Source organism: Colius striatus, chromosome Z, assembly GCF_028858725.1.
Source record: "Colius striatus isolate bColStr4 chromosome Z, bColStr4.1.hap1, whole genome shotgun sequence".
NCBI lineage: Eukaryota > Metazoa > Chordata > Aves > Coliiformes > Coliidae > Colius > Colius striatus.
The window spans coordinates 7,173,916-7,246,004 of NC_084790.1; the positions used below are offsets into that span (position 1 = coordinate 7,173,916).

General features: G+C 42.7%; 1 protein-coding gene across 1 annotated transcript; it reads left to right on the forward strand.

Moving 5' to 3' along the window:
* Positions 1-27,376: 27,376 nt before the first annotated feature.
* ELL2 (elongation factor for RNA polymerase II 2) lies at positions 27,377-58,257 on the forward strand. The gene is made up of 11 exons (XM_010200208.2): positions 27,377-27,406; positions 40,491-40,612; positions 43,009-43,172; positions 46,339-46,598; positions 49,092-49,216; positions 49,355-49,433; positions 50,848-51,409; positions 53,759-53,825; positions 56,989-57,160; positions 57,968-58,012; positions 58,129-58,257. Exons 1-11 carry the CDS (start codon positions 27,377-27,379, stop codon positions 58,255-58,257), a joined length of 1,755 nt encoding a protein of 584 aa, XP_010198510.2.
* The last annotated feature ends 13,832 nt before the right edge of the window (positions 58,258-72,089 follow it).

The following is a 72,089-nucleotide window of genomic DNA, read 5'->3' on the forward strand; positions in this document are numbered from 1 at the left end:
TGTTTGGAATGCAAATATAAATTATTTTAGCATTTTCTGCTAGTTTCAGCAATACTGTGAAAAAATAAAATGAGGTGTAAATTCCTATAAACTGAAAGTTGGTTCATTTGCATAGAGTGTGAATCATGGTGCTTTTTTTTCTTTTTTCTGATTTCTTTCTCTTATCAGATACACATCATTATTGCCAATTACTGCTCCTATTCCATTGCTTTCTCCCAGAGCTGCTCCTCCATCCTCACAAAAAAGGGTGTGAAAGGATGGAGTGTAACATATTTGTCCAACAGGAAATGGAAATTTTTGCAGCTCTTAAAAGCTTTCAAATAAGACAGAAAGAATGGCAGCACTGGGTAGAGCTCTTTGTGAATCTTTGTTTTGCTTTGACCTGTCTTGCTTGCTCTCCCCAGCCCAGGGGGGGCAGGATCACTGAGGCTAAGCCTCTCTTTCCATCACAAAAGAGCATCTTGAGAGAACCAAACCTGGCACACTTGCCTGTGCTGCAGCCATCCAGATCACACACTGCCAGGAATGGCCCAGTCACAAATTACTGCTTAGGTGTGTGAACAGTTTGGCAAAAACTAACACAAACATCCCGTCAGCATGCCTAGCACCATTTTCTTGCTGAAAGGAATAAAAATACAAATAATTTTGCTCAGGCCTATATTTAGCACTTTTTGGGTGGGTTTTTTTTTTTCCAGTGTGCTGCAATACAGATGCTGCTTATCTCCTGTGCACACTGTGAGACAAACTGAATGAGGATTTCTGAATCATTTAAGAGCTGCTACATATACTGCAGTCCAAACCCTCATCAGTGGCTGGAATGAGTTACTCTGCACAGCATGTTTTTAAAAGATGATGTCCAAAATGGTTTAAAACATCATTAGACTTTCTAATGAAAACCTTGAAGTAGCAAAGAGGCTATCCAAATTAATATTTCACACTTCTTCTAAATTGTCATGGTTTAGCAAGGAGCAGCTTTTGCTTGGTAACAGGGGGAGCGGGTTACAGTGAAGACCTGGTAAAGAGTTTTTGGACTCTTCCCTGGCTCCTGGGTTCACACCCACCTCCAGCCCGGCTGGGCCAATCTGGCGCCTCTGCCAGCACTATTTAGGGACAGGAATTTGAAGTGCTGGCAGGAGGTGTAAGAGTGATACAAGGTGGAGGTAACCACGTGGACCCTTCAGCCAGAGAAGGAGGAAGGAAGCAGAAGCAGTAGACCAGAGACCCCTCTGCAAGCCATGGTGAGAACGCAGCTGTACCCCTGCAACCCATGCAGGGCCATGGCAGGACTGAGAGCCACCAGCAGCTCCATGTGAGAGACTGTGTGGGGAGGTGGCCATGGCACAGGCCGTGCTGGAGAGCCTGCGGGCCCAGAGCAGCCCCACACGAGAGGCAGAGAGGAGCTGCAGCTTTTGGGATGAACACACATCAGAGCAGCCTGTGCAGGGCTGCCGTGTGTGTGAGGTACCCCACGGACTTGCAGGGAGGACTGGTGTGGAGCCAACCTGCCCTGAGACAAATGGCAGAAGCTATCAGGAATAGACTGACTGAAGCCCTCACTCCATGCCCCCTTGGGCCGTTCAGGGGGGAATGAGGTAAAAACACCAGGATCAAGGCTCTGAGCCTGGGAAAAGGGGAGGGGTGGGGAGAAGATGGCCTTAAAGGGCTGGTTGGACTCTTCATTGTTGCACCACTCTGTGTTGTTTTATGTTTGTTATGTTTTGGGGTTTATGGTTATGCTTTAGTCGGTGTTGCATTAAATTATTTTCTGTTTCCTTCCCCAAGCCCAGTAGCCTGGTCTGTTTTGTCCTGGACCTTAAGCAGCAATTAAGCTCTCCCTGCCCTTTGGCAATCTTCAGGTCTTCAGTACTGGAGGCTAATCATGGTCTTTTGTTCCCTGATGAGCCTAAACATAAATGAACCATAACTCACACATATCATGAGGGACTGGACTGGACTAGAAATATTTGCAAAAACTACAGTAAATCATTAAAAGCATGACCAGCAAAGACGTAAATGAAACAAAACAAAATGACTTAATCTTAATTCTCGATTTCTTGGCTTTTGTTGTTCTAGATTAATCCAATGAAATTGTTTTAGAAAACTTTTCATGTACATCTTTTTTCCTTTTTTTCAAATTTGATTTTAAAAATCCATTCTAAACCATGGCTGCTGATGAATAAGCTCTCATGTGCTTTGTTTAGTCCTGAAATAGTTGTCTTGTATATGTATCTTTTCTATAACCCAAAATATGTCAGTTAAACTTTCATTGTTTCTTCCATGCTATCTGCTCACTTAAATGCTGCACCTACTCTTGATTTGTTGATGTGCTCCATGTGTATCAATGCAGACCCCACTCCTTCTAACTGCTGTTAACATATTCTCAGCTCATGCAATCTGTGATGTCCAAAGGAGATCACAGTCCATACACAGAGCTTAGAAACCAATTTATAAATCAGTGGAGTATGCTATGGTACATATATGTACATACAGATGTGGAGGAATGGTTAAGGGAGCATGGACATGGATCCCGGGGTATAATGTTGGGCCCGTTGGGGCAAGGCAGCCTGGGCTCTAGGTATATGAATTTGATGCACAATCAAGACCAGAGTCAGAGCCATGGTTAAAGCAGTTGCTGTCACGCAGACAGCAGGCTGCTTTCTGTTCTCTCAAGGTCGGACTGTTTTTGGCTAACGGTGGTGAACAACTTTGGGGAAAAACAAGATGGGAAAATGTGAGGGAGCTTGTTTATCGCAGAAACCGCAAGTAGGATGAACATGAAAATGTAATCTATTAGCTGCTGTTGCTGAACTAGCTTTGAAGCTGCTCTGTATGTAAGTTAAAGCCTGCTTTCAATAAAGTGAAGAAGATTTCTGCTACCACTCGCATTGAGTAGGACTCGATTTCTTCCTACCCAGCTGAGAATTGGACCCTGGGTTGATTGCTGCATGAAGTAGGCTTAGAGCTGGTTTTTCAGGCTTCGAGCCTGGTTTCAGATTTCGAGTCTGGTTTTGTTCTTCAGGCTTCGAGCCTGGTTTCAGGCTTCGAGCCTGGTTTTCAGACTTTGAGTCTGGTTTTGTTCTTCAGGCTTCAAGCCTGGTTGCAGGCTTCGAGCCTGGTTTTTAGGCCAAGAGCCGAAAACTTCGCGGCATACAGACATTTTCCTCAGCATGTCAAGGGGATGGGAGGGAATTGTGGAGGAAAAATGCAGGCTTTTACTGAAGTTATGCTCCTGTGAGGAGGCTCTGTGGCAGAGCAGGAGACAGCAGTGGAGGGTAGGGAGCAGGAGGGAGGCAGAGATGCTCTACCCTGCATCCCACACACTGACAGCAGCTCCAGGCCTGTCCCTGCTCACAGCTGCCCACCCCAGCTGCCAAGCACCTACCAGGCACGCTTCTGCTTCCTCTCCTTGGTGAGACAGATGTTTCTCTGGTACTTGGCCTGCAAGCTGAGGACAGCAGTGAGGACAACCCTGCACCTGTCCCGCTGTAGCCCCACAGCCCTGCTGTGCCTCCAGGTGCCCCAGAACTGTTGGGCAGATGTCCAAGCCAACGCCATCATCACTGATGAAAAAAAGTCCTTCACTCTCTGGGTAGTTTTAGCCATTGGCACAATTTGAACTAAGGCACTGCAAGAATATCAGAATAAGGGACAGCAAACAGACACTGAGGCAGATTTGCAGCTGTAGATGTGGGTTTCCGAGACTGATAATAGAGTAATAATACAATATCAGTAAAATATTATTCTCTAAGAGATAGTAAGAGTACCCAGGAATTTATTCCTATATGTTTACACTGATGGATATTTTTTTACCCTAGTATAAAAGCAGATTTATTTACGTCTAATGTGTTAGAGTTTTTAATTGCCAGCTAGATGTCAAGGCCTCACCTTTATGCACAACCAAAACAAACCTTTGGTCATACTCATCTCCAGCACAGAAAGAAAGAGATGTGTGTATGAAGTGACTTATAGCCCCGGGCTGAACCTCACAGTGCCATTCTACATGAGAAAACAGGTCTGAGAGGTGAAGGCTGAGGGGACATGTCTCTTCACCTCCAGTGCCCAAGTCCATTCCCACAGCAGATTGAAACACTGTTGTCTTTTCATCTGGCAAACCAACAGCTTCAAATAACAGCAACAAATTGTGTGATTTCTCCAATAGGTGGGATCTAAGTTCTGAAGTCCAGTCACAACTGTTTAATTGGCTGTGTTGTTAACTGTTTCACAGCTCTACTTTGTTACAGAACCATCATGCATTTGTGAGGGCTGGTGTGATGGGTTTGTGTGGAACTGATTTTGCTTGGTAACAAGGGGAAACTCCACAGTGCTGTCCCCACAAACAGTTTCCAAAACATTCCCTGGCTCTGGGTTTGGATCCACCTCCAGCTCAGCCAGGCCAATCTGGTGCCTCTGCCATCATTACCTAAGAAGAAATTTGAAGCGAGTAGAAGGAGGTGAAAGAGTAGGGCAAGATGGAGGTGACCACCATATGGATCCTGCTGTCAGAGAAGAAGGAAAGGAGGAGGACAAATGCTGGACCAGAGACCCCCTGCAGCCCACGGTGAGAGTGTAGGCTGTCCCCCTGCAACACATGGAGGGCAATGGTAGGACTAATGATTGCCAGCAGCTCCACTAGGACCCCTTGTCAGAGAGCATCAGAGTTGGAGATGCTATGTCAGAGGAGGGCAAGCGCTTTGGACTTTGACCTAGAGGAAACAGTGGGGCTGCAGCTCTTGGGACAAACACACTTTGAGTGGTCTGTGCAGGACTGCCTGGCATGTGAGGGACTCCATGCTGGAGCAGGGTAAGACCAGTGAGGAGTCCTCCTCAGAAGTGAGATAAGAGGCAGGAGCCATCAGGAAAGGACTGACTGCAGCCCCCATTGCCTGACCCATTGCACTCCTCAGGCGGGGAGGAGGTAAGGACATTGGGATCAGGGCTGTAGGGGATCAGGGGAAGGGTGGGAGAAAGAGGATATTAAGGGGCTAGTTGCACTTTTCATCAATTGCTCTACTCTTTATTGTTTTCAGTTGGCTATTTCTATTCCTTATCTTTTTGGTTGGTGATGGATAAAAGTTTCATTTTCCTCCCTGAGTAGCCTTGTCTGTTTTCCCTGGGACCATAAATGATGAGTAAGCCCTCCCTGTCCTTAGGGGATTCCAAAGGCCCTTGGTACTTATGGCTGGTTGTGGTACATTGTTCCTACATGGACCTAAAGCAGGACAACAAGCTGGACACAGACAAGTAAATCATGACGGGCCGTTCCTTTGAAACAGTACAAATGTATGTCCACAGATTTTAGTATAGGTTATAGAGAAAACAAAGATGAAAGATGTAAATTGAGGTAATTGCTGCTCAGCCCTGCACAGAGATTGGAGAATTCAGGATTCAAGGCACATGGACACAATGGGTTTGTGAACATGAGGGTTAGCGGGGCAGAGGAGATCCGTCCTGAGCAGAGGAGCTATGCTCTAACTCCCACACAGAGATACAACATTCCCTACCACATGCATGTTCAGAAGTGTCTCATTTGTCAGCTTGTTGCACAATTCAATTCCACCTCTATTATTTGATGTGTTACTTGAACTTATTTAAAATTATCAATAAACAAATGCCTTACCTTTCAACCTGCTAAAATGGAATATTATTAACTGGTTTATAATTTGCTGTCAAAGTAATGTGTAATTGAGAGGCCAAAACTAAAATAAAGGTTTAGTCTAACACTCAAACATTTTTGTACTCAAACAAAGGCTCAGCATACAAGCAATCACGCAGGAGTTTCATTGTCAAATAGATACTGGAAGGTCCACTGAGCAGCATTCACAAAGGAGTGTGGAAGCCAGATTTCCAAGGAACACCTATGGTTATACACCAGATCCCACAAGGAGGACTTTATACTTGGAAGGTTTATAATCATACTTACATTATTTCCTGTATTTGCAAACAAAGTCCATCGTTTTAACTAAATCCATATTGACATTTATAATTCTCATGAGATCTCAATGTGCTGAATGCTCTCCCTGCTAATGGAAGGAAGAGTTCATAACTCTAAAAAGCATATATTCGTTAAAAATACTAATAATACTGATCCACCCTCATTCCCACCCCCTGCACTGCTGAGGGGGAGGTGGAGAGAGCCCAGGAGGTGTCTAAGGCCAGAAAGAAGGGAGGGGGGGAACGTGGTCTGAAAGAGCCCATAGTACTTTTCCATGTCATCCTACCCTGTTTTGCTTTCTGTTTGTTCTGCTTTTGATTGATGGCCTATTACATTAATTTTTTTTCTTCCCCAAGTCAAGCAGTCCTGACTGTTTTCCTGGGACTGTAATGGGCAAGAGAGCCCTTCCTGTCCTTCTTTGGGAATGTCCCTGAGGTTCTCAATACCTTTTCTCTTCCCCACCCTATCATGGAGCAGTGAGCGAGTGGCTGCATGGTGCTTGGCTGCATGGTGCTTGTGCCCAGCTGGACCTGAACCACACCAGTCCCTCATGCAAGTGTAGCTCTCTGAAGCAAGTGTACCTGCCCAAAGTTTGTATGTCTACTCAGGTCAATCCATATTTTTAGGCTTATTTTGCTACCACAGTCACTCAGGTTAGTTCTTTCACGTACAAACATCCAGAGTGCTCTGCAAAAGCTCTTATGTTGGATTGCAAATGCATTAAGCATGGAAGCTCATGTTTGCAATACAGATACGAGGAAAATACAATGAACTGACATTATGAGAGAAAACACAAATGTTCAATCTCATTTACTCAATACTGCTTCCATGTAAAGTGCTGTAGTTATTGTTCTTATTTGCTTCTTTCTGTGGCTGAGATTTGTCTACTATCTCAACCCAGCTCAAAAATCAGCTTTTCATAAAAGGGATGGATGCATTTTTCTGCCAAGTCTCCACTTGTGAATTCCATTCCTTCTGCCTGTGATTGCATTAGCAACCATTAACCAACATAGTGACCAGCTCAGCTTCCTGACCTAAGGGGAAACTAACCTTAGCAGGGTTGGTGAGCTGACCTGGATGACCATGCAGTCACACCATCACTGGGGTACAAGCAATGTGCTTGATGGGAGAAGGATCAATGCCTCTGTGGCAAAATCAACAGGAAGAACAAGTGCTTATATGTTCCTTGGAGGAAGCATACCTACGTGGCTAGAGAACAGCAGGGGACTCTTAATTCATGCTTCCACCCTGTTTTTCAGGTAAAACTTAATTAGGTGTACATATATGTATGTATCTGCACTTGTCATACACAGCACTAATAACATGTGGTTGCACTTAGAGCTTCATACGCTTCAGTTGCCATTCAGTTTGCAACAGGTGACTTTTCTGAGCAATGTGGACATCATCAAACTGCTTCAGAGCAGCCTGAGTCAGGATGAAGCATGTCTGCTGCACATCCTGGCAAGACCTACCCCATGCCATCCTTTCTAGCAGCAGCTGAATGGCATCCAGAAAGGAAACTATGTTAGGGAGATTATGTAGTATGTTAGGGAGATCACGTAGGAACAACAGAATGCTACTCGGAGAGAAAAAAAACTTGCACCAACTTCCCATCCAAGTTTAAAAAAAAAAAAAAGCAGCAGTTTCGGGCATTTGAGCTCCTGTCTCCTCTAAAGGATGAGATGGAAGGAGGTGTGTCGCATGTCTGCCCACACATGCAGGATGGCTGAGTAACCCAAAACCAGATTGGAGAGTCTCTCTGTTCCCCACAGAAAAGCTACAAATTGACAAAGCAGGCTGTGTGAGGCTGGAGGAGGCACTGAGACTGGCAGGAGGATTCCCTCAGGAACTGGGGCTGCCCACCTGTTCTTCAGAACAGTGCCTGGCAGCATTTTTGTCTCTCCTGCGTACCAAGTGTCCTTGAAAGGTGAGTACAGTAATTTTACCTTATCGGTGAAGTCTTTGGTCCAGGAAAAGAGCTACAGGGCCCTTCTGGTTAACACCAAGAAGCTAATTAGATTAGCTCCTAACTTAATGAAATACTGAACGAAGTCATTAAGGGTTTTGATGACAATAAGCAACTTAGATGCTAATGAGATAGCACGGGGACCTACTATGCAACCAAAACTGCAAGATTTATTCCATGGGTATCCTGTAAATATCAGGTGTGTATATATTTAGATACATGATGGGTCTTCAACAGCAGCCTGCAAGGACAGCACTTCTACACAAGGCCTTTCCAAGGATAGGGCTCAGCAGTCCTGATGGTGCCTATGTCAGTCTTCACAGTCAGACGAAGAGTTTTACCTCAGGATGCTGAAGAAGGACTAGCAGGTAAGATGACTCAGTGGAAGCCACATTAATTTTTCTACTCCGTTCATTCTGGCACTTTCCCAAGAAGATGTTTTTTTAGTTCCTACAGTGCCGCAGCAATGACACTCAGCAGTGTAAGATGCAAAGTGGCGTAAAAGGGAGGTCTTATACCTTATCAGAAGAGGATTCCTGCATTTTCTTTTCGTGGAATTATTTCTAAAATGAAACCTCAGGCCACCTGTGAACACAGAGTCCCTCCCTGTGAAACAGCCTGACCCTGCCCCTGCACACACACCATGCAGGCAACATAAATCACTGCCAAAGAATACTAATGCCAGAATGTTGCTCTCTGAAGGCTGTTCGTTTTCATGATCATCCCACATTATTTGGAGGACAAATCACTAATTAATTCCAATGTAGGCTTTGCATTCAACGGCTTTCCAGTAATGAAACTACTTCCAGAAACAACAAAACGTACATGAAAAGGTTTTCTGGATGAAGGATAAACTATTTATTGTAAGGCACAACAATACAGTTAATCCTAATCTCTTGTTCTCTTGTTTAGCTTACTTCTTGTAGTAAGGCAAACATTTCTGTCATACTTGTGTTTTTTAATTGACAGAATAACTTCCACTAGAGCAACTGAAGACACCGAAAAGGTGGATAAATCAGTGATAATGTGCCAAGAAATTATGTTCCTTGCAAGTCACTGCCAGGACCAGGAACACCTTCCAGCTGCTAATCATAAGCCAGTTTTCCTTCACACTAAGTACCTCTGAAACCCTAGTCCCATATTTGGTATTTTCATTTTATTTGCTTTTGTCACAATGCCCAACTGCCTTAGTCTCTGCTTCAGAGACAGGCAGCATTTTATCAGTGAGTCAGGGGTGAGGAGAGAGGATCAGAGTAAAGAGAGCTGGCTTCCTTCTCTTTTGCTATGTTTTCATGGTCCCTAGGATGAAACCTGCTTTTCTCTGCAGTCAGTGGCAGCTTTTGCCACAGTTTAAGTGGAATCAGAATTTCATTCCAACAGCAAATGATTGTACTATTTGTATAAGGCATCTTTTTCCTTCTTCTCTTGTTTTTGAGTGTGGTGATGTATCTTTTTTAATATATATTTATCCAGTACAGTGTAAACAATGGTCTGATGCAGTGGATCACACAGAACACCAGATTTTTCCACCAAAACTCATGTCTTCATTTCAAATGCATGACAGAAATTTAAAGACTGGAAACTACGGTGGAAGGCAAGTTCCAAGTCATACATAACCGAGCTGGATGAACTACTAAGCTTTACAAAGTAAATGTAAACCAAAACCAAGTGAACATAAATAACCTGTTTTCAGCAGTTCTAACCTATGTGTAAACTTAAACTTCCCTCCAACAAAGTAGAAGTCCAAGCTTACAATTCAAAGAAGACACACACATACAAAAAAAAAAAAAAGCAAAGGGAAAAAGGTAAAGAAAAAAAGGAAAGCTAGTTTAAAGTATAAGAAAAAAAAACATTTAAACATTGCAATGTAAAATAGGAAGGGATGACTAGCTAACAATTACCTGATAGTATAAATAATAGTAAAGTGGGATGCACAATTCTAATTGTCAAAATTACAGTAACTGTGGTATTTTGACAGAGCTGAAGGCGTCTGAATGCTGACTGTGACTATTTCTAGCAAACTGGGTAAACCAATCTTGTTACTACAGCAGTTAACAGTGCTATTTTGTAAAGCAGTCTGGTGCTGCATATGCCTTTTCAAGAGCTGTATCTCAACAACTGGGATAATTTTATTTTTAAGAGTGGTGCAGGGAAAGAGAAGAATAAAACCCAAAGGTCTTGCTACATACCAAGTTACATATAAATTGCAGGTTGCAAGTCTTAGAGATATTATAGCCAGAAAAGACGTGTCTCTAATGGGTTTAATGATTTCTCTGGCATAACAGAGTAAGACATGCTATATTGCAAAGAGGTTGTATTTCTATTTATAGAATAAAATTACAATAAGAACTAAAACTACAATATGGACTCAACCATGTATTTTAACAAGGAGCAACTTTGGCAGAGAAACTCTTCCATAAGAAAAGACAGTAAGGCTGTCTGTTTCAAACCATGCAAAAGTAGTGCAGAATAAATTTTTTTCATATTCATCACTGCTGATATTTTATTCAAACAATGAAACAGAAGATACTTGATGTGGATAAGATAAAATCTGATATAAAAGGAAAATTCGAGAACTTTGGAAGCTTTTACTGCTTCTATAAGCTCAAAATAGAAAACTTTGGAAAGGGTGTGTCATTCTCATCAGGAAAAAAGTTTTGCTTCTTACAGTCTACTGTCACACTCCTATTCTGTTTTGGGAAAAGTAGGCAATTATGGTCTCTTTTCAACGCCAAAGCCAAAGGCAAGGAGAAAAAGCAAAAGTCACATTTATTTTGTCCTAATAACATTTGCCTTGTACTTGGCTATTTACAGAGAGCATAATCACAAAGAGTTCATTCATGTGAGAAACCAGGAGTATAGATTATTATATTTTAAAAGTCAATGAAAACCAAATATTTAGGTCTGTCTACTCTACCACTTTTCATGAAAAAAAAAAAAAAGAGATTTCTTCTGATTTAACTTTATGGGTATTTTTAAGTCTGGAGATACTGGATAGGGCCTGGAGACACTGGAAACATGATCAGAAAAATGTGCAAGACAAAGGATGTACAGAGGCTGCAATATGAGCTCTTCTCTGCTCAATGGGAAATCCATAGCAGGCAGCGTGGCCCATTCACATATAGCTGTGCTAGTGGGTTCATGGATATGACAGCCCTATAAACTTGGTCTGGGCAAAGCAGAAACATAATCAAGCAACACAAAACCAGTATTTGCAGCATTCTCACTGCTCAATCTGGGGCAAAGCTACCCCAGTGCTATCCCTTCAATCTCATAATCGGCAATAATTTAGTTAAAAATCACGAGATAATTTCAGAGCATGGGCTATTTTGTATTAAGGAAGTTGTATTGTTCATTTTTCCTCCCCAGGCAAGCTCTGGCACCATTGTATGGACACATAGCCAGCAGGTACCACCACCAGGCTGGTGCTGGCTCAATACTGGCTGCTGGACACCCGAGCTGGCTGTCCTACAGAAAGGAAACACAATTTTCCTACACATTTTCCAGATTTTATTTCCCTCAAGTCATCACAGCAATTTTATGTTTATTTTCAGTGCATTTCACCAGGAAGGCAGAATGGTTTTGATTCAGCATGAGGCTTCCTAGGGTTGGATGTATGACACAGAGCCTTGGGCTAATGATAAATTCAGCTAAACTGATGCAAACCTCTAGGACTAGCATATGCCAGTTTAAATTATATTTACTTAACCAGCAATCAGTGTACTTAATAAGATGGATTTTCATTGCAAATGCACAAGGTTTCTAAAGCAGAGGGTGTGACATAAGAGGTCTGATTTCCCTTCAAAGTGTGCAGAGGAAGGACCACTTCCTCAATGTTCATCTGCTCTAAAGTGATGCTCCAGTTGACTGTGAACCGCACTGTGCCCAGAAGGCAGGAGGGGACACAGAGGACTGTCCTCCTTCCTTTGAGGAAGATGGGAAAATGGCCCTATCCCAGGCAGGACTGTTTGAAGAAATGAATTCTAGGAAAAACTCATGCTTCGCAAGGAGGGACAAAAGATGGCACTTTGCAACCAGTGGTTAACAAGTCAGATAGAATTCAAGAATGGGAAGCCTGCCTGGTAACAGCTTTGGTTCTAGGCACTGACTTGAGGATGACAATGTTATAGCTGTGCAGAGCCTCTCATGCCACAATCAGGTCTCTCCATAATGCCCACCTGCTTCAGGACCAGGATCTGGAGCAAGGGGTACCATGTGATCTCTGCACAGCAATGGGACAGGCAGACAACAGCATGAAGAGCAAAGGGCTCTGGTGCTGGCATTTCTTTGATCATGAAGAAATAAACATGGATGTATCATTTCACCTAGTGAAAACACATTATCCAGATAGGTGAACAAATTTCAGGCCTTGATGAGTGAGGAAATAAGAATGAGATTTGGACAGAAACAGCATGTTAACATGCCAGATACACTAAACTCTCATGGTAGAGAGCAAATACTTGATAATGAGTCTGCTTTAGATATACGTGACTTCACCTTTCATCCTACAAACACTTAGGTGCATACTGAACTACCAGCAGAAATGGTCTTTTGGAATCATGGACTAAAATAAACAAACATATAAAATAGAGAGGAAACAACAACAAAAACTCTTATCAATCTTTCTGTGAACTACTCTGTCATTCTATTAATCTCTTTCAAGCATTAGTCTTAACCTAAAGTAAAATCACAGTTTCTTCCTATTTCAGCTGTATACAGAATAAATTACCCCAGTGGCATCTCTCCTGTCTCATAATAAGCAATTTAGTTAAAAGTCACTAGATCATTTCAGAGAAGCATACACATTCATCCTTCTGTGTCTGAGGCCACTCTGTCACAAACACACAGCATTTCCTCCAGAAACTTCAGGCTGTCATGACATAGAACCATAGAATCACAGAATGGTAGGGGTTGGAAGGGACCTTTAGAGATCATCTAGTCCAACCCCCCTGCAGAAGCAGGTTCACCTAGAAGCAGGTTGCATAGGAACATGTCCAGGCAGGTCTTGAAGACCTCCAAGGAAGGAGACTCCACAACCCCTCTGGGCAGCCTGTGCCAGGGCTCCCTCACCTGAGCAGTGAAATAGTTTTTTCTTATATTTAAGTGGAACTTTTTGTGTTCCAGCTTCAGCCCATTACCCCTTTTCTTGTTGCTAGCTACAACAGAAAAAAGGGATGTCCCAACCTCCTGACACAGGACAGTGTAAGTGTATAATTGATTAGAGAAGTGGATACAATCCTGTCACCAAATTAATTAGTGATTGGTTCTCCTACTTCTTTACCCAAATCTCAGTTACTTTAGCAACTTCCAGTTATCCAGGGGAATTTAAAACATGCAGCTTCTGCCTAAACAAAGGCAATGTGCCACACTGTATGTGGTCAGTGCTTCCTAGCAGTCACCATGCCTCCATGGCATGTTCCCAGTACACAGACAGTGTAAATCCAACTAATTCTATGCCTATGATATTTGTTTGCTTGTTTTAAGTGGGATAAAAAAAAATAGTATTTAATATTTGGAAAAACTGCAGGAGTCAAGAATCACTGCAGTGTACATTGTGCAGGTATACTTCTGTTTCACAATTCTGCTGAATTGAATTTAGAGGGAAAAGCAGATTTAAGTTATCACAAAACATTTTTCTGTTCTTGTATATTTTGAACAGTCTTTTAAGCAGAAATCTTGCCTGGGCTTTGACACGTATGCCATGAAGTAAACACCACATATATACATACATACATATATACACACAAACACACATGGGCACAAACATAGCTTTAGGACTGATGGGAAACTGCCATTCCCTTAAAACCACATAGAGGTTAAATAAAATAATTCTACTTCCTCCATGCCTCTTGATCTGTCCTGTGTCTTGCATCAACCAGTATTATGCCTAAATAGTTCATCTGGGCAATTGGAAAATGATATGCCTTCTCAGTCTCACACAGCCAGTAAATAGTAGTGAAAATAATCTACAAACCAGAAATTATGCAAGCTCAGCTCTGGCACTTCATAGGTGTGTAAGGAAGCAGCAGTGCAAAGGACTAGGACTGCACAGTAACTATGCATCTGTGCCGTGTGATATCTGTTGTGGGGTTCACAAGAAGGGACAGGAAGGTTTCAGTTTTTGCTACAGTGATGAATAATCCCTTGAAGGATAGGATTTAGGGATTACAGTGATAGCTGTAAAAGCAGAGCCACTACGTATGTAGTTTGGCATAAATGGTATGATATGATTTCACTAACACTGACATTTTATGCATGCAGGAACCACATAAGTGGTTAAGTAGCTTAAAATGTCAATACTGCACTGAATTTTAAAGCAACATCTTGACATTCTCATAACTAATTTGCTATTGAAGACTACCGAAAACTAAGTAAAACCATTTCTTAGGTACACTTAAAGACTTTTTTCCCCACTATCTGACAGAGTATATTTTTAACTTCTAAAATGAAGAAATGGAGATTTTTCTTGGCAGACCACAAAATAAGCCCACATCATTCACCACTCTTCCAGCAGCATGAATGACCACTGCAGCCTCCACTCCATTTCCTCCTTTTCCACTTCAAGGAACCATGAAAAACTTCCAAAACCTCACACACAGATAGTGGCCTCTTACCTTGACACTTGCAAAATTGCTGTTTGGAAAACCTCTAACTACTGGAAGACCTAGAAAGTACACAACTGTTAAAGCTCATCCAAGCATGGAATGGGCATGTTAAACAAAGGAGGGGAAAAAAACCAAGAGGCCTTCTTCCATATCTACCTGTGCTGGTGGAAGAAATTATTTGACTTACCACTAAAGCAGTTTGTGTCAATATTTCTTAATTGACTTTTGCAAGATAAGCTTAAACAATTTACTGTGAAAATCATTAGCCCAAAGATGTCCACTTACAAAGCTGCAGCAGGTTAAGTAGCTCAGCAGACGATCACACCTTTAATTAAAAAGGTGCAACTTCATACACTGGCAAGAACATAGGCTCTTCTCAATATGGGCAAACCTAAAACCCCACAGTCTGCAGCATGGAGAACATAAGGATGTTGACTCCTGTGGGATGCATGCAGGAGTGTTTTTTTCTGGAGGTTGTTTTTGAGACTAGACCCTATTATCTAGATACCATCATCACCCTGGTAAGCTGTCCACTATTTTTTGCAAGTCTTATATTGTATACTTGTGCACTTTGATCCTGATAATAACAGGAGCTGGACAAGATCCTAAGTTAACTGAATGACCAAAAATGTTTTATTTCCTACCAAAGACTATTTATACTCTGTATGTTCCCACACAGGAAAACAAACAGCAGAAAGAAAATCTGCGAGTGGGTAAAATAAGCATAAATTAAATTAAGCATAAAATAAGCATAAATAAAAATAAGCATAAAATAAGCATAAAGGCTCTGCTTTTTCAATTGCTGAAGGTGTTTATTTTGCTGCTACAAACCTTTGGATTCTTTCATTGAAGCTCCTAGATGTACATCTCTTAGATGAGGTTCTCTCTGCTTTTTCTGGGGCTGTTGGTAGGGGTTGGGATCTGCTGCCTCTTCCAGTGGTGGCACATTTGAGAGCTCACTAAAAGGGAAGCAGATGGAAAGGTTTCAAAGTCAGGAGTTGACACAGACTGCTCTATTATCAGTTTTTTGTTCACCTGATATTTGCAAATACAGGGAAAATTATTATATACACCAAACATTCCTCCCCCCACCCCCAAAACAAACAGAAAGCAAAAAACTCTTAAAGTGCTGAGCAGTAGCAGAATGTTGAGGGAACGGAGAAGGATGAGGATGAATTCTTTGGCTTACTAAAAGCATGAATTCTCTTCAAGGCATTTCTACAAACGCTTTTCCTTCTACTTGTTTTTATTTTTGGTAGGTTCTGCATTGCCACTTGCAGCATATATTATCAAGGCTTACATATCAATGTGTTTTGAAGAAATCACTGGTTTCTGGACTTCAAACCCTACTAATCTCCAAGTTGTTACAATAAAGTCGTCATGTTAAATATTCACATTCCAGAGAACCAGTCTTGCAAAGAAATAGGTAACAGGCAGCCTTGGTTGCAACATTGCACTTCATAGGCAAACCTACAGGTGTAACATTTGTGGGATTTACTGAAGCCTTCCCTAAGTAAGAAATTATACAGTATGCATAGAATCATGCATTATATAGTCAAGAGATTGTTACCAATACTTTCTTTTTATTATATATTTAATTTTCTTAGTCTGGTTAAGAAATACTGATCACAAAGAAGTGATGACCCCAAGAAAGCAGGTTCTATTAAGGTGTGTATATATGTACATATATTTCTATGTATATAGGAGGGTGCATATATATATATATGTTTGTGTATCTATAAAAGATATTTTGGTCTAGTGCAGTACAGAAGTAAGAGCAACTATTAGTGTAAAAAAAAGAACAAAAAAGACAAAAAGCAAAACAGTAAATTATAATCTGTCCATGGCAACCAGATAACCAGACCAGGGCAGATAAGTACAGTCTTGAAGGTAAAGAGAAGATTTTAATATGTGACATGAAAAATGTGCTTTGGAAGAGAATAGATAACACATTTTAAATAGCATGCTTTTAAACCCTAATCCTGTAAAGACTGGACAAGGTCTTTTGGTGCCAGCTGACTGAGATAAATTGTAGAGGAGTAAGACTGGCTATTGGGAAAATAAAAAAAAACTACTTTATGCTGGGTACAAAATGTTTTCCACACATGTAACCTAAATGGCAACCTGCAGTCAGCAGAATTCTCAACAAATACTTTTGGTCAGTGCTATACCCACTGCTCTTTCATGACAGAGCACACATAGCAGCCTTTGGATGCTGTGGTCTAGCCTCTATTTAGGGAACTGTGGGATGAGAAAAGGCCTCGGGGTATGTGGTCAAACAGATGAAACTCGAGTGATAGTGCACCTGCAGTGCTCCTGGCAGAGGGACTCGCCTGGGTGAGGGCCGGCCTGTGCCAGTGAGGCTAAGCCACTGCCACTCTGGTTTAGTGGTACTCGGCTGCTCCTTTACTAGGACATGGTAAAACAGACTCCTACAGCACTCCAACACCCTCGATTCCCACCATCAAGCTGCTTCAACAATTTGAATAGCCATTCAGTGTCTTTATTACTAGAAGAACCCAACAAACCCAAAAGCACTACTTGGTGCTGGCAGCGCAGAAGATGAATCCGTCAGACGGACCCTGAGGCACGCACGCCCGCGGTCACAGGGTGGTGTGCCAGGCAGCGCGGCTCCGCCGCCGGTCCCTTCACCGGCCCGTTTTCGCTGCCCGTCCCTCCGCCGCCGGCCCCAGCGGAGGCAGCGGCCGGGCCCCGTGGGGCTCCCGGGCACACCAGCACGGCGGCCCCCTGCAGCCGCCCACAACACCTGGTCGATTTCCAGGCCGCCGCTTCCCGCCGCCGCCGCCCCGCAGCAGCCGCCGGCCTCGCCTGGCCACGCCATTGGGCTCCCCAGCGTGACGTCGGCGTCGGCCCCGCTTCGCAACGGGGCCCCGAGGCGGGAGCCAGTGGCGGCCTCGGGGCTGCGCGCGGTGCGGCCGCTGGCAGCGGGATGGTCCGTGGCTGAGCGGCAGAGGTTGAGGGGCGCGTAAGATGGCGGAGCCGAGCGGAGGGGAGCCGGGCGGCCGGGCCGGCGAGAAGGAGGCGCCCAACGTCTCGGTGCTGCACGTCGAGCTGACTGAGACCGCCCTGCAGGCGCTGGAGCGGTACCAGGGCTGCAAGGTGAGGGGCGGGCGGTGGCCGGGCTCGGCAGGGTCCCGGCGGGGCAGGGGATGGATGCGGCGAGTAGCCGCGGTGTGCCTGGCCGCCTGCGGCGCGCCGCGCAGCCGCGATCTTGCCGCGGCTCGTGTCTGCCGCGGGGGTCTCGCCCTGAGCCTCCGCGGTGGCGGGTGCGCAGGTGCCGTGCCCCGGCCCCTCGCCCCCATCCCCCGGCCCGGGACCCCGCTGGGTCCCCACTCGTGCTCCGTGCGCTGCTGGGCTCGCAAGCGGTGCAAGGCAGCGCAGGGAGGACGGGTGCGGAGCGCGCGGGGGAAGTTGGAGGCTGTTGCGGTTCCCGGCTCAGTGGCACTTTGCAAACTTTGGGCAGCGCGTCGGCACGCGCGCTGCCTAGACTCAAGGAATTGATCACCTGAGGTGATTTCTCGGAGCGTTTGGCACGCGTGTGCTGTCACGGCGGGTGAAGCAGTCCTGCGAGGGGGCAGCGGCAGGCGTTGCTGCAGGGTTGCAGGAGATGTGACGCCGGTGCGCGCCCGTGCCGTGTTTAAGAGGGACTCGGGTACTCGGTGTTTGCTGTTGTGGCCGCTCTTGGTGGTGCCGGCATCCTCCCAGCTAACGGCGAGTGGCTGATTCGGGACGAACGGGTTCGGCGGTGCCGAGGAAGGACGCTTGCCCGCAGCTCCGCGGGATGCGGGCGGGACACGCTTCGGGTGTCGGGGCGCTTGCGCTGTGACGGGAGCCGAGCCAGAGGGGGTCAGCTCCTGATGTCGGGCGTTCTGCGCTGCAGCTGGGAGCAAAGATCCTGAAAGGTTGCACACATCTCGTGGAAGCGCAGTGTGTGAGGCTGTGTTTTGAAACCGGACGCTTTTGAGTGTTTGAACACTCGGCAAGTTGAAAGTTGTGCTGCCTGTCATAGAACGGCTTTCTTTGCTGCTGTTAATTGGACCCCTTCCAAGCTTCGTTTATTTTGGTTTTCTGGAAGGACTTGGGTGAACTCTTTCCGTGTGTTTTTTCTAAATCAGCATCAATTTCAAAGTTACGGTAATTTTGCGTGAAAGATTAGTTCTCGAGATCAGAGAATTTTAAGAGTTGGATTGGAAAGATCATCCAATCCAACCTCCCTGCAGGAGCAGGACCACCTAGAGTAGGTCACACAGAAACTCGTCCAGATGGTTTTGAATGTCTCCAGATAAGGAGACTCCAGAACCCATCTGAGCAGCCTGTTCCACCACTCCATTACACTCATAGTGAAGTTTTTTTTATGTTTCTTTGGAACCTCTTATGTTCCAGCTTGTACCTGTTGCCCCTTGCCTTATCATTAGCCATCAGTGAGAACAGCCTGGCTCCATCCTCCTGGTATGCAAAGTAAGCAATGAGCTTACTTTGTGATCATTACTAATTTGTGATCATTAAGATCAAAGCAATAATTTACATTCTTTCCCCTGTTTCACTGCCTCTTTGTCTCTCTAACTGTAAATGAGAGTCCAATTCTTCCTGCAGGTGTGCTTTCCTTAATCTTGTCCTGATGGAGTTTGAATGTGCCATTGGAGCAGGGGCAAGAGGCAGAATAATTCCAGGCTTTGTTTTTCTAGCCTCTTGAATTTCTAGGTTTTAAAAGGCTGATCTTTTAAAGTATTCAGACAATTCACGCATTTTTAACTGTTGCAGTGTCAGCAAACCTCTTGTGTCACTCTGCAGATAACAAGAACATGAGCATCAGGGGGAGGAATGAGGGAGGAAAAAGAAGAAACTACCCCTTTCTGTTGTCCAGTCCAGGTGGAGTTGTAGTCTGCTACCTCCCATATCTGTCAGGTGCTGGAAGAGGACAGGTTTGTAGCTGGTGGTACCTTCCTTCTGTCTAGCTTGCTGCTCGGCTGCCTTGCTGACCCCTTTCAGTTCTGACCATGTGTTGTCAAGAAGTGGGAATGCAAGGAAGGTAACCTACAGCTCTGCTGCTGCCTCTGTCTGTGCTGCAAGATCTTAATCATGTAACACAAGTAATATTGCAGAAAGAGTTTACAGGTGGGAAATCAGGATAACCCTCTGATAACCTACTTATCCTGTCACCTGTGGAACCTGTGCAGCGTGTAATCAGGCTCTGTGCACTTAATTGCTTAACATTCAATTTTAAACAGGCACTTGTTCCTTGTTGTATCCCTGCTAAGGATTTTCTTAGGTGGCACAAGAGTGAGAGAAAACTCACAAGACTTTGTAATTCTTACATTAACATAGCCAACTTCACTTTCATGTATAGAAGTACAGAATGGAGCTTTTATCTGGCAGGCCTGATACCTGCAGCTTAGCATACATGAGGACAAATACCCATTACCTACTCACTTTATGTGCATCATCATGGCCTGGGGTGGACTGGGTTCAGATGATGGAGGACATTGTTGCCTAGGTTTCCTTTGACAACATCAAGCAGTATGCTTTAAGATCCTTGAGCATCATCTGGGGAAATAAAAAGCATGGCTAATTTTTTAAATCGGAACTTATTTAGGAGAGAGTGATACTTATTTAGTAGAGAGTAGTACTTTAGTTGGGATTAAGTGCTGTTTGTTGCCCTCAGAGGCTAGAGTTACAGCCACTCTGAAGGGCCGAGTGCGAGAAGAGCAGCATGCCTTGCCCTGGTGCAGTATCAGAGTACCACGGCTATGCAGGACATCTGGGGTTCTGCTTTAAAGCAAGACCGAGCAGTTGGTGCCCACCTTGGGCAGAGCTGTGCCAGCCAGTGGGACCACACTCTGGGGCTCTGCTTCTCCGTCATCTTGCTACTGCCAGATGCAGCTTTACTGACCCTGACAACATCATCTCCTTCTACACCTTGTATTGTCCTCTGTGACTTTTTTTGAGCCAATTTATTTAGTTGTGGCTGTCTTCTATGTCTTTTTCCACATTGGTTTAGTGTTGGAGAAGTATGGCAACTAACGTTCTGGTAGGGCACAGAGAGCACATGGCTGAGATAAGAGACAAGAGCAGAACTCTTTTTCAGTGGCAGATAATTGAATAGATTGGCTCAAATTATAGCATACAACTTCACCTTCTGTGCACAAGCTTAGCCTAGGGAAAAAAAAAATCACTTTTTTTCTAGCTTTGCTGTAAAGTTGTTTTACTCTATGACTTTCATAAGTAATATAAAGAGTTCAGTTAAAGAGGGAGTCGTTTTAACTTGGTGCATACAGAGCCTTTTAGGTGGCTTGGCTCTAGCATAGAATTCCATTCTCGCTGATGGTAGCCTGAACTAATCTGCTGACTATTCTGAGGCAGATCGGGGAATGTTCACTGAGGAGTATCTGCAGAGCAGTAGGGACAATGCTGCTTTCAACTGATGTACCTCTTTGTGGGATTAATGGCCATCTGCAGTCATACTACAGCCGTGCTTCTCCAGGTAAAAGCAGCTGGAGGTGTGTATTTTATTCTGCATGCTTTTAGAGCAAAGGTTTTGGCCTGTGAAATGTGAGCTTTTCAACTGACAGGATAATTGTGGCTCTTAGGAATCTGTTTTTTGTTTAAGTTTTTATTCTTCAGTCATTGAGATGTTCCACCTGCAGAGCTACTGAGTTAGTAAGCATATCAAGTGTGATCTTTGCTTCATGTTCCCTTGTGCTGAGCAGTTGCAATAGAGTCATAGGGCTCAGCCATATTTCATTTACCAGGACTGAACTTGGCTTGTATCTGCCTCAAATGGCATAGGATTTTGCTGGGGGCTAGGAAATTCATTTGTTGGAAAGGTTTGGCCTTTCAGGGAGCTCTGGTGGTATCCTGCTGGGAACAAGGATGTATGTCTGCTCACAGATGGTGCAGGTGTCTCTGCTTTTGCTGGTTTTGCTTTTAGGGTCAGCTCTAAGGTGTATGTCATGTTAGTCTTTTCAAAACTGTAGCTTGCATGTTGCCACAGCTCTTCTGGATTGAATTTAAGGTTTATGAGGATGGGATGTAACATCTTTGGTGGGAATCACCACCTTTTTGTGGGGAGATGCTACCCTAGCTGAGCAGCTAGGGACTCAGCAGTGTGCCAGTCATCTAAAGAGGGAACTAAGGACACAAGAAGGCTGGGCAGATGAGTCCTAGGGAAAAAGTAGATGGGGATTAACTAAGAGTAATTGAGAAGACTGGGAGCAAGGATTATTAGCAGCTCTTAGTGGGCTGTCAAGGACTCTAGTCCTCTGGTTATCATCCCTCCCATCTCCCAAGGAAGGGAACGAGGTAAAATGAGCTTGCAGTAAGGAAAAAGACACGTCTGGAAGGGGTTGAGGGAAGAGACTGAGGATCATCCTAGGAACAGGAGTGCTCAAATCTGATTCCCGAAGGGCACTTCCAGGGCCTACAGTGGAGCTGTGAGAGCCCAAGTCATTCCTTTCTGCCCTCAGCATATAAATGAAAATCTGCCACGGGCATGTTTGCTAAAATCCAAACTGCAGGGAGGGATGTTCATTTCTGCGCAAAAGCAGGACTGTGGCAATGTAACATCTGTGTGTTTTTGCCTCCAAGTTGCCAGTCTAAATATACTGATGGAGAGTTGGTAAGTTTTGTGTCTGCTTTCATTTGATTTCTTGAAATCTAAAATTGCTTGTGTCTTAAGGTATGACAAATTGATTAACTCTGCATTATCAGTTGCAAGTAATACAAATATTCATTACAAATGCATTTTAATCAATGGCTGGTTGACTGCAAGTTCTTTTGGTCCTGTTTTCTTAAGGTAGTGACGCCTGAGTGATGTCACTCTTCGTGCTTTTGTGTTGTTGTAACTTCTGAGTCTGATTTCAAACAAATGTGCTAGTGAGCAGAGAAAAAAAAAATCTAATCCCTACTATTTCTTTGGAGTAGCTGGGTGGCATCTGTAGTTCTTCCAGTGATAACAATTCACACAGAATTCCTACCTTGTCTAGCTCACAGGGCTGCCTTGGTTAAATCAGGGCAACTAGGATGTATATTCTCTTTCAGATGTCAGAAAGTTGTGGCTGATGAGGCACTGGACTGCAGGAAAATCTTAGGGCAGTTAAACACCACTGTAGCAACTGTTGTGTCTTGATCATACTGCTTTGCTTGCACAAATGACTACTAGAGACAAAACCAAGCTGAACATCCAGAGTGAAATTTTGAGATGGCTTGAGCTGATCTGAGTTTTCCTGACTTCTGGAAGGGGAAAGTCCTATTCTGCTTCTTTCTATTGGACACAACTACCCATATAACTAATTTTTTGGGACTATCTTCTTCCTTACTTCTCAAGTTGAATGAGCTTAAGGAAGAGACCCACTAGTGCTGGAGGGAATAGATAGAGGCTTGCTTCTTTCAGTCCCTGTGGCCCGTTGAGCATCTCATGGCCATGCAGCAAGAATACATCTTTGTTTTCTAGTACAGTTAAATAGATCTCTTTCTCAGCTTCCCTAGGAAGGCAGACCAACCTTCTGAGTCAGCACCTCCACCATTTTCCCTTTCCCAAGTCTGCTTCTGGCTAGCCCAAGGGCTGTAGCATCAAGGCTTTGGCTCCAGGAGATGGGCTGAGCTGATGAGATTCACCAGGGAAGCCCATTCCCCTCTGCATTTGTATCTGCATGTTACTTCACACCTCCTTGTGCCAGTACTGGCAGTTTGGTTTTGGTACTGGGCAGTTGAGTGCTCCCTTTGGCAGCATCCCTGGATGCTGCTGTGTGCTGGCCTGGGTGGGAATATCAAGTGCCAGTGAATGAAAATCAGAACTTGGACATTTCACATCTGATACTCAGAACTACCAGGTAATGCAGATTATGACAATCTCACTCTGTTATTGTGTGTAAAATGGTAGTAGTGTGTGTTTATGGTGAACAAGAGGATAAATGCACAACTATTTGTGAGGCACCCTTAGTATAAAGATCAGCAGTATGTCTCTAGAGTTTGTGTAATAACCAAGTCATGAGCTGTGTGCTAAGGTTTTTTTTCAACGTTTTGGATTTTCCTACTTGCCAGGTACTGTCCAGGTCATGTTTAGTTACAAAATAAACAACAAAACAATGTAACTCCAAAACTTATTAGAACAGACACACTTAAAGGAAGCTAAATTCCTGTTATGTCTCCCATTATTCATGTATCAAAATGGCTCTGCCACCCCACAAAAGGGTTGTTTTGATTATTTCACACTTGTGGTTCAGAGCTGTTGACCTGAACTTGTAAGTGCTGCTTGTCTGACTGCTGCAGTTCCTTGGTCCTTGAAGCTCTTGGGAAGCAGAATAGAGTGTGCACATAAGGAAGAATCTCTGGCAGTGATACAGTCCATTATATTACTACAGACAATGTATCATTGCAGGTGGTCTTTCCTTCCAAATGCTTTTTGCTTCTCCTTGTGAGGAGACTTCAGCATAGGTTGTGCTTATATATAGCCATACTCCAAACTGACAACCCTTTCGGGTGCAGTGGGTGGCTGTAAGCCCTGTGGCAGGGAAAAGATGCTGCTCAAAGGAGACGAAGGGGGAAGTCCTTAGGACAACATTGGCAGACAGCACCAGTATCTTGTTCTAGCCTCATCGTACATAATACACAGCTCTTTAAATATTATCAAAGCATATGAAAAATTCTGTTACACATCACGTTCTCTAGTGTGGTGATAAAAAGGCTTCTTCTGTTCACTCTGAGTCAGCATGCCTCAAAAACAGTAGATGATTAGCATCAGATAAAGGGTGGTGGCTTATATATGTCTGAGTTATTTGCAGTGTGCCATGTGTAGATCTCATGTCTTGGAAGCAGATAATGTCCTTGCCCAAAGACTATTAAGTGAGTCAGTGGACCTGGAGAAGAAACCCAGGTAGGTCTTGAGTTTTTGCCCCCAAAAATAGAGATTTAAGGTCTGACTATCACAGCTCCACTAGATTTTTTTTTTTTTTAACCAATTCTGTGTAGGAGAACTTGTTCCTGATATTAAGCAAAATCTTCAGATACAAATAAAGAGTAATTACTTAAGTGCCTGGAGCTGTTTGTAGCTTGGTTTTCAGCTGAGCTGGCTCCTGATTATTCCTGCTTCTTAGTGAGGTGATGTGTATGTTGTTGCAGCTGTTTTGGATACTGACAGTTTTTTCCAGGATCATCAGTTCCTTGGCTTAATTAGGCAGAACTCTGGAGATTATCTCTGAGATGTGACATTGTAGGGGTTTTCAGTTTGCACTGTTCCAGAAATTTTGGGCTGAAGGGGCCAAACAGGTGAGAGTGGATTGGGAAGAGGTGTTAAGTGCGAGGTGGTGCCAATCAGATTGGTACTGAAGGAATAATGTGCAGAAACACGATAGGTCAAGTAACATCTAGGCGAAAAAATAAGCTCTACATGACGTGAAACTTGGAATAGGCAGTTCCAACTAAAGAATAAGAGTGTTTGGAGTTATTCTTTCCAGTCCTTACAGATAATTTGTCCAATGTGAAGGATGCAGGGCTGCGGTTTGGGGAATTATAGATGGTGTGATGGCAGAGTTGATACTGCCCTCTCTTGCATTCCTGGAGCGAGAAAGCAGCTAGTGGAACCAGCAGATGGAAGTAAAGCTGATGGGTTTGTTCACTTGTTGAAATGTGAGCTTCTACATCTTGTTGTCATAGGAGGCTGGGAGCTGGCAGTATCAGGGAGTTTGTACGGGGACTAGACTAATAGACAAATGTGTAAAAGGATGCAGAACAGGACTAATAGGGATGCACCCTCTAACACTCCTAAGGATAGTAGTGGTAGGGAAACACAAGGAGAATGGGAGTGGTGAACTGGTGGGGCTCTTGTTCTCCCAGAGAGATCCTTCTCCAAAACTTCAGGATCTTCACTGAGAGAAAGGCAGAATCCCAAGTGATCCTCTGGCAGCAGAGGCACGAGGGACTTGGAAAGGCGCTTCCAGCCTCTGTGTAGAAGCCTGAGGTCTGTGCAGTGCTTGTTCAAAGCAGTTGGTTTGTCGGATGTGGGAGACAGCAGGACTTTAAGCTTCAGACCTGCTGTTTCAGACCACATCCCAGCGGGTAGGTGATGATTCCCTGCTAAACTCACATCTTTCCCTAATGGCATTTCCTTGCACTGAAGCAGGACAGCTGGCTGGTTACACCAGCATAATTTCTCCAGATCAAAAACTGGCTTGTGTTAAACGCTGTCAGGAGCCGGTCCCTCAGCCGCCGGCCCCAGCGGAGGCAGCGGCCGGGCCCCGTGGGGCTCCCGGGCACACCAGCACGGCGGCCCCCTGCAGCCGCCCACAACACCTGGTCGATTTCCAGGCCGCCGCTTCCCGCCGCCGCCGCCCCGCAGCAGCCGCCGGCCTCGCCTGGCCACGCCATTGGGCTCCCCAGCGTGACGTCGGCGTCGGCCCCGCCTCGCAACGGGGCCCCGAGGCGGGAGCCAGTGGCGGCCTCGGGGCTGCGCGCGGTGCGGCCGCTGGCAGCGGGATGGTCCGTGGCTGAGCGGCAGAGGTTGAGGGGCGCGTAAGATGGCGGAGCCGAGCGGAGGGGAGCCGGGCGGCCGGGCCGGCGAGAAGGAGGCGCCCAACGTCTCGGTGCTGCACGTCGAGCTGACTGAGACCGCCCTGCAGGCGCTGGAGCGGTACCAGGGCTGCAAGGTGAGGGGCGGGCGGTGGCCGGGCTCGGCAGGGTCCCGGCGGGGCAGGGGATGGATGCGGCGAGTAGCCGCGGTGTGCCTGGCCGCCTGCGGCGCGCCGCGCAGCCGCGATCTTGCCGCGGCTCGTGTCTGCCGCGGGGGTCTCGCCCTGAGCCTCCGCGGTGGCGGGTGCGCAGGTGCCGTGCCCCGGCCCCTCGCCCCCATCCCCCGGCCCGGGACCCCGCTGGGTCCCCACTCGTGCTCCGTGCGCTGCTGGGCTCGCAAGCGGTGCAAGGCAGCGCAGGGAGGACGGGTGCGGAGCGCGCGGGGGAAGTTGGAGGCTGTTGCGGTTCCCGGCTCAGTGGCACTTTGCAAACTTTGGGCAGCGCGTCGGCACGCGCGCTGCCTAGACTCAAGGAATTGATCACCTGAGGTGATTTGTCGGAGCGTTTGGCAGGCGTGTGCTGTCACGGCGGGTGAAGCAGTCCTGCGAGGGGGCAGCGGCAGGCGTTGCTGCAGGGTTGCAGGAGATGTGACGCCGGTGCGCGCCCGTGCCGTGTTTAAGAGGGACTCGGGTACTCGGTGTTTGCTGTTGTGGCCGCTCTTGGTGGTGCCGGCATCCTCCCAGCTAACGGCGAGTGGCTGATTCGGGACGAACGGGTTCGGCGGTGCCGAGGAAGGACGCTTGCCCGCAGCTCCGCGGGATGCGGGCGGGACACGCTTCGGGTGTCGGGGCGCTTGCGCTGTGACGGGAGCCGAGCCAGAGGGGGTCAGCTCCTGATGTCGGGCGTTCTGCGCTGCAGCTGGGAGCAGAGATCCTGAAAGGTTGCACACATCTCGTGGAAGCGCAGTGTGTGAGGCTGTGTTTTGAAACCGGACGCTTTTGAGTGTTTGAACACTCGGCAAGTTGAAAGTTGTGCTGCCTGTCATAGAACGGCTTTCTTTGCTGCTGTTAATTGGACCCCTTCCAAGCTTCATTTATTTTGGTTTTCGGAAAGGACTTGGGTAAACTCTTTCCGTGTGTTTTTTCTAAAGCAGCATCAATTTCAAAGTTACGGTAATTTTGTGTGAAAAATTAGTAACACATGCCTCATCACCGGGATCACCGGTCTTGGGTAAACTATTTATGTTTTATATTTACTCTTTATGTTTTCTAAACCAGCATCCATTTCGAAGTTACTGTAATTTTGCATGAAAAATTATTAATACATGCCTTATCACAAGGATAGTGCAAAATGAATGATGAGCTATTTGTGGTCGTTGAGGTAATAATTCTTTCCGTTTCACTACCTCTTCATCTCCCTAACTGTAAATGAGAGTCCAGCTCTTCCTGCAGGTGTGCTTTCCTTAATCTTGTCCTGATGGACTTTGAATCTGTCATTGGAGCAGTGGAAAGAGGAAGAATAAGGGAACATGAAAATTCCAAGCTTTGTTTTTCTAGCCTCTTGAATTTCTAGGTTTTAAAAGGCTGATCTTTTAAAGTATTCAGTCAATTCACGCATTTTTAACTGTTGCAGTGGCAGCAAACCTCTTGTGTCACTCTACAGATAACAAGAACATGAGCATCAGGGGAGGAATGAGGGAGGAAAGAGTCTGCTAGCTCCCATATCTGTCAGGTGCTGGAAGAGGACAGGTTTGTAGCTGGTGGTACCTTCCTTCTCTCTAGCTTACTGCTCGGCTGCCTTGCTGACCCCTTTCAGTTCTGACCATGTGTTGTCAAGAAGTGGGAACGCAAGGAAGGTAACCTGTAGCTCTGCTGCTCCCTCTGTCTTTGCTGTAAGATCTTAACTGTGTAACACAAGTAATATAATAATGATACTGGGACATGAGAACTCCAACCTTTATTATTCTGGCCTCTGGAACCTCTAGGTTTTAAAAGGCTCATATTTTAAAGTAAAAAAAAATACGTGAATTGGTTGAGTAACTTGCACTGGCAGAAAAAACTCTTGGCACTCTTCAGGGAGTGATGCTCAGAATAATCTTATTGCAGACCTTTTTTGGATTGTTTTATTAATACTTGAATACCACCTCTTTCTGTTTTCTCAAGTTTAAAGAGGTCCAGTTGTGGTCTACTGGCTTGGTGTTCTGTGAATTTCCTTCATACATTAATTTCTGTGTGAAGTTAACTTTATTCTGAAAAACTTCAGACAAGTGTTAGCATTCATAACTGTGTACCAGTCTTTGTGTATGTAACCCATTACATTTTTTGGAATAAGGTTGTTTGTATGTGTTTGTTAAGTAGGTAGGCACATTAGTCATCTCAAACTTGTCTCACATCTAACAACTTTATGGCTTGTAGCTGGAAAGTTTGCAGAGCAAGCAAATTTACAGCAAGACTTTTCAGGGCTTAAGGCTGTATGTGTTCTTGGCTGCTATGTAACTTGAGGTAAGCTTCTGATTGTGGGAAAACAAGCACAGTCATTGAAGACCCCAGCCCAAATTCATGTGGGAACTTCAGCTCTCTGGTGGTATTATATCTGCCTGAGATGCTGTTTCTAGGATTTCAAGATGTTGGGTGATGCTCACAGGTGACACTGAGTGGCAATGAAGCTTGGCTAATTCACAAGCTCCTGCTACCTGCCTTCCATCAGCTCCAGCACTCGCTAGCAGTTGTGGGAGCAGCATCAGCTTGTTGCCAGTCCCAATGTGGGGAGCTTTCTGCTGGATGAGTGAGATTTTATTGCAAAAGGATGAGACAAGTGCAAGTGATGGTGCAGAATCTTGTGACTGAAGGAGAGGACAAGAGTTGGATCTAACTTGCCTTTCCAGTGATGCTGAGCCCTGAATGTTTCTGAATGGCACCTAAATTTTGAGTCCGTAATCACTTGCTTTTGCTAGAATAAAATCTGTATTCTTTGAGATTTCATTCCTTGGTGCTGCTTGTTTAGTGTAAGTATTTGCAATCAGTTGACAAATTCCGTGTAACATCCTGTGGACAAAGCCTAGCACATTGAACTAATCAGCATAGTTGCTCTGTGGTGGAGTTTTGGGGGTTTTTTTTTGGTCTAGCAGCATAATTTCAGGTCCAGTAAAGCTAAGCAAAGTCAGCATTTCTGCTAAAATGGGATATTTTTATCAGTGGGCTCCTGCTGGCACTGTTGTTGCTGTTAGGGCTGTGTTGAGGAGCAGATCTGACAAGATGCCTACTTGTGACACAAAATGGTAGTTTCCAGTGAGCAAGCTCTTTGATTTTTTAATTTATTTTTTAAAAATTTCCCCCCCCCTTAAAATTTGCAAATCTTCACAGGCTGCAGTGTCAGCACAAGCAGTGTAGGGCACTTCCATCCCTGCAGGTCAGGAACAGGGTGCACTTGGTGCTGTGAAGTTACAGAGGCAAGGCACAGGTGGCTTGCTTTATTTTCAGTCATATTGTATATTTCCTGTGGCAGATATATAGCTGAAGGATTGTTTGGGGGAGCTCTGAAGACATTTTGTGCTAGTTGGATTATAGCGAATCTCTTTTTGTCTCAAAGATGTGTGCTACCTGAGATTAGTTAGCTCAACTTGAGAGTGTCAGAAAGATGCAATTCCCTCCTTACGGAGGACAGCTGGCTTTGCACTGTGGGAGCAGCACAAAAGGTGCTGTGGTGGGAGGCTTATTTTTTTCTGTTGGGCAAAAGGTATTGTTTTTCCTTTCTGTGCCAGCAAATGCTGTTGTACAACTTCCAGCGTTTTCTCAAACTCCTCCTAGTGCCAGGGTGTCCTTGGTTAGCATGATAAGCACCAGCTCTTGGGCTCCCAGGTGCCGAGCAAAAGAAGCTCTCAGTGCTGTGAGAAGCCTGGTCCTGCTGGCAGACTCCTGGCTGCTGCAGCATAGTGGGGTCTGCATCATGGTATGGGGGCAAGTAGCCTCGTATTTTGCTGTGGTAGCATCCACCTTCTCTCTCTGTAGCAAAATAATTTCTCCTGGAGTGTTGAGGTTTGTAATTTTGCTTACTTTCTACTTATTTTCTTCTGTAGGATCAGATTTCTTCACAACCTTCAATTCAGTTTGAAGAATCCCAAGGGGTGAGTACTGTTAATCTACATTGCAAATATTTTACCACTTTCACTTACTAAAAAAAATCCTGCAGACATTGTTAAGATATGCTTAATGCCAAATATGTTTTATTATCTATTTATTTAAGAGCTGTAGCTAAAAGTGGAAGAAAATCATGCTTTAGGGATACTTTTTATCTTGCTATTGTCACCTTTTATCCTGAATTTGAAGGCAGTGGAAATAATGTGTGTGTCAGCAAACATTATCAGCTTCATTGCCTCTTAATATTTTTAAATGGACTTTAAGTGGTAGGTTTCAAGATGTGTAGAAGAACTGCATTTTTGAGGAGTGAGCATACCGCAGACTACTGATGGTTCTTGGCCCTTTCCTAAAATTCTAATAAAAGAGTAATTCAAGCCTGTTGAAGAGTTAAAGGAAAATACGAGGAAATGTGGCTTCTGGCCACAGATCTGGTTAAACAGTCAGTGGTGCAAACTGGGGAATTAAAGCTGAATAAAATTAAATATGGGCTATCATCTCTAAGTAGAATGATTTAAAATTTTGAGCTTAAGATTTAAACTTTAAGGGATGAGATTGTACCTCTTATGCTCTTAGCCTTAATTCAGATCCATTAATTGATTCAGTTTTCCACGTAGCTGTATGGTGCTTGTGTAGAGATAGTTAGGAAGGGATGAGAGAAGGATGGGTAAGGTCTTTATACCGGTGTGAGGAGGTACTCCTGTCCTCAGGTGTGAAAATACAGTCCTGATCCAGAATCAGTTTGACTAAAGGGTGCTCAGATGCTGGGCAAGTCATATCTGCAACAAGCTACTTTTGTAGACAGAAGTCTCTTAACACTGCAGTTGTAAGAAAATCCTTTCTCATATCTTATTCACATTTAAATTATACTGACAAATATTTAAACTATACTGGTAAAAGACTTTTCTTGCTAGAATGTATAACCATCTTGGTTAAGGGAGTCAGGTAGCTGTACCAGGAGAGAGTGGCCAGGAGCACAGATCAATTTGAATTAGAGGGAAGTCATACTTTCTAGTAAGGATGGGAAGTAATCCAGTAAAACAGACCCTGCCCACTAGCTTCCTGGCCTGTCAGCCACAGCAGCAGGTGTGTGAGTGCAGTAAGGAATGAAGCAGGAGCTGAGTTCAAAATAAGTCCTCAAAGTAGAAATAATTAACCAACCTGTTAGCCTGAAGTTCTGCTGAGAAAAAGCATACTGGTACTTTTCTATCTACCCTACACTCTCTCTTTATCTGTAAAAGTTCATGTGTTGTTTTCTCCTGTGATCTCTAGGAGCAGCTTTAAAGCAGAGTATGTGAGGTTTGAGATGTTACTAGGCTGAGGGAGACTTTGTTTCTCAAATGTAAAAAATCTGCAAGCCAGCACGCTTCTGAAGAGCCAAGTGTTAACTTACAATGGTGTCACCCTTGTTTCTATTAAAAAGTTAATCAAGGTATGTACTTTTTTCATTATGAAACTCAACAGTAAGGTTGCTCCCGTGCTTTATGAGATGGAAACATCTGCAGGGCCTCTGCTGCTTGCTGCAGAAGCAATAATCTCTTATTTTTCAAATAGAGACTTTTCAAATCTGTCTGTAATGAAGGAAATGCAAACTAAGGAATTTATTGCATGAGATTACAAACCCTAAGTCTCTGCAATAGGAAGAGAAATTTAAGGTCATTAAGGCAGACATTAAGTTAAACCAGGACATATACTATTATACATACAGCAGAAGGGAAATGGTTAGCTTGTTATTTCTGGGTATTTGCCACCATGTTCTGAGTATTTCCAGGGTATATGAATTACACAGCAGAGGGCTGACTTGGCCCTTTAAAGACCTTCCTCTAGTGGGCTGGTCTCCTGTTGGAGGTCTCTGGAGTGAAGAGCACTCAAAGTGTGTTTGTCGGTGCCAAGATGTTGCAGGTTACCTACAACAAGAAGACATTTCCTTAAATTCTGCTGAAAGCAGATAGTGATTTTATTTGTCTCATGAGAGTGTGTCCTCTGCAATTCAGGCAGTGATCTAACGCCCAGATGAGGATAAAATACAAGCATTAAAAAAAGAGGCTTTTTTTTTTTTAAATGCTCCATGTCTAGTTACACACATTCTAGTCCCAGTCCTCAATTGAGTGATGGGAAGGGCTGGACTGGAGAAATAAAAGGAATTTTTGGGTTTGAGGTGGTCTAAAGTTGTTAGATGTGGGAACTGAGAAAAGGAGCCTTATGCTAAAAGAGGCAAACAAGGAGCTTTTATTTTACGTATATGTTTAACAAGAAGCTAAAATTAGTGTCAGTGGGGTTCTGCAGTCACTTTACAAAAAAAAATCCCAAAACAACAAAGCTTAATGTTTTCCTGGTCTTGAAAAACACAAAAGCAAATCCAGGTATGTGCTAAGGCAAATCATCTGTGCATGCTGCATAGTTAGCCTCTAGATGCTCTTCAGTACAAGAACCACTGAAACCGTGGGAATAGTCTGCACAGAACACAGCTAGGAGCTCAGTGATTTGTGATTTAGTGAAGTACCTGTGATGATTAAAACAAGCTTTTGCACCAGAGCACAAGTTGGCCCCTGGGAGGGGAGTACTTTTCCTCCTGGAACAACTTACTCCCAAACAGACTGGATGGTAATGTCTACTGGTGCCTGAGATCACTGGAAGTTACCAAGGGACTGCAAGAAATAGATCACTATGATGATGTATATTAATTTTTAATTAATTGTAATTAAACATTTAGGAATACATGTAGGCAGCCTCGAGAATGTAGCAGCTGTACTGTGTTAGATAGCTCTCAGGAACTTCAGTATTGACGTTGGACTTGTAGCAGAGATAGGTCTAAAGGAAACAAAAGTGTCTGTTTATACTTCAGTATATTTGTGTGGTGATAATGTTTCAAACAACTGCTATTGCTTCTGTCCAATTTTTTTTTTTTTAACTTTTTCTATCACATCTCACAACTTGAGAATTTCTTATATAGAGACAACATTTGCAAAGCATGCACTGTATCAGTCCTCCATCTCCTGCTGCCATGCACGCATCCTTGTCCACCGTGATCTCTCCTTCTTCCAGTGTGGGTACAAAACCAGTTGCCTAGTTGGGGGAATTCATCTCCAGTTTTGCCTGCCTTGCTCGCAGCCTGTGCAAACCTGTGGTCCATGTGGATGTCAGGGACAGAGGTTGCAGCTCCTCAGTCAGGAACTTTTCTGCAGCAGGTTGGTGTCAGATTGCTGCTGTATGACAATGAGACCAGTGTTTGGGTTCATATGGATGAGCTGGTGCATGAAGGTGACTGCATGGGTTCAAATATTAAGTCATTTGAAAAAAGACCAGAGAGAAAAAAGGAAGGAGAGAGGGAGAAGACTGCAACTAAACAAAAATCTGATCTCCTAAGGTTGTCTGTTTGTCTCCAGGTCAACACAATCAGTAAAATGTATGAATTTGAACTGATTTTTATGTAGTAAAATGTTTACCTTTTTTTGCAAGGCAGACATATGTTATCACATTATTTCTGTAGAAGGGCATCTTAATCTCCTTTTTGGAAGGGACATTGGCCACTTATGTTTTGTAGTGTACATCTAATGAAGGACGAGGTTTAACACTTCAAAGAAACAGCATTTTGGAAAAAGATTCCTAGTATTAAACAAATAAAAGAGTTCAGTACAGAGATCTTTCTTGTGTTTAAGAGCAGGTTTTTGGAGTTCCAAATTGGTCAGATCAGTTTCTGGAAAACTTTTGTCTCCTTCAAGACGCATGCTGGATGTCTGCATTAATGCAGACAAAGGAGTGAAGTTTTAAGCTCAGAACATAAAACATGGGAAAAAGGCACTGGTATGCTCAGCAGGCACATTCCCTAGTAGCAGGAGTTTGCCTTTTGTCAAATACAGTGTTGCTGTAAAGAAATTTTGAGTAAATATCAGCTTAGAAAATGGATTAATTGGAAACATCTCTCAGAATAATAGTAGGAGCCTGACTCCAAAGGTGCTGCAACTGGTGTTTTTTTAATCCTTTAATCCTGTTGTATATGCTTATGTCATGAGCTGGGTGCTGGTGTGGATGCCTGCACAGGGCAGGAAGCATATTCCATTTCAGGCTTGTCAACTGCCAAATCCTAGCCTTAAAAGTAAGGCTTTGGTTGAAAACCATTGCTGAGATGATGAGATTGGCATGCTTCTGAGAACAGACAAAGGAGAGGCACCGAACACGTCGGCTAAGCAAAAGTACCTAAAAATGCAATGCTCATGTCCATCTGATAATGTGATGCCATACTTTGGAAGAACAAAAGGAGAGAGTGGGTAGATGTGTTCAGAAAGGGAAGAGACTTAGTGGCTTAGGCTTGGAGAGCAAAATATATTTGGCCTGAATTGAGGGTACTGTAACAGCCCATGCTATCAATAGGAATGATGGAAAAGAGAGGACAACCGACAAAAAGCTATGAGCCAGAGAAATTGGAGTGAGTCGGCTCATGAGCTCAGGAGAAAATTATGAAGACTGCTTTTATGTTAGAGGGCCAATGAGGATGATATGTCAGACCATGAGAGACCAATGATAAATCCAGAAATCAATTACCAAGGGGAAGGGATTAAAGTCAAGGGCCTGAGTTGTTCTAGTGGATATTCTCTATTACTAAAACCATTAAATGGTAAGAAATTGCAAGCCAATTTGAGGACGTAGAATTTAAAGTGACATTTTAAAGTAAACAGCAGAGGGTCAAGAGCGCTCTATACTCATCCTAAAGTGCTTCAGCATGACCAATGGTAACACTGGGGCCAGGTCGAAGCACAGCAGACCACTCTGCATGCACATCAGATTGGTGTGCTGGCACACCTAAGGGTCTGCAGCCATGGGGTTTGCTGCAAAAAACTTCCCCCTGCAAAGGGGTGAAAGGCAGAAGGCCACAAAGCAGGCTTCTATCGGTACCCTAATCTACCAAGCTTTTCTCAGGTTGCACAGGTGCTTGGTTGGAGCTTGCTGGCGTTTTATGCCTTGACATTTTTTTGTCATTTAAAAGTGAAAGCTTATTTTCATTTAAGAAGATTTAGAAGTGCCATCTGCATTTTTGTTTCTGTTTTAAGAGCACACCCTGTTATATTAAAAGTCTCTCCTAATACTTGTGTCCTAAAAAGTCAAATTGGTGCTGGAGATTCAGGTACTTGGAAGTGGGAGGTCCCTTATCCTATCATCCACTACATAACTCAGATGAAAAACATGCCTGTGAGGGAAGGTTCTTGGGGTTGATCAAAATTGTCTTTGAATTGTATGCAAACATAGATGAAATTGTACAGCAGAGATAGAGCAAAATCTCCGCACCTGCCATCAGTTAAGCACGATCTCACCCACTCTTGCCTTTTTAGCATGATCTAGAAAGAGGCTTTTTTCATGTCCGTTAGGCTAGAGAGATGCATTTGACATTAATGGTAGGACTTCTTGTATGCTTCTGTTAAATAATGCAAATTATTTAGGCCAAACAACCAATTACTCAGTTTCTGGAACTAGAAAACAATTCTGCAGTGGCTTCTGGCACCACCTTTTTTACACCATATTTGACAATGTCTGTTAGTGGATTCACTAGAGACAGAAGTTTTTTTTAAAACTGTTTTTTTTTAAACAGAAAAGAGGGGGGATTGCACAGATGGTAAAATGTTGTGAGAAGTCAACTGTGAAGAGGAAGTGCAGAAGGGAAGGGTTTGAAACAGCTGGTCACTACAGACCAGAAAATTTGATCAAAGCTGGTGGGGAAAACTGTTGAGTGTTAACCTGTCTGTGCCTTAAGTATGTCTTAGCTTGCCTTTTTTTCCCCTTTGGTGCCGGCATTCTCCTGATACCATGCACAGGTGGGTGATGCTGATAGCATCATAGGGATGCAGAGAGTTTTAAGCATGAGTAGGCATTATTTACTGCTTTGTAAGTTCTCATCCATCACAACCTACCTGTGTTGTTACCTGCGAAGCAGACAGGTGATATTATTAGAATGTTTTGGTAGTTGTGGGCTTAGCTAGAAGTAGCAGCTAACACAGATATTAAGACTCAAGTTGGATGTCAGCTGAAACTAAATATCTTGGATGAGGGCTGGTGAGCAGCAGGGCAGTGGAGGGAAGGGCAGTGAGGACTGCATGTGTTGGGTGGGATGTAGTGGGAGTTAGTACAAGGCTTAGCACAGCTGCCTGTGTGGATGTCTAGCAATGGAGAGAGTATTTTGTGTGATGGGGAAAGAAGTATGTGCAAGGATAAATGTGTTTGGGCATGTGAAGAGAAAAGTGATGTCCTGCTTTCCCATGCTAGTACATGATCTAGGATATATTTAGAGGCTTCAGCCTTGTCAAGTCAGACCAGTTAATTAACATGTTTAAAGCTGAGTGATATTAGGGGAAACATGCAGGGTTCACTTTACGAAGATGATGCCTAAAGCAGGGGGAGAGATTGTTGTGAGCTGTGATCGTATACACCTGCTCTCAAGGTGACCTCTTTCCTTGTCTGGAGACAACTGAGGTGGTTCTTTGGCTAAGATGTGCAAATGTAAAGCTTTAGAGCTTTCTCATCTCCTGTTGTTGCCCTGTTTGGTCAGCGGCTGGTCAGGGTACAGTAGATGTATTGAAGGATTGTGACAAGGACTTCACTATTTCTGGAAGAAAAGCGTAGATTGGCTGTAAGTAATGGTGAGTGCTTGCTGTTCAGAAATCTCCCTCTTTGCTGTAAGAGTATATGGCAAAATCTTTTTCCGTGTACTGCACACCATGTACCAGCCAGGATGCCCTTTATATGTGGAGGGTTGAATACAAATCAAAAGCAGCATCTCTGAAACAAGTGTGCCAACAACAGGGTTACAGTGCTGCTTCCTGATGCAAACAGAAGTTTATTTTCTGTTATGGAGTAATGTGGTTGCAATGTATACTTTCCTATGAGGCTCCTTGACCTTCTGCAAGTATTACTCAGATAGGAAAAACAAACTTTTTGCCGCTACGCTTATCTCAAGCTGAATGCAGTGCATAATTCTGATTAGACCAAAGGTCCTTCAACTGCCTATTAAACTTTTTCAGAACCATGTAGTACAAATGTAGTGTAAAAACAAGACTGTTTATTCAAAATAGGAGACTTATTTGCAGAAGTTACTGAGTCTAGAAGGTACTTCAGGGTGTCATTTTATCTTGCAAGATACAGAAAAAACCAGTAAATATATCTACAGTAATAAAACTTGAGCATGAGGGTTTGAGGTGACAAGTTTTTACAAACCTATGTGTCATCAGCAAGTTTAAAGTATTGATTTCTCTAGGTTGCAGGTAATGTGTTGATATTCTATAAATATTTTCTAAATTGCATATTGTCTACCAAGAACTACATGCGTTACAAGTGTGCCTCTAAGATTGGCTTAGTTGATTTATCAAAGGATAAGGTCGTCTTTGCAAAGAAGCGAGGAGAGAGCCTTGAAATGTCTTCAGGTCAAAGCTGGTGTGTGGCGTTTGGTAGAGGAGGGTGTACCAGGGCTGATGGATGAAGCATTGTGCTTCTCTGGAGCAATGGTATCTGATATGGTGTTGGGACAGGGAAGCTTCTGGTGAGCCAGAAAGCAGATCAAGAGTGACAGCTCATGCATGCAAATCTGTGATCATTGTTCTGCAGTTCAGCCAGCTGTTTCTTGTTGCTCCAGTCACATTCATGCACCTCATTATTGCAGAAGTGTGATGCTGAGGGCTTGTGTTGCTTGGGTGTTCAGCTGTATCCTGCAGATCATTTTTTGTACAGCTCCTTGTCATGTTGGGTTTTTACTTCATATGAGGATACCCAACGTCTTTTGCAGGATATTATACACCTGTTTTCAGATCTCTATTTCAGGTATTCAAAATTGGTGTGAATTCTAACTCGATCCTTATGCATTTTGTCCCTGCCAGCTTTGTATTACCTGTAGATACAATGATTGTTCTTCATTCAGTTTCAGAAATGTTTGGGCTTTCATCTTTGAACCATAATATGAGAAATATGCTTATCTGATTTAATCGCATTTAAATCACTTAAAATGCATTTTTCCCCTCAAAGCTTCCCCCAAGATTATTAAACTGAGTTATCTGAATTCTGCCAAAATAAATTTGGCTGTGTGGGTATTTTGAATGGATCTAAAAGAAGATCACAAAAATAGAAGGCTTGTCTACTGCATTACAGGTTACGTAAAAAAACTTTAGAACTGAGAATGAAAGACTTAATTTTTCATTCTGAGATTAGTTGAACTGCCACTTTCAAAATCTTCTGGCAGAGAAATATTCTTCCTTTGTTCTTATGTTCTCTTCACTCAATTTAATGAATGCCCAAGGAATGGTCATCTGTTTCTTCCAAAGTTAGTGAAAAATGTATCCTAAAAATTTGAGAATTACAGTAAGTTTCTACACCTTTTCTTTGCTCACGCAAAGAAACCTGTTACACTGCTTGCGGTAGCTGGTTCCCTCATCTTTGGTGTCTGTTTTTACAGTTTGTGTGGCAAGGGGGAGAAATACTTCAGTGTTTCCATTTGAGTTTGCTCCTGGGAAGTTACTGTCAGTGATAAGCTTCTTCTGCGTTTTTATCGGTGTCTTTTTCAACATTTGAGAAGAATAAGACCTCACTGAATAGAGTGGAACAGCAGCAAACATATTTTCCAATGTGCTCTATGGCAAGCTTCAGTCTTTATGTTATTGGATCAAAATACATAGAAGCAATCTAAGAATTGCCATGAGTTTAAACCACACAGAATTTTAAATATTAGGTTACAAATATTCCTGATATTTAAGGTGATTGCATATACACTCTTTCATCTGATTAATAGGATATATTTACTTAAAATAAGCTTTGAGAATGAAGTCTAACCATAAACAGCAAGTTACCTGCTTCCCTCTGTTCATCAATGTAGTTCTTGAGGGTTAGCTTTAAATTGATCATAGTGTAAGTTTGTTGGCTTTTCAAAAAATGTATCATGTTGAAAAACATTACCTCCTCTACAGTGTGTTAAATGCATATTGTCCAGTTGATATCTACACACCTGCTGTATTTATAATAAAACCAGTATGCTGAAGCATTCAGTCAGTAGTAGTCAGTTTAATAGAATATAGATGAATTTGAGTGTCATATGCCCTTCTTATGTTGATGATTACTCTGTAGTAACCTTTATAAGAATTCGAATGTAAAGCTTCATATATAATCCAAGGTTATGTGTTTGATAATATACCTGATTAATTTCCATTCTTATCGAAAATGCACAGATTGCTCTTTTAAGCATATTAGTATTTTAAGCTTAAGTACAAGAATATAGTATTCAGGCAACTTGTCTTTCTCCTTCATATCCAGTCACTGTCCCAAGCTGTTCATACACTCTGCCAGTACTGATGGTTAAAATAGAAATAAATTTGTTTTGTTGTTAACGTGTAATCAAATTGTTTTATAGTGGCACTTTGTGCAAATTACATTTATGAAGACTGGGCCAGTCCCACAAGTAAAATACTAAAGATTTCTGAACAGGCTGCTGAATATTGCTTTTACCTACCTTATCTTTCTCAGTGGTATTTAATATTCCATTAAAAATGCAAGGAAATTTCAGAAGGATGTCTATTTAGATTTACTGCAAGCTCATTTTACCTTCATAATAAAGTAGTGGCATGGCAGTAGTTTTTTTGTGCTTCAGTATTGCATTGTATAGCAGCACATTGGAAGCTGTTCTTATGCCAATAAACATTTTAATGATGTCTCATATTTACATTTTTTAAATCCACTCTGTACCTAGAAAATGAAGTTTTGTTACATCTGACTAAACTTAGAAAAAACTATTTACGTTTCTCATTTATGCAAATAATTGCATCTAGAGCTGAGTAAAAGAAAAAGGCTTTCAGCCCCTGTTGGAATTAATCTTTTGTGGCTTAAGAAGATTTGCTCTTGTAATTGGAGTGTTGCTGAGGTTTTTTTTCTTTCTTGGAGCTCTATGTGCTTCATTAGGATCAAGTAAATCACAAAGTCGGGGCAGTGTCTTATGTGGTCTCTGAAAGTTGCTGTCATCTGTTCTGTTAGCTGAGCTTTGTTCTGTTGGATTATACTTGGGCAAGATGCAGTTAAGCACATATGTATTATTCCGCTAAATGCTGCAGGATGACTTGTTAACTTGAATGCTTTGCTTTATTAGAGGCTGGGTGACTGTAGCTTTTCCAATGCAGTTACCGCTGTGATAGACACAGTGCCAGCAGTGCTGTCTGAGGGAGAGGTGTGCCAGAGCAGTTTTAATGACATGACTGAAATACCTAAGAGTTCTGAAATACAGTTTCTCATTTAAAATTACAGTCCTAGGTTAATCACAAGCAAAGGACTATAGATTGAAGTTTTTACGTGAACTTTTCTTTTCCTTTTAGATTATTAAAATTCCCAATGGTGATGTGCCAAATGAAGTGCATACATTTAACTTCAGCCTGGCAAATGTTGACAAAGTTAATCCTCAGGAAGGCTTTGACTGTGTCCAGCAAAAGCACTCCAGGTAAGTTTTACTTAACGTAAAATAACGAAGTATGCTCATAGTGATGAGCTCAAGTAGAAGATTAATTCCTAGCAATAGCACGTTTCTTACTAATTACAAATACTTGGTTTTACAGGGAATTCTTTTTTGTTTTACTCTTAAAGTAACATTTTGAGTACTTTCTCACCTCTTAGTGCTATTTTTAAAAGCATTCAGAGTTTAACATCATACAAGCTAAACCAGATCCATTCTACAACTGTATGTAAATATGATTATGGCTGGAAGCATGTGAGCATGCTGGCCATCATGGATAGCTGTCGTATTCTAAGAGCCACATGAATCCATTACCTTATCCACAACAGCATGACCATGATGTTTTGGAACTCAAAGGTAGTAATAGCAGTGCTTTGTCCTGGTTCTTTGAGTCAAAGTGAACAGTGTTAACACCTACCAAAGAGGCAGGAAAATACCACGCTTTTACATTAAGTCTGCTTCAGCTTATAGAATATTACGTTCAGGGAAGTATCGTTGTAATCCAGCGGTGCTGAAAAACTGTTTGTCCCATTTGTGTAACTAGGACATCGCAGGCAGAGTTTGTGTATTGATCTGTGAAGCTGATAGCAAACAGGTACACTGAGACATGTCTCCAAAAGGGAAGGTGTTGCTCAGGTTCTCAGTCACAGGAGAGCTTCTGCCCTCAATTTCAAAATGGAGATTTGTCTAAGTGATGGGGTTTGGGAGCAATAAGAAGATGAGTTGATTTTTATAGCTCTGCTTAACAGGAGAGAGCATCCTCACCCTCCTCTTTTGCCCCTTAAGACTTTTCTACTATGATACAGACTTTCAGTGAACATATTTAACTGTTTGGATTGGCAAAAAGCTGAGTGGTTTTGTGGCAGACCTGCGGGAGACTGGGACAGTGTGTTTTTTTGGGGAGATTTTTGTAATTAAACTGTACGTGAAAGAGGACAGTTGCCAAAGCTGGCATAAAGCATGGAGCAGATGTATGTACTGGGGGAGAGAGATCCTTACTCCAGTCCTGCTTTGCCTCTCCTGATCTCTGAGGGCACTTTCCTCCTTTGGGAAGGAGCACACTCCTTTAAAAAAATCCTTTATTTTTAAAGTAAGATTAAATTTTAAATATTTTAGTTCTAAATAATTTGGAAGAGCATGCCTAGGTAGTTTTAACATGGTTTTACTAATCTTCTTCAAAGCATAATCCGGACTAGCTTTTGCAAGGTCCATTGAAGCCAGGAGGGTTAATGCACAAAATTTGTGTAGTGTTACAGAGTGGTTTAAAAAATATAAAACCAGAAAGAACCTCTGCAGGGTGTCTGGTCTGACCATGTGCTCAAGGCATGTCTAACTTCAGCTTCTCAGTGCTTAGCCATTCTGTGGTGAAAAAATGTATAATGGCAGTGATGTTCAAGGAAATGGGCAGTGGGTAAAAGCTGTGCTTAAGATGGCAAGAAGGTCCATTTTTTATTTGGTAAATATGGTGATCTCAGAGAAAGGAATCAATAAATAGCCCTGAACAAATGAACAAAACTGGAGCTGTATCATCTTGAGATGTTGGGCAGTTGCTTGGTTCAGCTTTATGACTTTCAGAAATGATGTGGCTAAGTCAAGACATGAGAGTCTTGACCCTTCTTGGAGTGGGGTGTTTTAGGGTCGTGGAAGTGTTTTGGCTTAGCTGAAGACCATGCATGCCCTGTCTGTGGCCAGAGCTGTTGCAGTGGTGAGTGCTGCACAGTGAACTTGTTAACAGTGTTGACAGTTAGGTGGGTTTAAGTGAAGCATTTGTTCTGAGGTGTCCTTCTGGCTGGATGCAGTACATTGCAGGCACACATTTGAACTCATCATAGAGGCCTGGATGCCTCCCAAAAACACCTTCTGAATCCCAACACCCACCCTGACACCTCCGAGGAGGCCTCACAATCCCTCCCCAGATGCAGAGTTTGCTCCAAGTGCCTCTCCTCAAACATGAATCCTTGGAGAAGAAAGCAGGTGGACCACAGGTGCTCCTCAGCACTGTCAAATGCACAGAGCAGGTGATGAGGAGGGTGGACATTTTTGAAAGCAAGATAAGAGGAGACCAGGGCCCTATCTCGCCTCCCTGGGCCTTGCACAGGGTGTGTGCCATGTCCCTGTCATTGTCACTGCAGCACCAACACTGCCCTGAGAAGAGTGCCTTTCAAGAAGAGTGGCAAGAGGAAATTGTAATTACACCAACAGGTGGAACTGATACAGTTTGAATTTGTAGAGACAGTCTGAAATATATTTACACCCTAACCCAGCTGTCAGAACTGGAAAACGTTTTTCTTCACCTGTTAAGACAGGTTTTAAAGTTCCTGGTACAACCATACTTCTAAACCTGAACTAGTGCTTGGGCTCAACCTTTTTCAATGTTTTTGTAGTTCTGGAGTCTTGCAACTCAGTTGCGTGGGACCTATAAAGAATAAAATTATAATACGCCCAGTAAGAGATTCCTCTCAGCCGACCAGAAAGTGCACGACCCAAGCAGAAGAGGAGTCGCGCAATGGAAGTACAAAGGCTATTAAACCTAGTGGACCATTTTTAGGTATGGTTGTGTTTCATTTTTTACTGGATATCTGTAAGTTTTTAAACTCAGTAATTTATCTTTTCAGCACACAGCCTTGGGAAACATGGTGTGTTCAGAGGTCTTGGGTGTAGGCAGCTTGCTCTCGTGTTGGAGATTTGCAGTCTCCTGTTGCTGCATTCAGACGTGAGCCTTTTTTTTTCCCCCAGAAATCTTGCTATTCATTCCTTGTTCCCATATTGCATGGCTGGTTGAAATTTTGAACATTCAGGTGAGGGCTTTGTACCACCCCATGCACTTAAATTGTCTGGTGTACTGGATCACTTTATGGTTTTGTAAAAGCACATTTAAGTACCTAAATACTGTGCTAAACCATTAACCTCAATTTGTAATCTAAAGATATTAACATTGAGGAGGTCTCGTATACGAATTCATAAGCTTAATATGAAAAATCTTGCTTTTCACACTTGGCAGTTGTGATAAAAATGTATTTATTTTATGTCTTGGTCATTAGTAAGCAGTTGTTACCTCAAAACCATGTTGGATTTAAAAAAAAAACAGTTTAAATAAGGTAATATTGACATCTTCCCATGGATTTCATTGTTTTCCACAAACCAAGAAGTGTTTAGGTGGTATCATTCATTATTAAACTGTTCTGAGTACCATTTCCCCAAGGAGCTTGGAGCCAGCTATAGGTAGACATGAGTTGAGTATCCACCTCATAGGCACTCAGTTGTACAGGCAGCAACAGTCCTACTCAGAGCAGCAAGCTGAACCAGTTACATCTGTCTTCATTAAGTAAAACAGGCTCATGTTGGGCAGTGACTCCAGTTTTACAGCATCACAGACATCCCTGGCAGCCATGGTCCAATGCTTCTCTGCCTCAACTTACTGTGGAGTATTTTAAGCCAGGATCACCATGGCTTTTTGGAGATGCAAAACTGTTTGTGGCCTTGACTCAAATGGAGCTTGATATGGGTTGATACCAGGGTGTACAGTTGGAACTGCTTCCTGTCTGTTGTCTAAAATGTTCTTGGAACAGCAGCATGAGAGGAGTCACTTCCACATATTTCTAAACTTATAATTTTGGAATTTTGCATACGAATGATCAGCATGATTGTTGTTGGTGGCTAAAATAGATTATAAGTGAATATTTGGTATTAAATAAACAGGGTCTGAAGACTAGCAGAAGGACCACTACAATATTTGGGGGTTCTTTTGTTTCAGACTGGCACTCAGGGAAGCTCAAATAGGACAAGTGTAATGGTTGGTAAAGCATAGTAGTGACTTTGCAACATGCTTCATACAGTAAAAATGAGGAACTGAGATTTATAGTCGTGTTAATGCTTAGTTGAGTTTTCAGTTTGGTTAGTTTTTAAAGTGATTTGAAGGTATGACTTTAGGGGGTGTCTTGTTTGAATGCTGCTTGTGCTGATAGCTGTGCCAGGACTTTCCACCTACACAGAATTTGACTGGTCAAGACTTTTGTAATGTTTTCAGTAAGCTACTGGCAAGTTCATACTGTTCAGAAAATGTAAATGTGAGTGTTTGTGTGATTGATTAGGTTTGTTCCTGAAAACCAGAAGGACAAAGTCCAGGGAACATGCAGAGTTGAAAGGCTGTAAAGGTTTAGCCTCTGGTGCAAAACGGACACAAATCTTTGCTGTTGCTGAGGTCAAGCAGTAGATAAGCACAGCTCAGTCTCTCTGTGTTTGACAGAGAAGAGCAAGCTCCCAATTTTCTCTCATTAAGTCTCCTCATGTACCAAGCATGAGTTGATGGTTTCAGAAAAACGCCTGGTTTGTGTCACATCCTCTGCTGGCTTGCAAACAGTATTTGCTGTAATGATTTTCTGTTCTATTCTGGTATTTCATTAAATTTTTGTGTAAGAGATAGAAAATGCTATTTAAAAACACAGAGTTTGGATCTTTTTTGTGGAGGTTCAGGTTCAGGTTGGGTGGTGTTATTTTTAAATTCAGGATGCATCACTTGCAAACACTTGTGTTATTCCTCCCATTGAGAAACGCGTGTTTATGTGAGCCAAAATGCTATGCAGGCCATGCTTTACAAATTCTCTGGCCTTGGTTGCAAGAACTCTTACATTTTATGATGTATTGTTTTTTGCAAACGTGGACTTATTAAATAAGAGGTGAACATTTCAATTTAAAATAATGTGGTGTAACTTAAAATAATTCAGCAATAGTGTTGTCAGCAGGAGTAGGGAGGTGATCATTCCCCTGTACTCCACTTTGGTGAGGCTGCACCTTGAATATTGGGCCCCTCTCTGCAAGAAGGACATTTTGGTGCTGGAGAGGCTCCAGAGACGGGCTACCAAGCTAGTAAAGGATTTGGAGCATGTCTCATGTGAGGGATCTGGGGCTGTTGAGCTTGGAGAAAAGAAGGCTCAGGGGAGACTTTATCACTCTGTACAACTACCTGAAAGGAAGTTGTAGCGAGGCAGAGGTCAGTCTGCTCTCCCTAGTGACAAGCAAAAGAACAAGAGGAAGCGGCCTCAAGTTGCACCGGGGAGATTCAGTCTGGATATGAGGAGGAATTCCTTTCCTGGAAGAGCTGTCAGGCTTTGGAACAGGGTGCCCCAGGGAGGAGGTGAAGTCATGGTCCCTGGAGGTGTTTAAGAGACCTTTGATGTTGCACTTAGGGAAATGATCTAGTGGTTGATAGGGCTGGGACAAAGGCTGGACTTGATGATTTTAAAGGTCTCTTCCATCTGAAAGGATTCTGTGATTCTATGGTTCTGAGTGTTGGTACTTTCTTTAAGCAGTGATGCAATTAATTGTGTAGTCTTAGTCTCTCTGAGAATTAATGAGGAATCTTTGAATTATATGGAAGACCTTTGCATCACATTTTAGAATGCTTTCCTGAAAAGAAAAGCCTGATTTTGAGTATTCAATGTTTGAGCTTGTAAACTGGAAAAAAATAAAGGCACCATCTATATCATAATCAGTACATCTTCCTACTGGTATAATTCATTTACCATCTCTTTAAAATATTGTTTCTTTACTGATGCCTAGCTCAATACATCTTTACTACTTGTATTCTTACAGATCCTGAAATAAGTACAGTTTTTATCATTTATCTGGCTTTTAAAAATTCTTTTAAACCAACTTTATTATTTTTTCTTAACCTTTCATGTCACTGATTTTTTTTTTTTTTACCCTTACGTTAGCGAAAAAAACACAGGTCAGAAAAGCACCACAAATTGTTACAAATATTGCACCTGAGAGGAAGAAATCAACACCCGTGAAGCTTACAAACAAAGTACTGAGGCCTCAGGCAAACAGTGCTGTTTCTCATCGACCATACAGGGACAGAGTGATTCACTTACTGGCACTGAGGAGTTACAAGAAACCAGAGTTACTTAGTCGCTTGCAGGTAGATGGTGTCAACCAAAAGGACAAGAACTGCCTTGGAATGATCCTTCATCAGGTGAGCTCATGGAGTTTATGCCAGCAATTTTTTTCTTCCTGCTGTACTTTCAAATATAGTTTTTAATTGGTTACTGCAGTATTTAAATTGGAAAATAATAAACAACTTACATAAGTAAAACTACTCTCCCTGTGAGGGAGATGGAGCACTGGAACAGGCTGCCCAGGTGGGTTGTTGAGTCTCCTTCTCTGGAGACATTCAAAACCCACCTGGATGAGTTACTGTGTGACCTGCTCTAGGTGGCCCTGCTGTGGCAGAGGGGTCAGATTGGATGATCATTTGAGGTCACTTCCAACCCTTAAGATTCTGTGATTCTGCAATAATGCTGCTTAAATTTAAGTTTTCCAGTAAATTTTCTACAGATGCCTCAAATTTTGGGTTAATGTGATGAAAAGAAGCAAAGGATAAAAATTTTAGAGAGTATTTTTGTTTTGCTAGAATGATACGCAATAAGCCACTATTTCTAGCTTTTCTCTCTTGCCTTTTTTGCCCTGTCTCTTTTACTTGGACTGCTTAACTGCTGAATTCAGAGAAACTGATCGTGCATTCTCTTGATTGTGTGAAATGGTTTGTCATAGTACTTGATATTTCTTGTGATGAGTTTGTGATGAGCAAAACTTGATATTTGCACAGGTTATAATTTCATTTGAACATAGTTGATGGTCCATAAATGGTTCTTGGCTTCTCTTGGGAGAATTGTGTCACTGGGAGTGGTCCAGCCAAACATTAAAGGAGAGTGGTGCTGGACTGATTTTGAGCATACTGTTTCTTTGCTAGCACATGGATGGATTGTGTCTTTATCTGCTTTTCTAGTGTTCCTTCAAGTTCCACTTGAATTTCTTTATCAAATCCATCCAAATTAAGTGTTGTTGCTTTGTTTGACTGGTGCAATAGTAGGGATTTTTCACCCTGAAGACAGACAATTTAGTGAGAGACATGTTTTTACTTATGAATGAAGGAGTCAATTTATACTTTCAATTGATTATAAAATTCAAAAAGCTCAACTCCTTAGAGGATAAAAGGTGCAAAAACTTTTTCCTGTCTCATCATGCTTGGCAGTGTTTAAGGTGACTTTCTTGGAATCTGTTACCTGTATGTGGTGTGATGTACCTCAAGGTATTGGTTTGCATTCAGAAATGGTCATGTTGACAGCACTGCACCCTGAACAGACTTACTCATGTTTTTCTTAGCTTTGTAATGAGTTATTTTGTACAAATCTAAACTCAGCAGCCTGAAATTTGCTCAGATCTGTAGTTTTAACAAGTGAACTACTCTTTCAGAATATCTTTGTTACTTTGAATGGTTGTTTTAAGCTGGGGATAGACATGTAGACAGACACAAATTAGCAGTGTTTATCTGTCATGTTTTGGATGAAAAAATAGGCAAAGTTACAAAAAGTGGTGGTGGCATGATGAATTATTCAGCATTTTGTATCGGGCAAATCAAGGGAGACTTTTGTCTCTGAGGCTTTTTTTTTTTGAAGCTCTGCCTAAGTGTCAGGTGATGAAGCCTAAACCAGCACTTGAGGTGTCAATGACCTCAAGGTTTTAATAACTCATTTTAAGTCTTTAAGTATACTTTGTGTTTTTTCTGAAGAAAGATACAAACCCATTTTATTTACAAAGGTATACCACATGCACACAACCTTTTCATGCCCATACTTTGCTGTAATGAACCTCATCTCTGCAAAATGAAGAGTGCATCTAGGCCTGTACACGTATCCTTAAATAGTTTAGCACTAAATCTTGTTTTCAAAATTTAACTTTTTAGATATGAGTGCGGTTATTTTTCTTTTTCCCAATTGGTAGAACTTGGACATGTCTTAAAACTAAGGGGATAGATAAGTAATTCATGTTTGTACTTAAAGTTTAGTAGTAATCAGAATATCATGTATAGCTCTTCAGTAGAAAGCTGTAGTTCCTTGTGGCTTAGGCACTTGATAAAGAAAAGCTATTCTGTTTATCCAGACAAATGACAGCATACTGTGCTTGTTAATATAATCATGGAAAATAAGCATTGTTCCAGGCACAATCTGTGTTCTGCCAGTACAGTGTAGCTGTGTCCTCCTGAAGTGGAACGGCTCTAAATTTGTAGGTGAAGATAATGTTCTTCAGTTCTTAATAAAAATAAAAAATTAGACCTCTAAACATCTTTCATGTAATAAAGATTGAAAGTTTTGACATAGTTTGCCTAGATTCTCAGTGCTGTATTAAACACAAGGGGCCAGATACATGATACGTAGAGAAGTCTTCGTAGAGTATGTTTCATATGTACTTGCACAACAGTTGTGTTTTTCTGATATCTAAATTTCTACATCCCAAACTGACCATGTTTTTTAAAACTAGTGCTCATGACTTGAAGGATCTAAAAAAGCTGGAAATCTAGCGCATGGTGTCATTTTCAGCTTTGATAGAGCTTTGCAGTACTGATCTCACGTCTGTAGTTTGCATTTAGGTATAATGAACATTTATTTTCTTAAATGTCTGTGTGTAGGTAGCAAACCTGAATCCAAAGGATAATTCTTACAGTCTAAAGGATTATCTACGTAAAGAAATCCAGAAAGATTGGCCTGGATACAGTGAAACAGAGAAACACACAGTGGAATTACTACTGTCTAGGTAAGTTCAGTCTCTATGTGAAAGCAAGTAGCCATTTAAAAAACTTTTTCTGGGAAATTAATGTTTACCTTTTTTATGCAAGAGCTGTGACATAAACATTTTTGCCTTGCAACCTGAAATGTTGTGTTGTCCTTACAGAAAATTAGATTCATCTCAGAATAGCACCAGCACCAGTGTATTGAAATCTCCTGTGACTTCTAAGATCACTTTTTCTCAGGTATTTTTTTTTAATGTTATTTGCAGTGTATTACGATTTATCACACTTCATATTTGTGTAAAAGCTCTGATGTGAAGCAGTAATGTTGTCTTCAACACATGAAAAACTGAAATAGTTCTTTCTCAATTGGGTATTTAAAGGTGATTGCGCAATCAAAGATTGCAAAAACATATGATCACATAGATTCAGGGATGCTATATTTAATGTTCTTTATTTCAGAATGTTTACTGAAATATTCAGAACTATACAGTCCTTGTCTACACAGTATTTTGTAAATACACCTAGATTTCTGACACAGAAATATTTGAACAGCCAGCATGTTGGCTGAAATCTGTCCATCCATAGCACATTGACCTTGCAGAAGCCTAAACTCTCCTGTAGAGTTTAAACTCACCTGCTGAACTTCTTCATTGCCCGTTATTGTTATAAAAATCTATGTTTTCTGGTTAAATACTGAAAACTCTTTTTTTCTGTTGTCACATACCTTGTTTATCTTGGTGCTAGGAAAGTCTTCTGAAGACAAGTTATGCATGTGATTTTGCTATGTGGTTGAGTGTGTTCAAGGTTCTTCGTGACATGGTTGTTTATAATACATAACATATACACAAACATCTTCGTGCCACTCTTTAAGTAGAAAGGTTAGAAAAATCTACAAATCACAGTAGTGATTCTCTTGGAGGAATATTATAAATAGTAGAGGGAGGACCTACCTCTTTGTTTTTCCTAGCTTTTCTACTCTCAGACCATGAAATGATGCCAGTGCTAGGGGCCTCTTTACGCCTGCTGCAGGCATACAAAACCTGGATGTATTTCAACAGGGCAGTGAAGAGCTGTGCCCGGCACTCATGGTCCAAGCTGCCACATGTACACCAACATGAGCAGTGCACATGTGCTGGAGAAGATGTGAACAAGTATTTCAGCTGGAGAATAGCTGGAATGACAACTGTAGCAAAACTAAGGGGTTTACCCATTCTTACCAGCTTTGCACTTCTCACGCTGTGACAAGCACACTGCTGTGTGCTTCTCGGAGCTGCTGTTGTAAATTATGCAGCTCTGTGACAGCAGAAGCTGACTCTTAACCTGGTATGTCTGAACAGAAATCAGCACCTAAACAATCACGGCCTGGGCTCTTTGTTTTGGTGAAGCCTTTGGTGTGGCTGCTGAAGAGGGAATTTTCATCCCAAAGCCTTTTAGCTCTAGATTTGAAGAGCAACTTGTTAAATCATAAAACTAGCAACTAAGAATGAAACAAACTGTGCAGTTAGCTGCAGAGTTTCCTTGTTTGGCAAGTATTTTTAGATAGGAAAGTTGTGTTTTCAACAGTTGCCTGTTCAGAAATGCTCCGTTTTCAGAATGCGAGCAAAACATAATTCTAATGGCTTTTAATTTTATTTTTCGTTTACGATTATTACAGTTTGGCAATTTTACCGATCCTCTGAACAAGAAGCAAAGGATATCTCGCGTGAACAGTCAAAGCCATCAGCCAGTGAGTGGCCGCTGGCCTGCTTCCAGAGAGAAAGCCGCAGCTGCCTCTCTGCTGCCTCCCTGCGACGGAGCCGCTGCTCCCACTTCTCTGCATTTCACAGTCCTCCCCGCTTCCAGCCCCGTGCACATGGCCATCTTTAATTCCCCCAGCACCCCCGAGAGGCAGGGGACACAGGACTTGCCGATGAACAGCTTCAGTCAAAATAGCGATAGCATCTCGAAGGACCAGAAAGACAAATGTACTTCTCAGACTCCTCTGGGTACCCCAGTGCCTTCTGCAGTGCAGGTGACGCCTCCCAAGCCCAGAGCCAAGAAACGTGTGTGGACAGAAGAAGTGGTGCACAAAACGCCCAAGAAGGTAAAGAAGGAGGAGAGTGAGAAGGACAAAAGTAAAATGCAGGACACCATGAGTGTGAGCAAAGAGGAGAAAGGCCTTGGAAAAGAAGAAACTGCTACGCTGAAAAAATTGTCTGGTTCAGATTCAAGTGAAGGTATTTATACTGCTTTTCTTAACTACCATATGGGTAACCCTGGTCAAAAAGGACTAGTAAAACCAGGGACTTGGGGAACACAAATGATCTGGGTTTTTTTTCACTTACTACCTGTTAAGAGGTTTGTCATTATTGCTACTTTATGTCCCTGAAGTATCAATATTTTTTCTTCTGCTGTTGCATTACATTATAACTGATAGTTTAAAAAAACACAACAACAAACCCCAGAAGCTGTTTTGCTGGAACCTTATCTAAAGTTAAGTTTGTTTTTATGAGTTCTCACTCGGTAGTACAAAAATCATTAGAGCAAAGAAATCTTAATTGGATTGCTCTTGGACACAAATTGGTTAAAAGGAAGAGCTAGATACTGGAAAAAAACAAGGAATGGATATTTTTCAAGCTTAATTTCCAGTAAGCTGACAGTTCATTGAAACTTACTCCACTTTTTCCAAGTTCTGAGGTAAAAAAGTATCACATTTTTATTGCATGCTAGTTTTTTAAACTTGTAGATCAGACAAATTAATTTCATTATGTATCACAATGTGAAGTTGATTGAACTCTTCTTGTTTGTGGAAAGCCCAAAACATACATAAACTGGGATGTGTTTTGGTTTGAGGTGTGCCATGAGCTCCTCTCCATCTCAGCTGCAGAATTTATTGTTTCAAAAGATGTAGAAATGGTGCATGCTTAAGGTGACTTTGAAAGGCTGAACAGAACTGCACAAAGAACACTTGATTTCTTCACACACACACACACACACACAAAAACAGGGCACAGTTCAGTTCCTTTGTTAAATGTATGTTGTCTAATTTCAGAGACTTGACTCACAAATTAGATGTCAGGTTTAGTCCTTTACTGTCACCACCCAGAGGCATCTTTAGAGCATGCAAGGTGCCTCTTTGAAGTGGCCTTGCCCTTGTAGACAAGGATGCTTCCAGATGGTCACTTTCACGTTTAGCCTGGACATACTATGGAGTGCCCATGTGGCTTGGGATTGTTTTGAAAGTATTTGTGCTTGAATTTATAACTATATGAGCACACTTCTCCAGAAGCCAGTGTCAAAATTCTGAACAGCTACGGAAGGGACAATTTGTACTATATTTCAATGTAGCGCTTACACTGAAGCTTTTGAATAGACTGAGGCGTGTCAAAGAATGCACTTGAAATTTTGGAAATGAAATGCTTACAGGAGAACTGTTCACATAAATTATTTTGTGACTACTAATATTACTGTTTGAATTTATCTCATTTTTCCCCCCATTTTTATGCTTCTTTTTAAATCCCTACTATATGGGTAGTAATATTAAAAGAAAGAACCAAGTAGACTATCCCATGATAGCTCTTTTCTCTCCTCATGTCTTAAAGCTCAGGTAGCTTAGAAATCAGAAAGAATTGTTGAGCTTTAGCAGAAATACTGTGTTTAAACCATGGCAATGTAAGATAATGATGCATATAAAGGATTGTGGGAGTTTTTTAAGCTTTCCACAAAACCCCAAACTAAAAGCAGAGAGAGATTATCAAGACACTGAGTGTTCCTTCCTGTCTCAGCTAACTTCTTCCTTATGGAGCTATTATCCTTATTTATCTTGAAGACAGGAGGCTCTTGGTCTATTCTGTTAGAGAGATTAGAGATTAAGTGTACTGTGCTTTCCTAATGCCATTTAAAAGAGCAAAAGGGCAATTTACAAGTGCAAATAACTTTCAAACCCAGTATTGCCATGTTAATGAGGAGAAGGTCTTTGTTGCAGGTTATTGAAGCTTGAATGCCAGTAATCTGTATACAATGCTATTGACTTCCCGGCTTAGAAGAGTGTTGAAATTAAATCTAACTTTGGATATCCGTAATTAGCGGGGAAGGAGCATGGAAACATGACGTGAAAAGAACTTCAGCTTTCTACTGTGTTTCTTGATGGAACCTAGATGTCAATATATATCTCTTCCTCTATATATATATATATATATATATATGTGTGTGTGTGTGTGTGTGTATATATGTATATATATATGTCAAGCTGTCACCTTTTGTGCAGCTACATCTGTTGCTGCATAACTTGAATTGCTATGCAGATGCCACATCGTGTCTTCAAATAAGAAAAGTTGACCTCTGGTTAACACTGCAGTAGCACAAAACCTGTAGAATAAAGTAGCTGTGCCCTCTTTCTAAACCCTGATGCTGCCTACTGTGGAGAAGGTTGTGTGAGCCCTATTACTAACTTTTAGAGCATATTCCAAGTAATTTACTGTGAAAATAAAACTCTAAAGGACTTTTTTTCAGGCTGTCAGGTCAGTATTGTTTGGCAATATTAAAAATCTGTTTATCACAAGTATCACGATTCTGCTTTTCTGTAGGAGTTAAAGAAATTTCCACTGTCTCCACAGATCTTCCGTCAACAAGTGAACAACCAGACTACTTCATGTGAGTAGAGTAACAATTAATTCTCTTACCACTAATTGAAGCCATTGAAAAAAAAACCTATAAAAACATTCATTTAGCTATAAACCTGAAAATTTACCAAAATGCCATTTAAAAACAATAACTTCTTTTTGGCCACCCAACAACCTTATTTGTGTATCTGCAAGTTTTTAACTTTGAGGTTGTCTCTTAATTATTGTGGGGGGTAAAGAAGTGTTAAAAAGAATTTGAATGTATTTTAGAAGACAAAACTTTGAATTTCATTCTTCTTCAAGAACACAGTGAAAACAGAATATGAATGTGCACGGTTTTCTTTTTAACGATGAGGTAAACTGCATGCTAAAATACTGAATACGTAAATTTGAACATCTTTCTTGTGTTTTCACTGCTTAGAGCATCTAAGCTGGAAGGGTGGGGAAGGAGGATAGCAGATTTTAAGATGCAGCATTGCAAATCCTATATATGAGCTAACAGGAGTTAACCGTCAAAGTTATTTCTAAAACTTTGATGTAAAAAGGCCACCGACTAACCGAAAGCTACAACAAAATACACAATTTCACCATAGAAGGAGCCAGAGAAAAATGGAAAACCTCAGTTCACTTTTTAAATTTCAGCTGCTTAATTTTTGACTGCAAAGCCAGATAAAAACACATTAAACTTGCATGTGAAATGTTACATGTCTACAATGACTAGTGTATTGCAGTCTGTAAAGTTGCAGAAGGCCTTCCCAGTAAGTTTAATTTTAGCTTCTTAAGGAGTTGTTGCACATCAGATTAACATGCTCAAAAGTCTTTCATCCATGACAAGTGGTAAAGAACTTTCTTTAAAATGAAATAGCTCTAACAACAGAACCGTGTGATTGCCTAAATACTTTTTTAGAATATTGAAACTTTTCTATCAGAGATACTTTTCTTTAGTGTTGTAAAACAATGAAACAGCTTTTGAAAATGCCCAGTGTCTGGGCTTTTTCCATGCTCTTTTATCAGTACTCTTTTTAAAAAAAATGTGAAACTTGACAGAGGCTGCAGAGGAATAATTGGAATAACTCGGTCCATGCAGCCTGCGTTTCTTGTCAGAGTGCCCTTTTGGGGGCGGGGGGGGGGCAGGCACAGTGGGAAGCAATCTAAAGCTCTTTCCTGAGCTGGAAGGATAGGTTTTAGAAAGTTTTCATGACCCTTCAGCACTCAGAGCTGAAATAAACACCAGGACGGGAAAAGCCAGGGTGACCCTGACTCTTCCCAGCAGTGCGGCTGAGCCCCCTTGTCATGTTTGCAGTGAAGGAGGGCAGGAAAGGGTCTACCAAGACACTGCCAATTGCCACCTTCAACAGCTTCTGTCAGAGGCGTAACATTTAGCAAGGAAGGCTGGGCCTACCTGTATCACTTGAACTGTGGTGCATCTTCTGTCTGTTGAAGCAGATGGCATTGGTGGTATTCCCTGGAAAGACTAGAAGTAAGCCTGTCACTGCAGGAGAGAAGTTTAGTACTTCATGTGTTAGGCAGAGAGCTCAAACCTATATTTATTTTCCCATCTTGCTGTGTGCTTCCTAGTCATCTGAAGACAGGGGTACTGAGGACCTCGCTTATTATAGTTAAATAGTTCTAATATTAGTTAGATTAGTTAGTTAGGCATTGCAAAAAGTGAAAAAAAAAATCAAAACCAAAAAACCTACATTAAAAAGCCTTTGTGCAGGATTTCATGAAGTTGGTTTAGTTCTGATTGGACTTAAAAAGTTTAATAAAAATTCCCTGTGGGAGGAGCAACATCTGGAGCAATCTTGCAGGTAATCTAGTGGCTGTGGTGTCCTGGAAAAAAAATAGGTCGTGCTGTTTCAGACAGCTGCCTGATAATTACAGAAAGGCTGAAACCTGAGAGTGCTTGCAATTTGATCCAATTTGGAGGACCTTGGTTGTTTCTCCCCTCTTCTCTTCCTGCCTTTAGGTGCTACATAATTCAGGAGTATAACCACAGCTTTAGCATAATGGTACTTTCCATCTTAATATACAGATTATCAGAGTAAATGAACTCAAGGTTTTTAAGCAAAAGCTTAAAAAATTCACGTTTCTCCCCACTTCCACTCATTTCTTCCTTCTAGACACACTTTGCATGCGCTTTTCTGGGCTCTTGTCCTGTGCCAGGACTCTTGAAGTGGGATGTAACTGTGCCTAAGCTGGTACTCCACACTGTCACTTCACAAGTACCTCCCAGAATGTTGAAAAGCATCTGTAGTTTTGTTCTAAAAACTATCTAGGACTCAAGTCATCTGCATCTGGCCTGGGATGCATCACTGACAAAAGTTGTTGCCTGTATTGTTACAGACTTTTAACTTGTTGAGTTTTGACTGCTCATTAAAAGTAGTCTAAGGGTGGCTTGAAGGGTTTGTCCTCATGTGGAGGCGCCTGTGTCATCCAAAGAGAACCAGATCTTCAGGCTAGGAGGACCAGAGGTATTGGTGTGACTTCAGTGAGAAACCATATCTATTACTCACATTTACACTTGCATTGTGTAAAGAGCTTGTTAGATTTGCTCATGTTGGTTTGAGAGAGGGAAATTTCAATCACAGCAGTGGCTTTAAGTGTTGCTGGGGTTTGCCATCTATAGGAGGAGATGTGATGGGTTACTTTTGGTTTGCTTTGGGATTCTCTGTGGTCTGTTTTTGTTGCTGAATTGCAAGTGCTGCATTTGAATAGACAGCAACGGAACTGATGTTCACTAAAATAATCAAATTTTATCATCAATAATGCTTTGCTGTTAGGTAGGCACAAGTGTAGCCAAAAACCAAACTGCATCTAATTCCATAAATGCAGTCCCTGCCAAAAAAGTAGCGAAAATGAGTTTTGAAAAGTACATGTAACTTAATTAACCTGTCCCTTCATAGAAGATTTTAATCTAGCAGTTTCTCGATTCTCACTGAAGCTGATGCCATTATTGGTCCTTCTGTTTGAATGATGGGTAGTGCATTCTCAGTGTCCTACACTTTTTTTTCCTAAATAAAACCTCTAAAAAGTGAAATATTAGCAAATAGCTGTCAGAAAAATACGGTTGATTTCTATAGTTACCTAAATACATTCTCTTGGAGCATGTGTGCTTACCAGTAGAAGCAGTCAGTCACATAGTTAGCTGACTTAAATGGTGTAAAACTGCACATGTGCTTTTTTTCCATTAGAAAATACAAAGCTATAGTCTCACTTGAGCAGTGCCAGAGTTACAAGGATGACTTCAATGCAGAGTATGATGAACACCAGAACTTGCACAGGGAATTGGAAAGTATCAGCAGGAAGTTCAAGGATCTTGATGCACAGTGGAGGGTTACTTCTCCAGGCAGTGAAGAATATCAGGTAAAGAAGGACAGAACTGTGAAGGATGTTTCATCTCTCCTTTATCCCTTTTGAAAGTACATATTTACAGCACAGGCAGGCTCTTCCATTAAATTATATTGGTGGGGCTGTAAAATGTGCCAGATTCAATGTCTGAGATAGAGTAAGTGTTTGCATAGCTGGGATTACCAGACTGGCTGAGGCTGTCCCACCTGCCTCAACACCCAGGCTAGGTGAGGGAAGATTGGAAGTACCTGGAAACCAGCAGCAATAATCTCTAAGCTTTCCCAAACATCTCTTTCCCATGATTTTATACATGTAAACCCACAGCCACAACTTACTCATCCTCCAGGTGGCTGATCCTACCTATGATTTACCAGAGAAGGGTAATAAAAACCTGATGGTTTGGCCAGATTGAGAATGAATTTGTGAGCAGAATTGGTATTCTGAAATCCTTGGTACTGCTCAAACAGACAAAAGGACACCTTGCAAAATTTGCATGCGAGTGGGTTCTCTCTCGTTTTTGAAGCTTGGCAAAACCCTACAAAAAGTTGTTCAGCCTTCAAACTCCAGCTGTTCAGCACAGCAGCTGAGTGGCTTCTCAAAGGGAATCTTCAAACACATTCTCCTTTTGTTGCTGGTTTACAGGCTGGGTGATGGGAACGTAGCGGGTTATTTTTGCAATTCAGGAGAGTGGTGGCTCATGGATAAGAAAATAGCTTCAGTAAAACTGAGTATGTTTTTAGTGTTTTACATAAATTTGCATTTTCTGGTAGTGGAGAAAAGTTTTTCGTGTTTTCTTCATGTTTTGCTTTTTCTTTCTTCAAGCTTCTTCGTGCTGAAATCTTAGAAGAGTATCAGAAGTTAAAGCAGGTATGTGTAGCACCAGATTTGAGGGAGGTAGTAATCGCTGCACTGGCTCAAGGCTATTTTTAAGCAGAGAACAGAAATGTTTTCATGCCTTGATTTTCTTTCTCTTATCCTTACAGTCTAGCCCCAGCTACCATGAAAAGAAGTACAGATACAAGTATCTCCACCAAAAGCTGTCTCATATTAAGAGTCTAATAGGAGAATTTGACCAACAGCAAGCAGAGTCATCCATGGACCAGGACATGTGAATAAACTGAAGCTTGTTTATTTAAGACTTAGGATTAGTTGCTCTTAGATTCTAAAAATCAGTATCAAACTTTCATTTTACAAAAGATTCAGTATTAGCAGACTTAACTACTTTTGTTGTTAACAGTGTTGCTTATTTGCATATTTGAAGCTACTTTTTCTGTTCCCTTCAAGATTTGTGTTTGTTGAAGTAATTTTATCAGTAGATGCTAGGGACCCAGTACTTCTACTGTGAAGCTGTGCACATTTTAAGAAAATATTGTAGCAAATGTAAGTGCTTTTAGATTCATGTAAGGCCATTTTATGACCTTTGTTTTTAATGCAAACTCTTTGCCTTAAGCGGTAGAAAGCTTAGAAATTTGCACAAAACAAAAAAAGCACGTTGTTTTGGAGGGTGAAAGAAGCATGTGTATCTTTTGGAGGGTGAAAGAAGCATGTGTATCTTTTGGATTGTTTTGAAGCAACTTTAGCCCCCCATTGCAGATGTTGCCTTAAGGTGTTTGTTTGTGTGTACTTAGTGTAATTAAATTACTATCTGCAGTGTAATTAAATTACTATCTGCATGGCTTCCCACTTGGCTGAAGCACCTGGGAAGTGCTATGTGAACTAGGTGTGACTGGAGGTGTGTGCTTTTACCACCTGTGTTTAGGGATGTGTGGGTGTGAGCATGCATGATGGGGGGGGGGGAAAGAAAAACCAAAGCTGCTACTCTAAATAGGCCAAATGCTCAGGTTAAAACAACTGATGAGTGTTGGTGTAGGTTTTTCCTATGAAATTGCTACTTCTGTGGTTGAAGAGGAGGGCATTTCCATTTCACTGTTTGTGAGCTTGAATAATATTGGGGAAATTGATGCTTTATAGATAGTTTCTTTATATAGTTTTGGGGAAAGGTTATGAAGTCAAACACATAAGTTCTTTATATACTATTATGAAGTATTTTTAGAAGATAAATACGCAGAGAAGCTATTGCTTACATTAAATATATATTTTAAGATTTTTTTTTGTCCTGGGTGCCAGGAATGTAACAAAGAAGAGATGTATTTAACTGTAAAATACTGTGATCACCAAACAACACAAACTTTCATTTCATGCAGTTTACAGGTTTACTTTGATATAAACAACTACTGACTTTATCATGTGAAAACACGGGTTATTTGGTCAACATTGAGCAAAATCTTTGTGTGTCTTTACTATGTTTGTCTCTTCAAAATGCTGCCAACTGAAAAGGGAAGTGTTATATTTACAACTTCTTGAAATTTTGCCAAAATTTTGGTAGTATTGCTGACAGATCTTATCTCCAGCATCCAAACAAATCTGTTGAGTATCACTGTAAACAAGACAATGTCTGATTGCCAGAAAACATCCATTCAGGTAAACAGGATGAACTGAACTTGTGCCTTAAGTCTGGGAGCTCAAAGACATTGTGCTCATGAAGACAAAGTAGCAAGCGAGGTGGATCCCATTCCATCATCATGCGACCTTGATGTCTGTGTTACCTGCTTTAGACCAGGTTGTCTTTGGGTCTTTTGGATTACTACAGTTGTTTTCAGCTACACATTTCAAATGGCAAAATGAAGAGGAGACTACTTGCTGCCCAGCAAGAGCTACATTCATCCAGGTTCGAGGACTGAATCGGATCGTGACTGTACGCACACAGTACTGCCCAGGTGTAAGTTGGCTGCCACTGTGCTGCAGCTGCACTGGGTGGTTAGCTTTCAACCTGAGAACAAAATGACTGCTCAGGTTAAAATAATGTGAAATTCCTGAAGCTAGAACCCCTTTTCAGCAGTTCAGTGCTCTTTACCTAAGCCGTGTGCCTGGATCTGACATTAACTGCTGTTATGGGACACATGATGCTGCTGCCTCTGTCACAACGTGTTGTCATGGTTCGAAGTGCCGTCACCATACAACAGACACCCTGTGCAGTTAGTGGACTTTTTTCCCACTCGTCTTTTACCACTGACCATTGGCATGCGTCATCTGATTTACAGGCAGCACACGTGTTGCAACTGGAAGTTAGTGGTACTTTAGAGGTCCAGCACTCCGTGCCATCATCAGACCTGACAAGCTACTGTAAAGGCCTTAATTGAAGGTTTTGCTCATTTGCATTGAGCATTTCTAAAGCCTTGCAAGCTTACCCAACAGCCTACGTACTGCAGAACAGTGCTGTACATTGATGTGTCTCTCGTTTCCCTGGAGCTGACGTTCCTGTTCAGGGAACGTGGAGAGCCCGTGAAGTGGGACCTTTGACTGTATTACTGCCTTTTCTGCAAAGCTGTCCAGCTTGGAGAATCAAACACTGCGTCTCATCTGAGATGACACTACAGCAGATCTGAACCAAATGATGGGTATAGAGGAGGGGCAGCTCTGCACATCTCCTTCGTGGAAACTCTGAATTGCACTAGAGTCAAAAGAGAGACAATAACACTTTCTAAGTGACTGAAAAAAAATCCATAGATTGAGGGGATTGATTTCCATTCTTGCTGGGGTGCGAGGGAGAAAACGCGCTCCTTGTAATTCTTTCTGAAACAGTAGATACACTTTAAACTGTGAGGTGAAACATCTCACCTGACTGTTTTTAAGTCTCCAGTTCACCTTGCCAGCTATACAGAAAAGAAAAAACAGTATTCAAAATTTTTGGAAGTGTTTGTAAAGCACTCAGACAAGTGTTGGAGGAAATTTACTTCCAACAGATATTAATCAGAAATCGCGTTAGAGTATTGATATTGTAACTTTGTTCATTTGTTAGCTTTTTTGAAACAGTAATGTTATAACCGTTCTTTTTAGATCTGTAAATGTCAATTCGTGCAAAGACTTGTGGCTGCTTTGGGGTATATTTCTTGTCCTGGGTTTATGATCATTCATTTCTGTCCCTGATGGGGGAAGGGTGTGGCCAGCAAGTCTATTACTTTTTCTTGGGGAAGGATAAGAAGTTAATCAAGGGAGGACAATATTGGAGAACACGAAGGCTTAAGAACAGGGCTGTGAGTCCCCCTTTCTGACTTGAGGAGTATTTTACAATTTTTTAAGTTGTTTCCATACAAATTGTATTAAGACAGTACATCTGAGTTTTGTTAATGAACACTTGAGCTATGGTTACGCCTCTGTTCTACATTGATTTTAGTTTATTTTATTGTATTTAATTTTTATTTTATTTTTTTAATTTATTTTAAAATAAAATGTTAACTGTGGAATCCTGAAACTTTACTTTTTATTTCTGTGGGGGAAGAGGGTCCTCACACACTCCTGCCTGCAGGGGGTGTGAGGTGCCAGAAGTGCAGCAAAGGCGGCAGGACCCTTTGCCAGAACACCCTGTGCTGGGTTGTGGAGTGTGACACAGAGCTCCTGCCCAGTGGAGAAAGAGAAATGAGGAAGATACATCTTTCCTCGAGCAGGAGGTGATCTGTTTCAGCCTGTTCAGTTAAAGTAGATGTATGTAAGTATATTCCCTGCAGATTGTGCTCTATTTCTAATAACTCTTTTTTGCCTCAAGCTTAATATTCTTCTGCTTCCCTTTCCTGTGCTGACAGATCATAGAATGGTAGGGGTTGGAAGGAACCTTTAGAGATCATCTAGTCCTACCCCCTGCAGAAGCAGGTCCACCCAGATCAGGTTGCACAGGAAGGACCCATGTTCTTTGTCATCTCATGCTGGGATCAGTTTCTACCCTAAAAGACCAGAAGCTAAATTGCACTTAGCTTTATTACAAAGCACAGGACATAGTCCTGGCAAAGCACTTCTGTACCCAGTGAATTGAAATGTCTGGGGTGGTGCTGCAGGGCTCTTCCTGCGCCAATACACACAGCACCCTCAGACACAGCCGTTGGCTGGGTTGCCCAGACTTTCTCTCCAACTGTTAGGACAAGGTGGTCATGTCATTCTCAGTTGTTAGTTATATATATGAAATGGATGGATAAAGGTTTACAGGCAGATATCCTGGTTCAGGTTCCACTGTGAACTGCGTGTAAACTGCCTCTGTGATGTGTGGTTCCCGTGTACTTAACACACCCCTGTGTTTCTGGCTGTCATTTAGGTCCAGGTCTCTGAAAAACAGAGACAGAACAACATCCTCCAAACAGAAAAAAAAAGAGTCACCTCTCTTGAAAACCCTAAACACAAAGCACTTCTAAAGTTGTTAGTGAAAAAGTTGCCAATCTGTAAATTACAGTTTCCTGAAAAGTAGAAAGCTGCTCTGCATCTCTTTAATTCATAAGCTCAGTAGTCTCTGGATGGCCTGGATCTAAGTTTTTCAGCCCTTGCACTCCAGGTATTTCTCTAGCATGGCTATTTCTGTGTGGTTTTTCTGTCCAATTTTTCAGCCCTAGTCCTGGAGCACGTTTGCATTTTCCTGAAAGCCATGTGCAAAAGCTTGATGCTGAATGGGTACAGAAGTTAATCATATTCTCATTTAGACAAAGCCTTGTGCAGGATTAGCAGTGAAGCAGAAAGTAGAGGACTGGAAGCAGCATGAGTGTTGTTACTCATTTGTGCCCAGCTCGGTGCTGGCCATACATCCTGTACCAGAGGTCACTGCTCCTGCTTCTTCATGGGCTAGTGGCCAGCTGGGCATTTCCGCTGAGATGTTCAGGTGGGCTTGCATCATCTCCTAAGGTACCCAAGGCATCTCCATGAGTACTTTCCTTAAAGCCTGATTGAAAATGCAGTGTTAATGAAATTTTCTGGGAATCACACAACATGATGCATCTGTGGTCCAGAGCTTAGTGCTTTTTTTATTACTGAACTACTCAAATTTCCAAACTGTTCATGCATGGTAGTAGCTCGGGATGATTCCTGAAGCTCAGGAGGCTGATTAAGATCCCTGGGACCAGGGCCAGGCACTGTGTCTCACTGGGAGGGAGGTGGGGAAGGCTGGCAGCCCCACTGGCATCACCAGCAGGCTGTCACTGCTCTATCCCCAGCTGCCCACAGCTGGGATACCACCTGGTGCAAAGCGGAACTGAGCATCACAGCTTGTGGTGCTGGAGGTGATGCTGCTTCCCTGAAGGGGATGGTCTCTACCTGTTGCTGCAGGTGAGTGGCAGCCACACGGCTCACATTGAATGGTAAAATTGTTGGTTTGGAAAAGACCTTTAAGAATCAAGTCCAACCACTCACTTCAGGCTGCCCAGCCCATCGCTACACCATGTCCCTCAGCTCCATAGCTTTTCAAGATCTCCAGTGATGGGAGACTCCACCACCTCCCTGGGTAGCCTGTGCCAGTGTCTAACAATACTCTCAGAGAAAAATTTCTCCCTAATCTCCAACCTAAACCTCCTCTAGCACAACTTGAGGCCATTTTTTCTTGTCCTGTTGCTCATTACTTGGGAGAAGAGGTCAACCCCCACCTCACTACATCCTCCTTTCAAGGAGGTGATGAGAGCATCATTCCCCTCCAGACTGAACTCTCCCAGTTCCCTCAACTGATCCTCATCAGACTTGTGCTCCAGACCCTTCCCCAGCTTCATTGCGAATCTCTGGACACGATTCAGCACCTCAGTGTCTCTCTTGTAATGAGAAGCCCAAAGTCATTCCATTAGTAACTGTTCTCCTTGCTGGAGAGGTGAGACATTATAGTTGTTGTGAAACACTAGCACAGAGAAGTGTTCTGGAGTTTCTCAAATAATATGCCAGTGTGTCATTTGTTCCAGGCTGGTTTTGGAGCCCCAGACTAGTTGCAGGTCCCTCCTCAGCTTTACCCTGGGCTTGCTGTCAGGTCACATGTGTTGCACACACAGCTGTCAGTGAAGGAGCGAGATTTCCGGCAGGTTGACAAACCCAGCCTCTGCCAGCTCTGGTTTAGCTCTGACTGCCTCAGCTTAAACCTCAAAAAATGATTACCACATCACAGAGACAGCTGGATGGTAAGACATCAATATGATTTTTGGTGCAGGAAAAAAGAGACAGCACTGTGTACATAAATAGAAAGATACCCTGGTCTTCAGAAATTTCTCAGATATCAACTGGAGCTTCTCCACCCTTCACTGAGGATGAGGCTGTCACAGTTCAGGCTCATCCAGCTGTTTCTTTTCATGTTAACAAAGTATAGCTGGACATTTAAAAGAAGTTATCTTACTGCCCGTCAGCATGCCTCTGAGTCTTCATCCTGAGCCAAGAATAGTGAGAACTTCACGTCTTCATCTTCACCTTGGAGCTCCCACCTAGATTCCAGATCACATGCAAAAATTTCAGGTTAAGAAACACTGTCTTCTCCCCACCATCCACTAAAGCTTTCCTCCAGCCAAGTCTATCTCCCTGACCCACCAGGCGCTCAGCCAGCGGCCTGCACAAGACCAAGATGGATGCAGACATGTCCTTGTTAAGCTCAACTGTTTTCTTGGCTCTGTCAGCCAAGTATGCTGCAGATCACAGCTCTCCCACTTCTCCTCCCTGTTGAAGCCTCTGTTCTGTCTCGGAGCATCTCTGTGAGTGCACAGCTCCAACTGCTCGGCCCAAGCCTCTGCTGCTGCCCTGGAGGCACCCAGCTCAGCAGCATTTCTGGTGCTTTGTGAGGATGGGTCAGACAAACCCACTGCTCCTTGGGCAGCTGTACTTGAAGGAGCTACAAGACACAGAACAGAACTGTGAAAAGTGAAGGGTCTTAGTACTAGAGTGCTGCGAAGTTTTCAGCTCTTGGCCTAAAAAAACAGCTGGAAGCCTAAAAAAAAAATAAACTAGCTCTAAGCCTACTTCATGCAGCGATCAACCCAGGGTCCGATTCTCAGCTGGGTAGGAAGAAATCCAGTCCTACTCAATGCGAGTGGTAGCAGAAATCTTCTTCACTTTATTGAAAGCAGGCTCTAACTTACATACAGAGCAGCTTCAAAGCTAGCTCAGCAACAGCAGCTAATAGATTACATTCTTATGTTCATCCTACTTGCGGTTTCTGCGATAAACAAGCTCCCTCACATTTTCCCATCTTGTTTTTCCCCAAAGTTGTTCACCACTGTTAGCTGAAAACAGTCCGACCTTGAGGGAACAGAAAGCAGCCTGCTGTCTGCGTGACAGCAACTGCTTTAACCATGGCTCTGACTCTGGTCTTGATTGTGCATTAAATTCATATAACTAGAGCCCAGGCTGCCTTGCCCCAACGGGCCCAACATTATACCCCGGGATCCATGTCCATGCTCCCTCATTTTTTTTCCACGCTAGAGGATTTCTTTTTTGCCTCCATCGCTAAGCAGGTGCTTATGACATGCTGTTGGCCAGTCTTTCAGGCACTGTTCATCTTCCCTGCTCCTGAAAACCTGCCAGAGAGGGAAAGGAAGAAACAATCTCATCCTCCCTTTCTTGTAAATGATGCACAGAACATAAAAACACACTAACATTTATGGGGCACAAGGGTGAGAAATAGGTAAAGGCAACACAGAGCGGTTCCCTGAGTGTTTTGCAGCTGGCAGGACAGCAGACGAGATGACTGAGAGGGACCCAGCACTACCTCAGCCAACCTCTTCACACAGCAAACCTCAGTGAAGGGGAGAGAACCAAACAGAGGTGAGAATGGGCCTCTCATCTATTATCTGAGTCTTTCTTAAAGGGTATGAGTTGTAAGCTCTGTGAGGCAGCAGACCAGTTTCTATGCATAATCCTTCCATGCACTACAGTTACCTACAAACAGGATATCAGAAGTGCCTTCTAGATATATGGCATTTTACCCCTGGTTTCTGACAATTACTGTTAATTAAAAAGAGTTTTCACTCACTGCTCAGTGAATCAGTTCACAGTTTAAGTAACCAGCTTTTCCTATGAGTAACAGAATCCATGCTACAATTCTGCTCAACCCCCTCTTACAACAACAACCTGTCACTCAAAGCACTCAAAGTAAGTTTTTTTAGTTTCAAGGGGGTTTTTTTGCTTGTCAGAGGTGTTTCTCCCTGTTTTTTCCTTTCCATCCTAGTGCCACTGCAAGTATACAAATTATACTAGCAACATTATTTGAAATAATTCTTTAAATGAGCTGTCATGCCTTTGTCTTTTGCAAGGGTTTTATTCCAGATATTGCTAAGAGAAACATTACAACAGGAGGAAAATGATTCTCCACATCAATACTGAAGCTTTATATGATTCAAACGGGCTTGTGTTGGTCAGCCTTTGCTGCTGCCAACTAAATTTATGCCTCCTTATTGATCTCTTTGTGGCTAAATGTCAGCTTTGAAATTGTTTGTTCCTTCTGCAGTGTTTCTGTGAAAATGAGGTGGCTTTGTTTCTTAAAAAGAACCTCTCCATATCTTTCAGTTTTGAGGTGTTTCTTACAGGACATGGTGAATTCAGTAAATCCCCACTGTAGTGCAAAGAGTTATTACTGAAGTTTTAGCCATATTAATGCAGGGGGTTTGTGTGAGCCATAGCCAAGGGAAGGAGGAGACCACTCTGACACGACAGAAAGTAGAGGTATTTGGCAGGCAAATATGGACCATTGTGGAGGTCAATTGCTGCAAAGCAAACATGGCACAGAAGGAAACAATGCCATGGCTGGAAACAGGGTAATAATCTCACCTACTCCTGGTACCTGCACCCTTGCAAAGTGGCTTGTGAGCTGATACACAGCAAAACTCCTTTCCAAAGGTCATCCCTGCCATCGCTCAACCTGTCCTGGACTGGTTCTGACTGACCTCCCTCACCTGTATTGGAATTCAGGTGCACTTTGGAGGGCATCTCTCATGCCAGCTGATATCAGCCTCCCTGGACATGTGGCTGCAGCAGCATCTCCTCCACAGAGGTACCCCTGCACCATAACCGGGCCTATTTTCTTAAAATGTTGCTATAGTTTAATAATAGTCATAGTATTATGTTCCCTTTCTCCTGTATTTTTTGGGAGTGGGGAGGTAAGGACAGGAGCCACAGCCCACAGACCTTCTAAGCACCTTTGTGCTTGATGATGCCTCTTCTGGGTCACTTTTCTTTCCCATATTTCCAAGCAGATGCTTTCTCTACAAGAGCAATGGATTTTACTGGGACACTCTCCCCGATCGAAGGCAACTGTTTCAGAAATTGTTTTCCTCCCACAGGTCACGGGAGACATTCACAGAACTGCTGCCTTCTGTGTGCTGACTGCAGTGAGACACACTTGTGATCTGCTACACTTCAGAGGGAAAACCTGGGGGGGAAACCCTTAAATAATTTCCTTTAGCCACAGGAAAAAAATTAACTGGAGTTTTCATCCTCCTTAGATGCTCAGAGGTCTCTCCAGCCAGGAGAGACAAACCAGTAAGAAGGTGGATTTCATTCATTCTAGGACCTGAAAACATGATTTTTTTCAAGCCAGATGATGTTGTATGTCAGAAGAGGATAAGTCTTTTCTTTCCCTCCCCTTCTTATCTCAACTGTGAAAGATAAACAAGAACAATAAAACTCTAGAAAGTTAAGAGGAGGTACTTTTGGTGGCACACCAGTGAGCATCCAGGTACAGGGTGCAGATGAGACAACCCCTAGCAAAGGGCTCATAACAGTGCAAGGGCCCCATCTCCCTTGTGACACAACCCCCCTCAGCTCACTGTAGTACCTCAGAATATCCTGAGTGGCACTGGGGAGTGAGTTTGCTCTCCAGAACCACACTACCAGGAGCTGGTGTGCTCCCAGCTCTTGTGTGTGTTTATCAGGGCAGCAATGCAGAGGCTTGTGTGATTTTCCAGGGTAGAATGGCAGACTGCTGTAACAGTGTCTATTGTTGTTCCTCATCAGGACTGAGTTGTGCTGCAGCTATCATAAGGTTCATAAAATCATAGAATGGTAGGGGTTGGAAGGGACCTTTAGAGATCATCTAGTCCAATATCCCTGCAGAAGCAGGTTCACCTAGATCAGATCACACAGGAACATGTCCAGGAGGGTCTTGAAGACCTCCAAGGAAGGAGCCTCCACAACCCCTCTGGGCAGCCTGTGCCAGGGCTCCCTCACCTGCACAATTTTCCCCATATATCCCAACAGGTATCAGCCTGTTCCTACTCAGTGATCATCTGCTGACATTGTGGAAAGACCTTGCAGGAGGTTCAGGCTGTCGATGAGCCAGGAGTGTTATGAAACCAACTTTGATTGCTGACAGATCCCCAGAGCACCAAGGTGTGTGGGAATATCTGCAATACAGAATTTGCCATGGCTTCCAAGTCTTAAAATACAGCTCATCACACCAGAGAGACAAGTCGAGGCCTTTACCTTTCCTCCAGCTGTATCTGGCATGGTAACAGCATGCACAAGTGCTGGGAGTGATGCTCAGCAGCTTGCCCCTTTTTCTGGGAAATACTCTTCCTCCTGAGGGTGTGGGTGTTTTTGCACCGACCCCAATTGCTTTGAGCAGAGAGAGCACAAGCCTGCAGCTCTTTGGTGAGGCTGGATCTACCTTTTTCTCATGGCTGAGGTAAAATTTCTCCCATACAAAATGTGGTGGTGGATCTGGAGCACTGGAACCCCTCACTCTCTGTAAAAGCTGCCTAACATCTTACCCTTAGAATGTTTGCTCTAAAGCCAATGGTGTTTTGAGCCAGTGACCCAGTGCTTGCAAAAAAAAAACCCCAAGGACTGACAGAGCTTTTCAAAAAGGCATAAGGTAAAAAGAAAATAGGTCAGACTCTCACCCAGAGGGATGGCATGGTTTGTTGAGTAGAGGTCAAACTGCATCTTGCCATATCTCTCCGAACTCTGTGCACTCATATTTCAAAGCTGAATGGTTGCCTGCACCCGTAACACACAGATGGCCAATTGCTCATTGACATCCAGCCATGTAGCAGCCAGGCTGCAAAATCAGAGGTCCCACTATACATCAGTGCTGCAGCTGACAGGGTAAGAAGGTATATAGAGAATTAGATTGCTGTCTCCTCAGGATCAGTGAGTGCAACTTTCTCACGTGGGAGCAAAAGAGAAAAGGTCCAAATGAGACACAGGTTGTGCTGCACAACATGGGGAGAGATCAACCCACATGTGGAGATGGCTGAAGAGGAAAAGGCAGCCAAAGGACAGTTTCTGAGTCTTTCAGCGTGGATGCTTTTCTGTGATTGTTAGACATGCTTTATCCTTGTCAACAATTCCTACACATAAAAGTTACACTGACAAATATTCTCACGCCTTGCCTTGCCTCAGCTGCATCATTACCCACAGCACTCTGCAACATGATGCAGCTCTGCCATGGACAAAAGGAGAGGATGGAATCACCTATTATTTGACCTTGGTGTTTCTGATCAAAACCACTCCTCTTGTTTATGCACAGCCACTTTGGGCAGCCAGGTTGTTGATGAAGCAGACAGCCCAGGCAGCCAGAACATCAAATGCCAGCCTCACACTGACTCCCTCAGTCTGAAGATGTGGTCAGATAGGACTGACAATACCCCCTTTGCCGTAATGTTGAGCTCCTTATAAACTTAGAGTTTACATACTGCTTGAGAAAAGATATCAGACCATCCAGGCACACTCTGAGTTCCCAGAGATAATAGCTTTGTTTATAGATAATGAGCCTCGCAGAACAATGGCACCTTCAAAATCAAAACAATTGTTCAGTCTCAACAGTGTGACTTGGCTGGAAGTGGGAAGCAAACCTTGATACAGAGTGCATCAGTTCTTGTGGCATCCAGGTTACAAATCTCAACAGAGCTACATCATTACACAGTGCTAAGAGTAGAACTTCAGAGGCATGTGGGTCTACCTCCTGAGCCACCTGCTGTACTGTACCTTAGATTAATGCTGCAGTTTGCTTTTTCTCAGTCCAATATTAGTTCATCTTTAGGAAATACACAGCACTTGTTCCTTAGCTTCTCTCTGCCTCTCACCTAAGCCCCAATCTTCTGTGTCCAGAACAAATGAGATTTTTACTGGGGTATGTAGAATCCCAGAATCACAGAATGGTGAGGGTTGGAAGGGACCTCTAGAGATCATTCAGTCTAAAGCAGATCCACCCAGATCAAGTCACACAGGAACGTGTCCCATGGGGTTTGGAAACCTCCAGAGAAGGAGCCTCCACATCCTCCCTGGGCAGCCTGTGCCAGGGCTCCCTCACCTCAATAGTAAAGAAGCTTTTCCTTGTGTTTAAATTAAAATTTTAGTGTTCCATCTTATGTCTATTGTTCCTCATCCTGTCACTAGAAACAACAGAAAAAAGCATCAACCTGACATCCACTTTAGGTAGTTATAAGTATATAACTCTTTTCTGGAGTAGACAGCCCCAGATCCTGCAGCCTTTCCTCACAGAGAAAGAAAAATTGTAATAAAAGTAACTTTAAAGTTCCCTGAGGGATTTCCATGGCAACTTTAGATTAAACTTTATTTTATTTTGAAAGTCAGAAATAAACCAAGGTTGGGATTTACTGCTTTTGTCTCTCACAAAGGGGAAAGCAGGCCCTCTGAGCTATGTCTCATTTTCAGGCTTCCTTAGGACTAAATCATAGTTCAAGGACTGACTCAGAGGGATGAATGTTGCCCACTGAGTCACTGCTCCTGACACCTCTGGAGGCAGGGCTGCAGCGTGACAGCTCCAGGCAGAGCAGTGGCTCAGCTTCCCAGACAGGAGATATGGAATGAATCTAGTTACTTTACCACTTCTTGCACTGCAGCTTTGTTTCTTCACATCTGAGGATACCCAGTGGGGAGCAAACAGCAGCACAAGCTGTCACAAGTGCCAGCAGTGCTCAGCAGTGAGACACCTGCAAGCTGGAAAACTTTGCTGGAGAGAGCATGGAGGCTTGGAAAGCCCATCAGTAATTAGCTGCCAGGTTACTGCACACAGCATCACCTGTGCAGCTGTGAGTACCGCCTTGTTCAAGGATTACAGATTAACTGTGATTCCTCAAACTCAGGGACTATTTACATGAACAAGTGCTATTAAAGCAAGGGTGAGGCCAGACTGACACTCTCCACACAGTCTGCTGAAGGGATGTTCTCTGTCATGAAGACCTGTCACGATAAAGGAGCAGAGAGAAATGTGGTTAAATCCCCCCAAGATTTACCCCATCCTGTGCCAAATGTATTTTTTCCTGTTGATTTCAGCTAAAGGTGAAAGATCAATACAGCCAGTGGTTTTACCTCTAATTACCTTCAAGTTAAAGACATTTGCCATCGTGATGCTGAGTGGCTCACCATCTCTCCTACAATTCCAACCTTTAAGCAACAGCACAATCTGAATTGTTTCTAATCTCTGCACATACAAAGTGCTTATCATCTTGGTAAGGCACAACTTTCCTTTTGATGCTAACAAATAAGTAATTTTCTTTGAACACTAAAGCACTGTAACACGAACCAGAAACACAATACTAAAAAAAAAAACCCCAAAGCTGAATTAATTCCTCACTGTGAACATCATCTGTCTCTAACAGATACAGGGTATCTTCCCTTTTGCCAATGCTTTATCATTATAAAAGTATCTGAGGACACCCTGTGCCTCAGCTCCGTGAAGGATTACTGTGCCTGAATGCAAAAGCTCAGAGGGAGCTCCAGCCTCCATGTTTCTCGAATGTCAAGAACCAGAATTCGTGCCTGACTTAGAGAGAAAACGCTTCCTAGGTGTGACCACGAGTGGAGGCAGCTTCTTCTCTGCAAGGCATTGCAACCCTCTGCAGGCATTTTGGAGCATTGCACATCCATTGTGTGCTGCAGCGAAGAGAGCCAAAGACGGTTGTGTTTGAGAGGATGCTTCAGTCCCTCACACCAGCATCATGCTGTAGATTGACAGGAGGATGAAAGTAACATGAAAGACTTGCTTTCTTTTCGGAAACTCCACCTCTGAAGACAGTTTGGGGAATTTTTAGCTTTTCTGTCGCAGGGATCAAATGGGCCGATGGAGGCAGGGAAGGCTGAGCTCTGACTCAGGAGGGCTGTGCAGCACGAATGTGTAGAGCAACTCATCACACAAGGGCAGCTT

Coding starts and splice junctions, on each gene's coding strand:
- ELL2 (XM_010200208.2), top strand. CDS start 27,377: ATGAATGATGAGCTATTTGTGGTCGTTGAG. Junction 46,599..49,091: donor TTGGAATGATCCTTCATCAG/GTGAGCTCATGG, acceptor GTCTGTGTGTAG/GTAGCAAACCTGAATCCAAA. Junction 53,826..56,988: donor GAACAACCAGACTACTTCAT/GTGAGTAGAGTA, acceptor TTTTTCCATTAG/AAAATACAAAGCTATAGTCT.